This window comes from Jatropha curcas, chromosome 11, assembly GCF_041381405.1.
Source record: "Jatropha curcas cultivar XTBG-Jc1 chromosome 11, XTBG_Jcur_1.0, whole genome shotgun sequence".
Taxonomy (NCBI): Eukaryota; Viridiplantae; Streptophyta; class Magnoliopsida; order Malpighiales; family Euphorbiaceae; genus Jatropha; species Jatropha curcas.
In genome coordinates, this window is record NC_143161.1 from 10,161,628 (window position 1) to 10,221,527 (window position 59,900).

General features: G+C 30.7%; 3 protein-coding genes and 1 long non-coding RNA gene across 9 annotated transcripts; 3 read left to right on the plus strand and 1 right to left on the minus strand.

Annotated features, from left to right (window-relative positions):
* Positions 1–5,796: 5,796 nt before the first annotated feature.
* On the minus strand, positions 5,797–6,726 carry LOC105636972 (metalloendoproteinase 3-MMP). Its single transcript, XM_012220381.1, has one exon. It carries the CDS (start codon positions 6,724–6,726, stop codon positions 5,797–5,799), a length of 930 nt encoding a protein of 309 aa, XP_012075771.1.
* Positions 6,727–11,159: 4,433 nt separating this feature from the next.
* LOC105636740 (coiled-coil protein) lies at positions 11,160–13,741 on the plus strand. The gene is made up of 3 exons (XM_012220087.4): positions 11,160–11,433; positions 11,650–12,173; positions 13,330–13,741. Exons 1-3 carry the CDS (start codon positions 11,262–11,264, stop codon positions 13,606–13,608), a joined length of 975 nt encoding a protein of 324 aa, XP_012075477.1. The 5' UTR covers positions 11,160–11,261; the 3' UTR covers positions 13,609–13,741.
* A 2,256-nt stretch (positions 13,742–15,997) lies between these two features.
* On the plus strand, positions 15,998–25,339 carry LOC149492547 (uncharacterized). Its single transcript, XR_016318806.1, has 5 exons — positions 15,998–16,558; positions 17,368–17,433; positions 18,278–23,368; positions 24,178–24,243; positions 25,087–25,339. It is a non-coding gene; the product is annotated as an uncharacterized LOC149492547 (long non-coding RNA).
* A 12,790-nt stretch (positions 25,340–38,129) lies between these two features.
* Positions 38,130–43,279, plus strand: LOC105636692 (casein kinase II subunit beta-1). 6 transcript variants are annotated; one of them, XM_012220046.4, is made up of 5 exons: positions 38,130–38,682; positions 39,905–40,135; positions 40,482–40,588; positions 40,670–40,835; positions 42,712–43,279. In XM_012220046.4, the coding sequence occupies exons 1-5, from the start codon at positions 38,469–38,471 to the stop codon at positions 42,840–42,842; spliced, it is 849 nt and encodes a 282-aa protein (XP_012075436.1). In that variant the 5' UTR covers positions 38,130–38,468; the 3' UTR covers positions 42,843–43,279. The 6 variants fall into 6 exon arrangements, with proteins under 6 accessions (XP_012075436.1, XP_012075456.1, XP_012075428.1 ...); XM_012220066.4 differs by having other exon boundaries at positions 38,131–38,682; positions 40,494–40,588; XM_012220038.4 differs by having other exon boundaries at positions 38,132–38,682; positions 40,479–40,588; positions 40,670–40,832.
* The last annotated feature ends 16,621 nt before the right edge of the window (positions 43,280–59,900 follow it).

Here is a 59,900-nt window from a genome sequence, read left to right on the forward strand (position 1 = left end):
TACACACGTCCATGTTGAGCCATCCACATTTCATGCCTTTCCTCCATTGAAGCTGCAGAGAGGGAAGGAGACCAGCCTTGGAAAGCCCACAGCCCCATAACTAAGACTGCAAAAGATCAGTTTGTTTTCAAGTAATACTATAGCCATTACACCAATTGAATAAGTAAAACAGTGACAAATATGATTATTATGCAGATAATATATAGATTAAAGTTGATTCGTGTGCATTTTATCTCTCGAAGACTACAACCATTTAAAGGTTTATTTCAAAGTGCATGCCTCATTATGATTATTATGGTCATATTATGATTAGTACTAGCTTGGAAGTAGTATATGAGAATGACATGTGAAATTATGTTCTTAGAAGCTGCGTTATTGGTTTACATTAAAAAGCCTTCCCTTCACACTTTCCGTAAGCAAACTAACGTTTTAAAATTGTATTCAAGTTTTATATAATTAATTATTAAAAAAAGTTAATAAAATTTTCGAATATTAATGATATTGTTAATTTTATTTTTATTAATTATTAAAAAACGAAAATTTTTTTCACCTCCAGCAAGAGACCGACTATTTTTGTCTAATAGGGGGAAATCAATCTCTAGTTGTATTTTTCGGATCAATTATATATATATATATATTAGTCGTAATTCCGCGTTTCGCGAGTGGGTATTAATCAATTGTTTCAATAACTATTATTATTGAATTATTTTTTAAATATAACTTCATATCGAACCCAATTAGAAAGGGTTTTAGTAAACCCTTAAATAATAATAAATTAGCCTTATCTTTTACTTCTATAAAATTGATTGTTCAAGATTTTAAAATAAATATAGTCATATATATTTAAAAATCTTATTTTGAAAAATCTATAATGTGTTGAATACGTATACAATAACGTGAATGACTATTGTTTTGAAAAATCTATAATGTTTTAATTTATCTAATACTATCCAATGATGTATTGATATGATATGAAATAAGGTGCTATTGATTAATTAAATAAATAATTTTTTAATAAAAAAACTATAATTACTTTGAGATATAGTCAGTACTTTTTTTTTTTTCATATACACACCAATTAATAGCAAAACAAAAAAATAATTAAACAGCACATTACCTACGTATAGATAAAAACTAAACCAAAAAAAATTAAAAGCTAAATCAACATATATATTCATAAAACAAAATCCCCAGGTTAGAGTACTAATGCTGTTAAATTAGTAGAAATTAAAAAAAAAAAAAAAAAAAAAAAAAAAAAAAAAAAAACTACTATTTACTTCTGCGTTCAGAGACATTTTAGTGAAAACAAAAATTAACAGCGCATCTAGAGCTTGACCCGATTCAGTCTCCACCGCCCATCCATTCCTGATTATATATTTGCAAGATGATGATCAAAATATTCCCTGTTTATATATTCTTGATAATACAAGAATGATAAACTGAGAAGTAGAAGATGAAGAAGATAAAAATAAAGAAAATGTGCTCATGATAATGAGATAAAATTAATTAGATTGTTATTAATTACGGCTGTTTACTTCTAAATTAAACTAAAATTTATTATTTTAAAATTTAAAAGCTGAAATGAAATTATTTAATTATTTAAATATTTAAAAGCGAGCATCGTGATCCAAAAACTATAAAAAAAATGAGAAAAAAATTAGAATAACAAAAATAAAACGGTTGATCTGCAGGTGATATATATAAGAGTAAATCAAATAACATAAAAGAAAATAAAAAGCTATATAAAAAGAAATTCAAATTATATAAACTAAATTGAAAAGAAAGAATAAAAAAAACCTGCAAAATTTAATATGGTGGAAATTTAATGCAATTTCTAATTGAGAAATTTTATACTAATTAAAATCTTATTGTTAGTATTTCATATCTTAATTAAAAATGATAATCTTATTATAAAAGTTTTGTCCTATCTTAATTAAAATATTATTGTCTAGCTCCCGTTTTCACTAATGATTAAACATATGTATAAATATTAATTACTTATTTCAATTAATAAATTAATAAATTTAACCGGTTCAAAAAATTAATTTTTGATTAAATTATACATGATCATAATTTTCCAAAGGATAAATTAAATACTATTCTATTTGCACAACAGTTGAAAATTTAATATAAATAAAATTATATATGATTGTAATAAATTAAATATTATTCCTATTTTGACAATAGAGTATTAGATATTTTGCTTCAATGCGGCACATAGCTGTCCAAGCACACGTAGAGAATTAGCTGTTTCCCATCATACAAGCCCACTTGTTAAATAGCGTGTATGATTTTGTGTTTTCACTGAGTACGCATTAATCATCGGTGAAAATGGTAGCCAGAAAATAATCCTATTAAATTTATAGATATGAAATACTAGATATAATAATAAATTATATATTGTATATTACTAGATATAATTACTTTATTTGTGTAAGTTTTATTTATTTTTGTTATCAAACGTATGTAGAACACTAATCACTCCACTTATTATTATTGATCACTATTGTATTAATTTTAATTTCAATATCAACATCATATGTAGTTAATGATGGTCATTATCAATTGAAACTGAACTTTGATATTCACTAAATTTTACTTTATGTTAATGCAAAAACTATTGTTTTAGAGCAAAATATGAGAAATCAATATTAACTATTATAATAATTAATATATTAATTATTTTTTTAGAGCATCGTTTAAAATTTTAATATTTTTTACTTTTTTATAAAGTATATGAGCATATAATTAATTTTGTGGTATTTTTTTTTTTTTTTTGAGGAAAAAAATTTCTTTTCAATATGTTATATGGTTTGCTAATATAACTTGTTATATTATAATTTATATTTTACTAGTATTTTTTAATATGCATTGCGCGTTATTTATATTCGTTGATATAAGAATATTTTATTATAATTAACAGTTTTTCAGCGATATGAAGAGGCATAGGGTCTCTCTTGACCTTCTCAAAAGAAATTTAGAATAACTTCAACATAAAATATAATGTATTTTGATTAGTACTAATATACTATAAATGGTTATAATGTAATTTGACCTGCCCTTTATGAAGCAAACCCATCATAGCCCATGCAGTCTCAACCAAATTTGATCGATCAGCCTCACAAGGAACGTACACCTGCATCGAAATCGTAGAATGATAGTACGAGGTCGCAACATAATAATGAATCAACAAGTCAACAATTATGTAAAGCCGAAGGAAAGCAAGCAACTTCTTTGGACATGAGAGATAACTCTCGGCCAACCACGTCGGAGAGATCAGAAACACAAAATGCTTGCGTAAAAGACCCGGTTCATGTTCCTGCAATCTATTGAGGCGGGAAGAAAAAAAGGTTCAGTCATGAATTCATCATGGGCTTGAGAAACGGTCTGGTTAATTGAACATGCTGCACGGTATAACATATCCAATTAAAATTAAATTATCGTTATTTTTTAATCTAATAAAATTAAAAATTATAAAAATGTTATATTTTTATTATATTTAATGAATCCCTTATTTAATATATAATATAATTTCTTAGTTTATCCAATACAATTTAAATTTAAATAGAAAATTTATATTCCAATTAAATTTTTTTTATTTTTAACAAATAAAATTAAAATTCTTTTTTTTAAGAGGAAATCAAATTAGAAATTTTGTTAAGAGAAAACTATATACAGATGTGGGATACAAATCGATATGTTTCTATATTCTTACACAGAAAGTCTAATAATAAATCGTTTATATATAAAAAAAAAAACACAATCTTGATTCGAAGTATTTGATCAAGTTGATAGAATATAATATTCATGGACACTGTTCGACTTCACAGTCTCTCTACAAGTCTGATCTGATCGCCTTCAAATTTTATTTTTTTTAGAGAGGACATATGCACTTCTTTTCTGCATAATTGTCCAAATAACAAAAAACTTAGATAGAATCAACATTCTGGTGATAACAATAACTCAGAACTAGATTTGAAAATAAAATCTCAAAATGTAAGCAACAATAATTCAAAAGTAGATTTGAAAATAAAATTTCAAAATATAGGCAACAATAAATCTCAATATTTGACAACCATAACTCAAATTTATATCAAAAGACATAAATATGAGGATTATTAGAAATAAATAAATAAATAAATAAAGAGAAAGAGGACCACCGGTGAAAGCCTACCAGTGGCCGTCTATAGAAAAAGAAAAAAGAGCTTTTAGGTTTTGGAAGAAAAGAGAGGGATAGCTAATAAAATTAAAAATTTTTAAAATATTATATTTGACCATATTTAATATATATTGTAATATAATTTCTTATTTCATCAAATAAATTTAGATTTAAATAGAAAATTAATATGGCCAATCAAAATTAAATTACATTTATTTTTTAACCAATCAAATTGAAGTCCTTAATGATGTTTTTATATTCTATATTTAATTGGTTTTACATATGTATATATACTATATATATCTTGTATATGAATATATATACCATATATATGTATATATTGTATATATATCATATATATCTTTTATACAGTATATATATATATATATATATATATATATATATCATATATATATATATATCGTATTTACCATCGCTGTTGTCACCTATCGCTATTGTCATTTCTCTCTTGTACCCTTTTATTTTTTACTAGGGCGTTACAAAATATAATAGTATAGTGTTTCCTTTTTTCCAATGTTTCCTTTTTTTTAATGTTTCCTTTTTTTCATTATTTCCTTTTTTTTCATTATTTCCTTTTTTTTATTGTTTCATTTTTGTCGTTTCTCTCTTGTAAAGTTACTTTTGGTATTATTTAAATTTTTTTGGCTAAAATTGTTATTATCTTAATTTGTATCCTTTTTTTAGATTTTTTTTAAATTAAAACATCATGTATGACATTTTTTGCATATGATATATACATACATATGGTATGTACAGGATATATACAATATATAAGATATACACAATATATATACATATGTAAAACCAATTAAATACCGTGTGTGTGTATATATATATATATATATATATATTTGTATCAATCCAAACGAATCTTAACTTTTCTCTTCAAAGCATAAACAACATATAAAATCAAGAGTCTTAACTCATCTCTTCAAAGCATAACAACATCCATAGCAATAACAGTTTTTCGGCGAGCATTAAGCTGCTAATACATGCTTATATAAAAATGAAATCGCATAAGAGAATGATAGAATAAAAAATAAAAATAATTATTTACATCGAGAAACGGCAGCTGAAAAACATAATCAAAAAACGAAATCAACAAACCCTGTGAAACAAAAAACGCAACCACGGAAGAGCTGAAAGAATAAGAAAATATAATGACAGCTGAATAAGTTTCAAAAACTGAAAGAAATCACTCTATTAATGACAACACAAAAAGAGAGGAAACAAAATTTAAAAAAAAAAACACTGAAAGAAAAAAAAAGGAAATACGAAAATAAGAATTCTTTTGAAAATAAGAATTCTTTTAAAAGTATTCCGATTTTATCTTTTTCTTTCTAAGTGTATGATTAGAAGTACATTCACTTCAATAAAAATCGTTAATTTCATTGGTTTGGTATAAGCGGAGACATGGACTCGGTCTAGATAAATTTTTCCCAAATAACAAATAATCTACTATAATTAATAGAATTCAACAACATATCTTAGCTATGATAATTATTTCATTCAACTTTTTAAGGTAGAAGAATTTCAACATAAAAAACTCATATTCTACAAAAAAAAGTTACAAAAGATAAAAGATGGATAGATATAATTAACAATGGAAAAATATATCAGAAGTTATACAAAGCTCTAATGCCTTGAACATCATCTGCGGTTAGATCTTTGGTCACTCCACGAGACGTATATGCATACATAACAGCTGCTTGAAGGGAGCTATGTTGAAGTCCCAGAAGGTGCCCTATTTCATGCAAGGCCACGGTCTTCAAGTCAAATGCACCTTGTACTGCCCCCACTGCATATTTTTCATCTGCATCGTAATGAAACCTTCCATCTTGTGGTGCAAAAGCATGAGCCGTAATTCCACCAGGACCATCGAAAGGCAACCCATCTCCATGTTCACCTCTGTAAAATCCAATTTTTAGATCTGCTGTTTTATAATCTTGAACGCTTGTGAATTTGAATTTTGTAACAGTAGCCCACGTTTCAAAAGCATTCGCAACAGCACCCCTTGCCTCAGTCGGGGTACTGGGTTCAAACCCATAAGTGAGATTGTACTTTGAAACTGGCCATTTTGGTTTCCCTCTAAAGAAGGTATAGTGAGAAACCATGTGAAAAGAGCTAGAGCTATGGCGATGGTTGTTCTTTCCAGATAGCATTCGAGTGCTGCCGTTGATGATGTCCGGTATCCCACATCGAGGCATCATCATAATTGACATTGTTTCATAATCTAAGAATCCAGTAGTGTTCAGATGGTAATTGAGTTGATACACTTTAAGAGCAGACTCCAAAACATCGTCAAATTCATCATCATCAGCAAAAGATTGGTTTTCACAACTTAAATAACCAAAATGTTTGAGATACTTTTTAAGCTCATGAATGCCTTTGATCTTATCACCCTTCTTGCTGCCTTGAAGATGTTCAAGGAAAGCAAATGGTGATAATTTTTCAGTATTTGAGTGGGATAGAGCTAAACGAGAACAAAAAAAAGAAATTAGAACAATGAGACTGAATGAGAAGATGGAAATTTTTGTGGAAGCCATGATATTGGGTTCGAGAATAGATTTGTTGTGCTTGCCACCAACTTTAAAACTTTTAAGGGTATTTATAGGCAAAAAAAGTGTTTATTTAATTGTGTTGGGAAAAAAAAATATTTAGAAAAATAAAATTGATATTTTCTACATAGAAAGAATATGATATCCAGCGTATTGTATCAGGACAATTGATATTGCACGTTGAAGCAATAATAAAAAAAAAATATATAGAAGAACGCACCAAGACATAAGTTGTTTTCGACAATAATTTTTTAAATAGGTCAAATGTTATTTTTTATAGTATTTAGTAATATAGCATTTGAACTAACTTCTAGAAGGTAGGATAACGTTTCACCTAATAGCTACTAAATCAGCTAATTTTATCGAACAAACCCATAGAAGAAATAGAAGCCCAATTAATAAAAGGATTATTTATGGAAAGATCATTTAAATAACAATTTGTGAAAATTTCAAATCATTTTAATTTATATTTATCTTTTAAAGTGAATCTTAAAAATTAATTGAGACTTTAAAATTACAAAACGATATCAAACAATGTAAAACTATGAAATGCAAAAATTTAAGTTTAAATGTCAGACGTTATTAAAGTTCATCTAAGTGTATTTATTAGTGAATTGAAATCCAGGAGATAATATCTTTAGAATGTAGACCTCATATAAACTTTATAGAAATAATAATGGAAAATTTTTAATCAATTGAATCCATTTTTGAAATGGAAAAATTATTTTATTTAGCCAGACATTTATTTCAATTGGTTATTATTTTTATAGGATCAATAGGTTAATGGTTGAGTGTATATCATATATATGTCATACAAAATCTATTATTCATACCCTACCCTTGCTCTCTGAGAATTCTTAATGTATTAAAATAATTTGAGGATTTTAATTTCAATAATTTTTTTTTTTTTTTTTTTTTTTTGTGAAATATAATTAATCCAAAGATTTTATTGTCGAGGTATGAGAGCCGAAACCCAAAAACCCAGTGCATACATTTGAGGCCATGGGTTGGTATTGGGCCTGAGTCCGCAACAATGCTAATGGATTAAATCCAAATTGAACTTTAAGATTAATTTCATCATTTTTATTAAATTCGATATTTATAGGTATAATTAATTTTGCTAAAAATTATTATCATTATTACTATTGATATTTTAGTACCATTATGTTATTCTAGTATTAAAAGATACAAAAGTTAGTTTTATTATACTTTTGAGTCACAAATTGATAGAGGTGAGCATTCGGTTTGGTTAATTTAGTCAATTTGATTAATTCGGTTAATTCGGCCAATTCAATTCAATAAATAAATATTCAATTAAAAATTCGATTAAAGAAAATTAAATTTTCGATGATCAATTAAAAATTAATTTAACCGAATTAATCAAATTAACTCGCTCTAAAACTACATCGTTTTGATTAAGTAGTGATTAAAATTTTCAATTAATTTTTATTTCGGTTAAAATTGATTAATCATAAATTTTGGTTAATTAAGTTTTTATTTTCTTTAACTTAAGTTTGATTAATGACAAAAATTAATTCAGTCAAAACGGTTCAATTAAGTTTAATTAAAAAATTAGTTCAATTAAATTCGGTTAAACCAAAAAAAATTTCACTTAATTTATTTCGATTAAAAATATTGCTCAAATTGACTGAATTGCTTGAATGCTAACCCCTACGAATCGATATGAAATCAATAATGTAGAAAGCAATGCTAGAAGTAAGGTTGAGTGGTAGATCTATCAGAGTGTCAAGATAAGTGTACCTACAAGCATCCTGATGCTAAGGTCTGAACGTATGAGAGAATTTTCAGAATAAATAAGGATTGGTTATGTATATTTAGATGTAGGATGTTGAGATTCTTTATATAGAGTTTAACAAGATCTTTATCAATATATGATTAAGAATAATCTTCTAAGAGTTGTCAAAGTGCAGGTAATCATGATATGACTAGTTTTTAACTTCTCTAATCAGTTGCAGATTTGTAGTTGCTTATTGGATTAGTCACGTATTGAGTTATGAATGATAGCGTATGTCGCAACTTTTTGATGTGGTTTGTAATAGATGTTTCCTCATAAGTGATTCGATCTGCTTTGAAAATGACCTTGTGGATTTTAATTCAATTGTTCATATCACACGGACGCATTTAGAATTGGTCATGTCTAAGGATATTTTATACGAAAAAAATATTGAAATTGCTATGGAACATTGCTATAGACGCAATTCCATTGCTATTTTGCTTTGCTATGCTTAGAGACAGAAAAATCCTAGAATAAATGAAGAATAAATAAAAGAGTTAGCTACAAAGTTTTGAAGTTATTCCATAGCTATTTAGCTACGGAAAGAATTTCGTAGCTAAAATGCACATTTGTCTTTTGTCCGTTTCAGTTGCCACCAAATAGCATCAACATATCTGCAAATAGGAATACAGTATGACACGGGATATATATAGCTACAAAATTTTTCATAGCTAAAATATTAGCTGTAGACGGTAGGTAAAGGAAACGACATCGTCTCAATAAAATTTTTAATAACTTTCTTATATTCAAAAGGCGTTAATCTTCCGCTATTAGTTTAGGTTTTTGGCAATAGCAGACACTTCTTTTCCGTTTATCATCGGCAAGAGATTTTTCTGGCAACTGAAAAATTAGCTAGTTCCTCCTTTCTAAGTAGATGTCTTCTATTTTATGCATTTTGAAATGATAAATTTAGCAACTATTCTCTCTTTCTTTTAAAAAAATTAGTCTGCCATTATATTTTTTGCTATTTTCTAGAAAATGAAAGAGGAAGAAGAGAGTTCAAGACTTTATTTCTCGAATTGTAAATTCTCTCTTTTTTGTTTATATGTAATCTGGAAATTTTTATTTGATTATTATTGCTGTTGATTATTTTCTAAGTGTTATAATCTCAATTCTTTCTTTTTATTTTTATTTTTTGTTGAAGAAATTTATTGTTGCTTGAATTCAATTTATCCTTTAAGAGCCAGCCTCGTACAAAGCTTCAATCTCGTTATTATTCTTTTTATATGTTAAATTTTATCCTGTTCAGATATGGCCAATGATATTTTAAAATTTTTAATTAAACCTTTTTTTTTAAGAAATATAATTCATTAATAATAAAATTAAGTATTACAAGTATTCACTAGACATAGAATTTATTATCATAATTAATAAAAAGTTCGATAATCTTTTAACAATAAAAAAAAATCTATATTAAAAAAAACTAAATTTAAAAGAAACAACATTAAATTTTTCCGCTTGAAGGTAACCTTGACCAACATAAATTTTCATAATAGCAACTGGTCCTTTAATTGATTTGGACAATAAAATAATTTTTCCGAATCTTCTATGCTTGGATAGCTTTTCCAAAAACTTGTTATATATGACGTACACGGATGAGTTCGTGTCACTATGTATTAATAGTATCAATAAAGGAACAGGCCGTACTACTAGGCTCCATTAATCGAAGATACACATCAGTAAAATAAAATCTAAATTCTCCAACCAAATAAAATCAAATGTCATACCTTTTAATAACAAATCTTCACAAGAAGGAACTAAATCCTCGTGGAAGAAGGGACAAAAAACTCCAAATATGGAAACCAAGCAACAATAAAAAATAAAAAAATAATAAAAAAAAAAACATATCTATTGGAAGAAAATAGATCTAAGTGTATTAAAAATGAATAAAAGATCAGGAGTGAGAAGAAAAAAATAAAATATAGCAGCAACCCCAAATAAAAACTAGAGCTAAATAAACTAGAGAGAAAAGATGAGAGAAACCTTCCTATATTTTCAAATTAGATATAAGTGTTCATAAACTTTTTTTATTTTTTATTTTTGGTGAAAACTGTTGATATCCAGATCCTATTACCAGAGACCGTTTAATCCGGCTCGGGGCTTAATAACAGTTAAGGCTCTTCACTTCTTTTTATAGGTGCGTTGGTATAATTTTTTTTATTTTAATTGGTCATAACTAAGCACAAATTTGGATATTTATAATATCACTAACGATAAATTTGAAAAATCTCATTGGTCCACGTTTATATTTGTTATAGATTATGTGAAAGATATTTATGAAAAAAAAGTAAACAATTTTTAATTTTTAATTTATTTTAAATATGAAAATTTTTTACAAATGAATATATCCATTCGTAATGAATTCTGCATTTTTTGAATTTACTTAAATCCTAAATTTAAGTCATAAAGACAGTATTACGGGAGTTTTCCTAAAAAAAATATGCTTGAACTAGGTAAATAAAAAAATCAACTTTTTTTTTTTAACTGAACTGTATTGGATCGGGCTCTAATTGAACTTTCAGAATCGTCGATTCTGAACCAATTTTGGTTCACTAAAAGCTTGGTTTGATTTGAACCGATCCGATGAGCGTTAACACGTGAGTCCATTTCTCTCTAGACCCCGTAGCCTTGCCGACTCGAGGGCGAGGAGGGCTGAAATATATAATCGTCGGAGACAGAAACAGCAGCAAAAGAAAGACAAAAACCAAAAGGATTCTGAACAAAGTGAATGAATATGGAGAAAACGGTACGGAAAGAAGCAATGGAAAGCATTACACAGAGGCTCTCGGCAATGGAAAATCTCTACTTCCCTCGTGCTCTTCAATCCACCGCCACTGATCCCTCCAACCGCAAGTCTCTCCTCCTCGACCTCCTCGACCGTGACGCCGCTGTTTTTCTAGGTACTTCTCTCTCTATTTGAATTCTTTGAGAACTCTGAATTTCTATTTGAATACCAAGAAAACAGAGGAAAACAGAAATAGAAGTTAGGACAAACTTTTTGTTTTTTACTAATTTTCTATGACAAAGTCGCCTTAATTGACCTAATTTAGGTTTAGTTGCTTAATTGATGATATTATAGCCTCCTGATTTATTTGATTTTGTCCTTTTATATCCAGAGCGATATGGAACGCAATTGACTTGTGAAGAGCTTGGGGAATTTGATATGTTAAACAATGACTATGAGATAAATTGGCATCTCAAGAATCTAAGAAGCAAAGCTAGTCCAACTTCTGAGGAGTTGAGGTCAAGGTCAGTGAAGGTTAAAAACAGGAGACTGGCTTACTTGAATAAATTGATTCATGATGGGAATTACTTCTCTGAGGATGCAATGAGGGAAAGAGAGCCATATTTGCATCATGAGTTTGTTGGGAAGTTTCAGGATCAGAGTGCTAGGCGTATGGCTAGGCCAGGAGAGCGGTGGTCAGAGACGTTGATGAGGCGGTCTGAGGAAGCTATTTTGGTTTCTAAGATTAGAGCAGAGCAGCAGAGGTTGGGTGTGGCTGAGAGGGATTGGATTGGTAATGAAACAAACCAACAAGAAGAGGAGGAGGAGGAAGAAGAAGAAGAAGAAGAAGAGGAAGAAGAGGATGAGGAGAATGAAGAAGCAAAGAAGGCTCCTAATAGTGCACTATCCTCTGAGGTAGATGACATTCTTTTATTGCCTTACATCTACATTTATGAAGTTCTATGTGTTAGTTCCTCATCATGATCTCTGTTGCATGATAAAATGTTTGTGTCAAAAAATTTAAATGCGGGTTTCATCCCTTTGGCAGTTAGCATTCCTGGTTCCATAATTTTCAAGTTTTGATAAATCATTTCCGCTGGTGTGAATATGCGTTTCTTTGTTCTGCTAAGTCTCGATACCGAACAATTGAAAATAATGGATCTTGTCTCTTTTTTTTTTTTTTTTATTACTTGCCTTTTCTCAACCAGGCAAAGCCAATTGAATCTTCCATACTTTTTGTTACATTATTTTAGAATCTTTTAGGTAGCAGCTTCTTCAACTGTGTAGAGGTATAATTTTCTTTCACTGCATTGGAAGAGTTTTATATTTTCCTTTTCAGTTTGTATATTCCTTTTTAGTTAAGACCATTTTGGATATTTCATATTTTTGCTGAACTTGTGTTGGATTTCTCAATTGTGCCTGTGTTGTCAATCTAAAACTCTAAATTATGTTGATCCCAGATAAGTTGGGGTTAGTTAATATGACAAACATAAATGAAAATTGGAAGATTGTTTAAATCATTTAATTCGGAGCAGTACAAATTCAGATAATATTACCTCTTCTGGCAAGGAAAAATAACACTGCATTGAACCTGCAATCATAAAGTTAAGAGGATTCTTCTTATCATGTCAAAGGAAACTATGCAAGTTTCGGTGTGCGTTTGCATAATAATTGACTTACATTGTTGATGCTTTATCACTTGATCTTCCTTTCAGTTAATTTTAGGTGGCTATATAAATAGAGCTATCATGAAATTTCATTTCTTCATTTTAGAATTTTGTTAATACAAGTCTGTTACTGCTAAGAGTATGAATAGCATTATTGTTTGAGTTGTTGATAAAATGCACTTTGCTGAAATTGTCGACTAGAGGTCATTTAAGTTTATTTTTAAGTTGAATTTCACATAGATTAATCATAAAAGCTTCAAAATTGTTAAACAAGATTTCAAACCTGTTTTTTTTCCCAACATCATCTAAAAGCATGCTTCTCCAAGAGCATTGTCAACCACAACGCCAAATAGGCTCCCAAGTTGTTTCACATGTAATGAGCTTTTTACATTTACCACTTTCAGATGTTGGAGGATAGCAATGATGCCCAATCGAGCAGGGAGCTACAGAATGAGGGAGCAACTTTGTCACTAGAAGAGAAAGAAGATATGATGAATCAATTTACATATATTATGCACCAAAAGTTTCTTACTGGGGAAGACGATCAACACTTGGATTACTCAAAAATAGACGAAGATGAGACCTTGGATGATCACTGGCTTAGAGAAGCCAGCCATGACGCTGAAGATAAGTATTTTGCCGAAGATGAGGATGATTATGATGATCAGGTACAGCTGCATTGACTGTCTGCGACCCTTTCATAACATGTAGACTTTGTATGTAGAATTTCGCTTTTGTAGTTTGTACTTTGTACTTTGTATGTATGCACCCATCCATCTTTCCTTCTGAAGTAAATGATCTGAATCATGTTTTTAATTGTTTGTGGTTTCTAATAGCTTAATAGAGCATATGGAGAGTAAAAATGTGTACCACAATGAAGTAGGTGCTAAATGATAGCCTGCTGCCTTTTCCGGAAAATCGGGATCGTATGAAAACTAGGAATTAGTCATCTGTATGCACTACATATTTATGAACTTAGATTTAAGAAGACAGGATCATCAAACTCTTCATTTTAGTTTGGAGTCTCAAAAAAACTGATGTTTCTGCAATATAATTGTCATTCAGCATTGTTGTATTAACTATGTTTTGCTGCCGTTTATGTATAGAAGTCATGGCTGGATTAGAATTTAGTAGCCAAAACAAAAGCTCGAGGAAGTCTCTTTTTTTTGTATTGCTTGTGTGAGCACAGTTGTTGCGAGGGTTTGAGCCTGAAGAAGCAAGTGGTGTTTGCTTAAGCAAATCACTAGGTCTATAATGATTTGTGAAGCATAATTTTTATTAAACATTTGCACTTGCATCCACGTGCATACTTTTTTAATCGAGGCTTGATAAGCGAAAGCCCCTCATAATTTGATACCTGTTCATTTTATTATGTAGATGCCTTATACATTCATATAACTTAACTTTGAGAACTACGGTACATTTATCTTTCATTGCTTTTAAGAAATGTTAAATGTTCGACATAAAAATAATTTGTTCACTAAAAATAACTGAACAAAATGAACTATGGTTTGGTGTTCTATTGTAATTAAAATCGATTCATCATCCTGCGAAAATAATTTTATGATGTTAGGTAAATTGTTGAAATAAAATTTCAATAAAGTTAATATTATATTAGGTAAAATGTTGAAATGAAATTTCAATATTAACTTTTCTATTTTTGGTTCAACCAAACAGGCAAAGGTTCGTAATGCAGGAGATCCTTTCAATTTAGTTTTCTCTATTTACAATGCTAAGAAGATTCGATTCGATCCTTTCAATTTAGTTTTCTCTATGAAGATTCGAACCTCGGACATTATATAATGCCTCATCACATTGGACTAATTACTGGTTGGTTAATCATATTAACTTATTAGTCTTAAGGCACGGTAATAAAGAGACCACGGATATTTATTGTTATATTTTTTGAAAAATGTCAGGAGTTAATAGTTAATTTTATCAAACCAGAGTGTTAATGCTGACGCTCACCTTGGATCTGCTGACGCTAACCTTGGATAAGGCCCCAAGGATAAAGCCCGAAGCAAAACCAGTATGTGGTTCACATGGGCCTGAGAATTGAAAGCCCCAATCGTGTATGTGTATATTGTTATTACAGCCCGTATCTGTTCTACTTGGCCTGCATTCAACAAACTAGTATAAATAGCGGTAGACGTTATTGTAATTGATATGTTTAAGACACAAACTTTAATTTGATTGCATTTAACCTTGTTTGGAATAAATAAATTTCATAGACTCATAGACTAAATGAATTTCATAGAATAAATGCATTTCATAAAATTTTGTAGAATTTATTTGTAAATTTAAATTTTTGTATTTGATATGAAAAGTAGGAGACTTAAATATAATTGAATCAGACTTTACTAAAAAAAATGTGGAATTACTAAATGAGTTCTACAAATTTACTCGTAATCCTTTTAGCTTTTTAAAATTATTATATTAAGTATTTTTTAAGAAATAAAATTAAATAAATTTTAAATTTTAAATTCATTTCAAATATAAAAAATTTATTTATAAATAAATTTTACATTTTTCTTATTTTGTGTTTTTTGTTTTTTAACTGATAGCCTACCGCCTGTACATCCACATAGCTTTACTTTACGACTGTGTTCAGTATCAACTTTTTAAGTAGCTTTCAATGTTTTGACCAGTCAAAACGTTAAACTCTGTTTAAAAGATATTCGGTTAGCTTTTAGAGATTATGATAGCGTTTTGCGAAGAAGTTAACTCATTTAATGTTTAATTTTTAGCGTTTTATGAAAAGTTACTAAGATAGTTAATACTACTAAAATAGCTAATTTTGCTGCATGTGCACTTTATTAGAAAACTAAACCAAAGGCCTAGTTGAAACAACCCGAATTTTTATTTTCAAAGATTTTCCAATTAAATTTAATAAACCGACAGCTTGGAAATTTATTTTAATATTTTATTGCAAACACTGTGAGAAATCGAACCGAAAATCGATTGAAAAAGCCAAAAACCAATTGAAAATCAAAGATTTGGGTGGAATCGAACCGAATCGAACCGGTTCAACCCAAACCATCTAGAAACATCTCTTTCTTTTCTTTTTATCTCCAGCGCTGCACCTCTACTTCTCACCCTCACCAGCGCCCCACCTCCACTCCACCAACACAGCCACCGCGCCTCCTCCTCCCTCTCTTCTTCTTCTTCTTCTTCTTCTTCTTCTTCTTTCTTTCTTTCTTTCTTTCCTTTTTCTTTCTTTCTTTCCCTTTCTTCTTCCCTGCAACTGTGTCTGCGTCACTGCCAGCAACTCCAGCAACGTCGGCCGATCACCACCGCGCGCCAGTTGCAGTCGCACCGCCTCCATCGCGCGCCAGCACGTCCCGTAGCTCCTCCGCGCGCCACAGTCGGCCCTCTGCCAGGTCTGTCGCGCCTACAGCAGCAGCACCAGCTTCAAGCCTCACCGCCAGCCGCACCTCCGCCCTCTGCCAGATCACCCAGCCACCGCTGCAGCTCCCTGTCGCAGAAACACCACCAGATCGTGCCACCTTCGCCTTCCCTTGCCACTGTCAGTCGGATCCGACCACTTCCGGCGTGCGTAGCTCCGATCCGACACGAGCAAATTTCCGATCTAGCAAAAATTTGACAAAAAAAAAATATATATATATATTTGGGGTATAAATTAATTTAACTACATTTTCGTTAATTTAATTTTATTAATGATAGTTAATTAAATCTAGTCATTTTAGTTAGTTTAATTCTAATAATTTTAGTTGATTAACTTGATTTTAGTAATTGGTTTTAGTAATCTTGAGTAATTAATTTAATTTATCAATTTTGATTAGTTAAATTAATTTAATTTGGCTAGATCTACTGATTAGTTTAATTACTTGATTAATAAAAATAATAGTTAGTTAAAATTAAATTCAGTATTAAATAATTTATTAGGAAATTTTGGTAATAATAAAATTTATGGAAATTAAGTGTGGATTGAAGGTAGATTATATTGTATGTAATTTTAATTTATAAATTATGGATGTAGGTTGATGTTAAGGTTGAATGTAATTTTGATATTACTATTTGGATGGAGGACGGGAAAAATTGCATTGATTGATTGCCCGACGGATGGGCTGTGTGGTTTGAAATTATTAAATAAATTGTTGATATTTTAACAGGTGGATAGTCCAATTTTTAGGGGAGATGCTGTCGAAATTTCGGTAGAAAATAAAATAAATTTCAGTAGAAAATAAAATAAATTTCGGTAGAAATTAAAATAGATTTCGATAGGAAATAAAATAGATTTTAGAAGAAAATAAATGAAATAGAGTTAGATAGAGAAATAAAAATTTATTACAGAAAAGAAATTAAATATCGAGATTAAATTACGTAGAAAAATTTAGAATATAAAATAAAATTATTAGAAGGGTAAAGAAATATTTTGTCTGATAGAGTTATTCTTTTTGTGTCATTCTTACTTTGCTTAGATCGCCCGGGTCCATCTAGTGCTCCTCCAGGACAACATCAAAGCTAGAATTTCGCTCTCTATCACTGTGAGTAATAATAAATAATGCATATCAACACTGCATTTGCATGAACATTTATTTATAAATATTACATTTTTATTTACATATTTACGATATCTTATAAGTATTTTATCATATATATTATGTTATGATCACTATAATTATACTTATATATAATTGTGCATTTGGATGAAATTGGTGTATCTTGATGAATGAATTGTCTGATTATTTGTGCTGTGACTATACTGTGATTTGTTTGTGTGGAATTGGGATGAAGTGGGTCACCATGGGTTTGTGAGACCGTTACCATTATATGGATCCAAATTATGATTATCGTTAGCCGGGTAAATGGGAGATCGGCGCCCCCGTGTGCACCTACCGTTACTGTTACCGTTAACCACAGGATGGCCTCTCGTCGTTGCGCACCTGATAGTCTAGATCTGATCGCAGCCCGCAGGGTGGCCTCCTGTTGTGAGCGCATGATGATCTAGATTGGATGGAGACCACCGGGTTGCCTCCTGTTGGTATGGAAAAGAAAAGAGAGAATGGAAAAACAATGAGAGGGCTGGTCAAGTGAGGATTAGACCGGTCGGCCAGTATGGGGGATCGGCTCCCTGGTGCACACGTGAGAGGATGAGCCATGTGGGAGGACGGCTCATCGGGGGTTCGGTGACTCCACTGACTAATTTCCACGTGATGTGATTATTTGAAGGTGATATTGTTTGTAGGTGCTGATGTAATGTCATATGATTGACTGTTGTGTGTTCATTCAGTATACTAGGGTGCATTTTGCTTGACTGTATGTGGTGTGTATTATTTATTATTATTCACTGAGTTGTAAAACTCACCCCCTTCTCTCCAAACCTCCCAGGTACTAGGAAGCAGCTGATTCGACTGAAACTCTGCAATCTTCTCCGCAGAGTTATAAATGTAAACTTTATATTTCTGTTGTCTAATTTTGGATGTATAAGTTACTCTATTATCAGATTATTATTGAACTCCGCAGTTATAGGGTTGTGTATTACTATTGGATTTATTGTTAGCACTACACTATAAATTAAATATTATGTAATTAGCTGCAGGTGAACCAGTAAGCCCATAATGTGATTATAATTTATTGTGAATAGGCCCTGGTTAGATACTATGTGTTAATTGAGATTTAGGCTTACTACGGGCCTCGGGGGCCTTAAGCTTACCTGGGCCCTAGTGTCGGTCCGGCCCACGGAAATGGGTCGTGACAAAGGTGGTATCAGAGCAAAAGTTCATAAGTCTAGATGTAACTGCGGAGTAATTCCTGTCATGTCTTGACATAGTTTTCCTTGCTTTCCCATTCAGCGTGATTCGCAGCTAGGATAAAGTCAAGTTGTTTAATGATTAAAATCTGTATCCTTGTTCTTTAGAAATGTGATTTAGTTACTGATGCTAAGGGATGGTTTAAGCAAAAAAAATCTTTCTATGGAATAAATAATATTCATATATAATTTAAGTAGGTAAGAAGATAAGTTATATATGATTAATAAGTTAAAGTTAAATGATGAAAGTATACTATTTTTATTTAATACGTGTTGAATATGGAATATATATATTGAAGACTGCATGAATGTTTGTATACATGTGCCTGCGGAATTGAGAATGAGTTGCTAATTATTTAATATGAGAACTAAATGATTCGAATTTGAGGACATTAGAATCCATTTAACTAGAGTATTGAATTAGTATATGTATTTGATGAAATTTACATGATGTTGGTTAGTAGAATTGCTTATAATTATTGAGATGAGTATTTTTCTAGATGGAATGGATATACATGATTTTTATAAGGTTTGAATATTGAAGGATTTGGTGTGATTTGCTATAATAATTGGTGATGAGTATTTTTCATAATAAATAATATTGGTGGAATTACTATATGAAGTGAGTTTTATTTATGAGTAATGACTACTTGGTAGAGTAAAGTGTATTGTTGTATTCGGCAACTATTTCTTTTGGTGTGTGAATATAGGGAATAATATAAATTATTGTGGTTATAAGAAAAATAAATTGTGATTCTTAGTAAGAGATAAAGTACTCTAATCTTTATGTACTTAGTGATGGATATTGTGTGGATTGTGGCATCTTATGGTTTAATATGGTATAAATAAGAATTAAAGCTAATGGTATTTAGTCTTTTGATGTTTAAAATAGTTGTTGCACACTCGATGGTATGTAAATTACAAACAATGATTTTTGTTTAATAGGAGATTCTATGATCCGAGAAACAACTCTATAAGGAAATTATGTAAATAGTGGGCTATGATGATTAAGTGTATTGATGAATGACATCGGACATGGAGAGATAACTGTCCAATTATTGAATTGATGTTATACTAATGAATTAGATAAGTTAGGATGGATCTAGTCCTGTTATTATATGGATATTAAGAAAAGAATCAATTACAGAAACGTGAAGAGTATAAATTAGTATGATTTAAATGAGGATAGTCAGTATTTAGAGTTTTAACAAATTAGGGTTCATGGGTAATAGGATTTGATAATTAAAAAAAAAAAAAAAAGGAAGAAGAATAATGATACATCAGCGGATTTAAGATAAAGACCTCTATATTTTGGGATTGAAATGCTATTATATTAGGTGATAATTATATTAGAAAAATTATAGCTTGAATATAATTTGAATATAATTTAAACATAATTTGAATATAAAGAATAGAGGAGAATAATATTTGTATAATTGAACAGTGTCTTATTATATCTTTTGAAGAATAGAGCTAGGTAGATATTAAGAATTTAAATGATCATGAATAGTAATTGGATGCGATAAATAAATTTAAGATTTATGAAAATTTAGAATAATTAGTTTAGAATATGTAGTTAGAAAATAGTTTTATGAGTTATATTAATTGAATCCATTTATTGAGCTTATAAATGTATTATGTACAAGTGATAAGTGTTATTAATACTAATAACTGGAAATAAGAGTTGATGAAGAATCATGAGATTCAGCTTGAGATGACGATGAATATGAATAAATGTAATGTCTTGATGCAAAGTAGTTAGAATAAGAAATTCCTATTACTTAGTGCATTTTTGTAAGTTATTTAGTTTATTGGATGGAGAAAGGGAGATATAATTACGCCTCTAGGGAACAGAAGGGTATCTGGAGTATTTTATATATCAATGAACTAACTGGGTTTTAATTTACTGTTCATTTGGAATATTGAGATTTGTGTAAGAATAAACAAGTGAATTTGGGATAATTTTAGGGAGAAGAATACACACAAGTATTCAAAAACTGAAAACATGAATTATAAGATTATCGGATGTGTTAACAAGATGGCCTAAGATTACATCTTCACTATACTTGAAGACCAACTTAAGTATGTTAATCTGGTAATTTATTAATTTAAAATTTGCTCATGGAATGGTTGAGATATCAATTAGGATGAGAGTCATTCATATATGGTTTGGAGTGAATGTAAAGCTATTCTGAATTTCTTAGCAATTGGTGGAAATTATGATTGAATGAATAAAATTGTGTTATAAATGGCAGTTTGCGATATAACTTGTGGTTTAAAGGAATACTTGGTTAGTTAGGTCAATTTGAGGACTGGTACATTGTAACTCTGATGTTTAAGGATTCAATGAGGCATTAACCTTGTTTAGTGTAAGGCATGTAGAGAGAACATAATTAAGGCAGAGGATATTCCTAGATCGTACTAAGAATAAATTTTACAAATTTTGGAGGTGATAGACTTGGAGAAAAGGAATAACTCAATGATATTATTATCTGAATATTCATAGGCATTCATGAGATTAAGAATAAACATAAAACAAAGGACATAGTTTAATCAGGAGTTAGATTATAGGATTAACATCTTTAATCTCTTACTTAACTAGAGCAAAAGGCACTACTTGTTTAGTATTCGTGATTTCTAAATACGTAAACTTAGGTTTAAAAGATTGATTAAAGACAGAAGAAATAAGTAAATTGGATATAAACGACAGTTTGGAGAATTTTACATTTTGATTAAGCTTGTAAAAAAAAAAAAAAAATGTATAGATATATATATATCTAGGCTGGACTTCTTTATGGAATTGAGTATAATAGAATGGTACTAGCAAATTTTAGAAAATGAATTAAGAATTATCCGGCATGGCAACAACTAATTTGGCTAGTTGCATAAGTTGTTGTCATAATTAATTAAGATATGGTATGATATGATAATTTGGGAAGAGGGATAGAGAAGTTAATAACTAAAATAGAGACTTGGTAGTGAATTTGAATTTTCTCTACATAATTGTACTACTTGTTTTTACGAGATTCTCATTAGTAGGATTTGAAAAGAGACTGTATATCTATCTTTGGTTGGAAAATGGTTAAGTTGTTAAATAGGTGATGTGCTTGGGATAGAAGCCAAGATCTCCTATCAGTTGATAGCAATTAGCTAGAGAAATGTCATGATTTTGTTTAAAATAAGCTTGTAGTAGTGCCATAAATTTGTTCTCTTTAATTAGAAATGATCAAATGGTACTTAATGGTAGAACTTGATGATAATCGAAAATCTCCTTGAATTGGCAGCGACCATCTTATCTAATTATAAACTTCTTCCAAGATTATTGGAGCAATGATATTAATATTTGAAATTGATGGAAAATGGATGAGTCAGCATGTAGGTTTTGAATTTTGAAATAAGGATTCTAAATTGGGATAGTAGTAAATTTGATTGAATATATGGATTCTTGTATCAGTAAGAGTGAATACTTGGTTGTGTATGAGCTTCTTATTAAGTGATGATCACTGCCTATAATAGCTAGTGAGAGAATAAATGAGGCGATACATCAATGGAGGTCACATGATATATGGTTAATGAGATGAATAACTTTTACTTGAGCAAATGTTATGAGGAACTTAAATTCTTATGCGTAACGGTGGCTACTAGAGTCAAATCTGTGCCTTGGGTTATGAATATTTTACTTGATTTGATGACTTGTAGATATAGTACAACTCAAGTTTAAATTAACTATGGTGATAAGGTAGATATCTAACTGCTCATAAGAACAAGTATTCTCCTAATATGAATGTCATAACTTTTAGCAGTTGCAGCATTATGTGAGAAGTACAACCACCATTGTCGTAAACAACTGTTGCATCCTTGTTTCTTGTCACTTAGAAAATTCGAGGACGAATTTTTTTAAAGGGGGGAAGACTGAAACAACCCGAATTTTTATTTTCAAAGATTTTCCAATTAAATTTAATAAACCGACAGCTTGGAAATTTATTTTAATATTTTATTGCGAACACTGTGAGAAATCGAACCGAAAACCGATTGAAAAGGCCGAAAACCAATTGAAAATCAAAGATTTGGGTGGAATCGAACCGAATCGAACCGGTTCGACCCAAACCATCTAGAAAAATCTCTTTCTTTTCTTTTTATCTCCAGCGCTGCACCTCTACTTCTCACCCTCACCAGCGCCCCACCTCCACTCCACCAACACAGCCACCGCGCCTCCTCCTCCCTCTCTTCTTCTTCTTTCTTTCTTTCTTTCCTTTTTCTTTCTTTCCCTTTCTTCTTCCCTGCAACTGTGTCTGCGTCACTGCCAGCAACTCCAGCAACGTCGGCCGATCACCACCGCGCGCCAGTTGCAGTCGCACCGCCTCCATCGCGCGCCAGCACGTCCCGTAGCTCCTCCGCGCGCCACAGTCGGCCCTCTGCCAGGTCTGTCGCGCCTACAGCAGCAGCACCAGCTTCAAGCCTCACCGCCAGCCGCACCTCCGCCCTCTGCCAGATCACCCAGCCACCGCTGCAGCTCCCTGTCGCAGAAACACCACCAGATCGTGCCACCTTCGCCTTCCCTTGCCACTGTCAGTCGGATCCGACCACTTCCGGCGTGCGTAGCTCCGATCCGACACGAGCAAATTTCCGATCTAGCAAAAATTCGACAAAAAAAAAAATATATATTTGGGGTATAAATTAATTTAACTACATTTTCGTTAATTTAATTTTATTAATGATAGTTAATTAAATCTAGTCATTTTAGTTAGTTTAATTCTAATAATTTTAGTTGATTAACTTGATTTTAGTAATTGATTTTAGTAATCTTGAGTAATTAATTTAATTTAGCAATTTTGATTAGTTAAATTAATTTAATTTGGCTAGATCTACTGATTAGTTTAATTACTTGATTAATAAAAATAATAGTTAGTTAAAATTAAATTCAGTATTAAATAATTTATTAGGAAATTTTTGTAATAATAAAATTTATGGAAATTAAGTGTGGATTGAAGGTAGATTATATTGTATGTAATTTTAATTTATAAATTATGGATGTAGGTTGATGTTAAGGTTGAATGTAATTTTGATATTACTATTTGGATGGAGGACGGGAAAAATTGCATTGATTGATTGCCCGACGGATGGGCTGTGTGGTTTGAAATTATTAAATAAATTGTTGATATTTTAACAGGTGGATAGTCCAATTTTTAGGGGAGATGCTGTCGAAATTTCGGTAGAAAATAAAATAAATTTCAGTAGAAAATAAAATAAATTTCGGTAGAAATTAAAATAGATTTCGATAGGAAATAAAATAGATTTTAGAAGAAAATAAATGAAATAGAGTTAGATAGAGAAATAAAAATTTATTACAGAAAAGAAATTAAATATCGAGATTAAATTACGTAGAAAAATTTAGAATATAAAATAAAATTATTAGAAGGGTAAAGAAATATTTTGTCTGATAGAGTTATTCTTTTTGTGTCATTCTTACTTTGCTTAGATCGCCCGGGTCCATCTAGTGCTCCTCCAGGACAACATCAAAGCTAGAATTTCGCTCTCTATCACTGTGAGTAATAATAAATAATGCATATCAACACTGCATTTGCATAACATTTATTTATAAATATTACATTTTTATTTACATATTTACGATATCTTATAAGTATTTTATCATATATATTATGTTATGATCACTATAATTATACTTATATATAATTGTGCATTTGGATGAAATTGGTGTATCTTGATGAATGAATTGTCTGATTATTTGTGCTGTGACTATACTGTGATTTGTTTGTGTGGAATTGGGATGAAGTAGGTCATCATGGGTTTGTGAGACCGTTACCGTTATATGGATCCAAATTATGATTATCGTTAGCCGGGTAAATGGGAGATCGGCGCCCCCGTGTGCACCTACCGTTACCGTTACCGTTAACCACAGGATGGCCTCTCGTCGTTGCGCACCTGATAGTCTAGATCTGATCGCAGCCCGCAGGGTGGCCTCCTGTTGTGAGCGCATGATGATCTAGATTGGATGGAGACCACCGGGTTGCCTCCTGTTGGTATGGAAAAGAAAAGAGAGAATGGAAAAACAATGAGAGGGCTGGTCAAGTGAGGATTAGACCGGTCGGCCAGTATGGGGGATCGGCTCCCTGGTGCACACGTGAGAGGATGAGCCATGTGGGAGGACGGCTCATCGGGGGTTCGGTGACTCCACTGACTAATTTCCACGTGATGTGATTATTTGAAGGTGATATTGTTTGTAGGTGCTGATGTAATGTCATATGATTGACTGTTGTGTGTTCATTCAGTATACTAGGGTGCATTTTGCTTGACTGTATGTGGTGTGTATTATTTATTATTATTCACTGAGTTGTAAAACTCACCCCCTTCTCTCCAAACCTCCCAGGTACTAGGAAGCAGCTGATTCGACTGAAGCTCTGCAATCTTCTCCGCAGAGTTATAAATGTAAACTTTATATTTCTGTTGTCTAATTTTGGATGTATAAGTTACTCTATTATCAGATTATTATTGAACTCCGCAGTTATAGGGTTGTGTATTACTATTGGATTTATTGTTAGCACTACACTATAAATTAAATATTATGTAATTAGCTGCAGGTGAACCAGTAAGCCCATAATGTGATTATAATTTATTGTGAATAGGCCCTGGTTAGATACTATGTGTTAATTGAGATTTAGGCTTACTACGGGCCTCGGGGGCCTTAAGCTTACCTGGGCCCTAGTGCCGGTCCGGCCCACGGAAATGGGTCGTGACACTAGTCCACATTTATTGCAAACAATTACTAAATAGAAATTTAAGCAGAATAAAGCTCAAGATGCTAACAACAACTCCAATGCAAACTCCAATGCAATCATGAATTGTAGTTGATGTATTTTAATAAATAGAAGTTGTGGATGATGATACGGTAGAATGTGTATTTATAGATGTCAGATTTTAAAAATGGCTCTCTAATGCTTCCATTATATTAGAACTGTCTGATGATAAAAAAAATGAGAAAAAAATGAATAAATAGGAAAAAAAAAGAATTAATGGTTGAGTCACATTATTTAACAAACTCTCTGAAAATAAAAAGCGTGGTGGACAGTATGTATTTTTATTTTTGACATATTAAACTTACAGACTAAATACACAAGAGCATTAGGGAATGTTTTTATTTTTAACTTTCAATTGGTCTAATGTGGAAAATAAATTAGAATAATTCATAGTTGCATCGGAGATGTTCTAATATTATGATGCCTTGCAAGGTGGTATTTTGTTCTTTTTTTCTTTTCATTTTTCTTTTTTTTTTTAGGTACAGTATATTTTCAATTAAATTTTTTCTTTTTTCTTTTTTCTTTTTTCTTTTAAAAATAATAAAACTCTTTTTGTTTAAACTTGTTTAATTTTTTTATTTACTTATTAGAAAACTGTTGTAAAAAAATAATAAATTTTATGAAACCACCAATAGTGGTTTACGTAATCATATATATATTTTTTAATTATACGTTCCTTTTTTATTTTATAAGATTTGTCCTCGTAAAGTCATTATTACTATTATTATTATTATTATTATTATTATTATTATTATTATTATTATTATTATTATCTATTTAAATCTAGTGTCATTTATTTATCTAAAATATACAAGCAGATAGTTTTATCTCTATTAAAATTCTCTACTTTCTTTTATTTTTGTCTATTTAGTATTATTTTTATATTTATTATTATTTTTTCTATCCATATAAATGTAATGTAATTTAGTATTATTTATTTATTACTAATATTATATTTTTATTCAATTGATTAATAATTAATAGTTACCTAACTTAGAAATTTAAAATTAAAGTAAAATATTTTTAATCATTTTGTCTCAAATCCTGAATTTTTAGAATTTTATTATTAACTAAAATCTTTAATGGTTTAATAAGGGAGAGATTTAATAATTGAAAGAATTTTTCACATAATGGACTAAAATAAAAGAAAAATATAGTTTTAAAAAAAATATGTAATCAAAAACTAAAAACTGATTCATACTTCTAATAAATAAAAAATTAAAAACAAACAATTATAACAAACAGCCTAAGTTTTCTTTGTTCATTACTTATTAAAAGCCTTCAAGCTGAAAAACACACAACGATATACTTACCGTTAGAATATGCCAGGTGTGCGCAAGGTAGTATGCTTTTAGAAATTCTTCTCTCTCAAAACTTCATTTGATCATACAATCTATTTTGTCGCAAATTGTCAATTGGAGTGCCCAAATGGTATTGTTTGCTCAAATGAGATTTTTGTCATGTGTATATGCCCCAAATTGTATTTCAACTTGGAAACAGAATGTGTTCCATATCCTTTAAAATATTATATTATTAATTACACTTTTTGTCACAAAATATAAGAGTGTGTTGGCTTCTAGAAAACTGGATTAGTTTTCTAAAAAAATTTTTTTAAAAAAATTGAAAAATGAGTTTTGTGTTCAAATCAGTCAGTTTTTGAAAACAGTTCTTCAGTTGATCAAAATTTAACTAAGATTTGAAAAACAGTTTTAAATTATTTTTCACAGTTTTCTTTTTATAAAAAGAACATGTTTTCCAATTGTTTTCCATTTTATAAAATGACATTTTTATAATTGATGTTATAATATTTATAAATAATTTTTTTCTATAAAATATTTTTATTGAATAAATAAGAATATTTAAATAACATAAAAAAATTATATTATGCTTTAATATATAATTAATTTTATTATTACAGATATATTATATTCTTTATTTTTTAAAAAAATTTACAAAATAATAAAATTGATATTATTATTATTATTATTACTATAAATAATCGATAACTAAAAATTTAAAATAAAAACTTTCTAAAGTTAGTTTATAATATTTTATTTCAATGAAAGTTATGAATAACGTTTATGAAGTTTTTAAATTAAAATATAATTTTTATATTGTTACTAATTGAACGCATTTTCCATTTTCTCTTTTCTAACTTTTATTTTCTAAGAAAACCGTTTTCTTAGAAAACAGAAAACTATTTTTTGTAAGTTAATACACCCTAAATCGTTTTTTGGTGATTATTTTGTCCTACAATATAAGTCATTTTGAATTTTTCAATGAGCAATAAATGTTGTTTTTCCAATGTTACTCTTATTTATATTAGATACAATAATTACCTTCACAAGTAACTCTTCATTTCAAGGTAAATGATAATTTGATTAAATTACCCTTGATTTTATTATAATTTAAAAGAATTAATTTTTCCTTAATTCTTGTAAAAAACCTTAAAAGACTTATATTTTGGGACATAGTGAGTAGCTTTTTGCTATATTTAATTAGATGTAATCAACTATGTAATAGAACGATGATTACATTACTTAATTAATTACATTATTTGGATGATTTTTTATTTTTACATTGTATTGTAATGATGAATACAATTGTATTCCTCGTTTATATTATATATATATATGTAAAAATAGGAGAGAAAAATGAGATTTTTAATACTAGCTTTCGATTAATTTAAAATTCTTAATATATCCAAATAGTTAGATTTTTTTATATTTTTTAATTGGAGAAACCATTTATCTTTTTAAATATCCTTTTAGTTGTATTTTTCTATTATCAAATTTAATTATTAGAAAATAAACGTAAAGAACTCCCTATCACAGCTATTTTTGACGCTTCCACTGGAAATAGTTAAGGAATATCCCTATGATATCAATACATTATGAATCCTTAATCATTTCTTGGAAATCCTTGAGTGATAATTTTGTGGATTTTTTTAATCTAAACGAGAAATAAAGGAATTGTACATTGGTGAAGAATAAAATTTAGATTTTTTTTTTCAGAAGAGAAAACTAATCATATTTACTTTTTAAAATAAAAATTATTATCTTTTACAGTTTTTACTTTAGAAAATATAATTGCAAATATACTTTTGAATTGCTATATCATTAATTGATCTTAAAGATAAGATAAATTAGAAAATTTTGTGTTGACCTATTAAACCTTTAGCCTTGTAAAATATATTTATTGAACATTATAAAATTTTAACTCATGAAATTAAAATATCGATAAAAGATGTGAATATCATTATTTAATAATATATATTAAAAGATATATGACTTATCTTACTCATTGAGTACAATTTTCACTAATTGAAAAACGTGTAAATTATAAGTGCAACTTTATAAATTAAAGTATTTAATATGTAAACTATTTTGTAAATTTCAGGGTCTATATTCAAACTTTCCTTATAATTAAAGTTTAAGTGTTGGGTCTATATTCATCTATTAAGTTTTTATAAAAAAGTAATGCTTAATTTACCAGTGCGAACAATAAATATAGTCAACGTGTAATGCACATCATAAAAAAACTAGTTACTTAAAATATTGGAATATCTGTTACATCAAAAAATACATTTATTATCTATGACATCAAACACATATATATATTATCGCTTACATCAAGCCATCCAATCAAAGTTCTACTGTTCAAAGCTAGTTAACACTGTCGTCTCACCATCGCCACTGCCACTACCACTGTCGCCGTCGCCACCTCAACTACTCTATCACCACCACCACAACCACCACTTTGTGACGCTGCCACTCTACCACTCTGCATTGCTACCACTACCACCGCCACCATTTCAACTACTCTACCATGACCACTAGGACCACCACTCCGCCACTACATAATAAAAATTATATTTTAGTATTTAATATATAATACAAAATAAAAATTATATTTTATTCTTTTATTTTATCATAGGTATGGAGAGAATAGAATGAAAAATCACTAAAAAAATTAGAATAACAATAATTCTATATTGCAATTTAATTTATTCACGAAAATATATGAAAAAATTAATTTCTAATGAGTTTAACTTTTATTTTGTTTCATTACATTTTCTTTTCAGCTTATCTTCTTTTAATTTTTTTTAGTTCAAATAAATTTATAATCTAAAATGATCTTTAATAGCTTAATATAGTTAATAGCTTTTGGTTCAAATATATTTTTACATTAATAATAATGTGGTGGTGGTGGTAGTGTGCATGTGCTAATTACTTTACGATAATGTTCGGCAATAGTTTTTAAACTAATTTTTAGTGTTTTGACTATTTATTATCTATATCGTCCGATAACATAACTTTTATAATAGCTTTTAGAGATTAAAAAAGTTTTTTACAAAACATTAAACATTGTAATGTTTAACTTTTAGCATTTAGCATTTAGCTTTAAGTAAACTTTTTTGACAAATAGTATATCCATTATTTTTTCCTCTGAATTCAGCTAACTAAATAACTAATATCTTTTTTTTGTCATTTTAAGTTAAATAGTTATTTTTACCGAACACTTCTAATTTAAACTGATATTAGCAACTACTAGCTAAAATTAAAAGTTAACCGCTATAGCTAATAGAACAACTAATAACTACTAAAATAATTAATATTGTTAAACATATTCAACATATTTACAAATAAACATAAAAATGGAATAGTAATTACATTCCATAAATAAAAGAATAAAACTCAACAAACATTCATAATTCAACCCAAATAAATTAGGGCAATTTTTTTATTGAAGGAAATTTCAAAATTAGGCTATTTAAGCAATCCAGCCTAATAAAAGTAGACAAACTCATTTTAAGAGTAAAAGTTATAAAATCTCAGGACACCAGCTTGTGTTATTAGGCCAAAAATTATTTTGTTACTAGGACGAAAATTATTTTTGAACTTAATAATTTTTTTGGATTGTTTAATTAAGAAGAAAAGCCAGTATTTTGAAATCAGACCAAACCAATTGAACAGATTAACTCACGAACCAATCACTAGTCCATTTTGATTTGGTCTGATTTTCTACTACAAACCGGGCAGCTTCAATATTAAACAAAAACGCTAAATTTTTTTTATTATATAAACTAAATGGAGCAATTGGTTACATGCATAAAAATTCTTTTTTTTTTTTTTTTGAAAGGTTATAGTTCAAATATTGAAATCCACAACTTGTTTTTCCTCCAGAAACTTATATATTGAATCTACTAATTTTGTTTTCTTAAAATTTTATTTTACTCATATCTTAAAATCCACTAACTTTTTTTTCTTAAAAAATTTCATAATAACTAAAAGTCCAAAAATTACAAATAAATAGTGTAAAATTTTCTTGCAAAATCAATTTTTAATATAGTGTACCCATTTTTTTTTTTTTTTTTGAACTTAGTGTACCCGATTTTAAGAAACTAGTTATCCTATAACAATTATTTATTTATTTATTTACTTAATTAATAAAATACAAAATATAATTTAATTATAAAATATCAAAATACATTGTCGTACACAAATGTTTTTATATTTTATATTGAAATGACCCGAAATTTTGTTTTCAAAAGAAATTTTCATTTAAAAATTTAATTATTAATTTTAGACCAATGATATTGTAGAACATTATGTTATTTAATATATATATATATATATATATATATATATATATATATATATATATATATATATATATATATATTGTAACAGCCCAGCCCATGGTAGATATTGTCCGCTTTGGGTGCCAAACTTGGCCTGAACCCTCACGGTTTTGTTTTTGGGCCAGGGAAAACCTCCGCTCTGCTAGCCCAAAACGCGTCTACCATGTTCAAGGTTGCCACCCTTTATGTATAGGACTTCCACCTTGTGCGTAGCCGATGTGGGATTCGCCTAAAGTGTTGTGCCCCAAACCTGGGATGTCACATACCTGACCGAGACGCTACAAACTGGTTGACTGTATGGCCTGACATGCTGAAATCATAATGTATATTGAATATAATATCATGCTGATGTTGTTGACATAACTAATGTATTTAATATTTACAAAACATGATACTAGTTTACAAAAATAATGTAATTTATATTTACAAAACATGATACTAATGTCAAAATGAAATGGGCCCAACTGTGTGCCCTGTACATGCCATGAAAAGGATAGACAAAAGATACATATTAAAATGAGTAGCTACCCTGAAGACTGAGTCTTCTACAGATGAACTGCAGCAGTTGTAAGCTGACTCTCTACGGTCTAAACTCAAAACCTGCGAGTTAAACAGGTAACTCGCTGAGCAAATAAAGCTCAGTGGATATCTCAACAGATAAAGAAACAATTAAACACATACATGTATAGAAAGAACCATGTAAACACATATGGCACATATAAGCACACACATCATGATACTTTCATGATACCTTGATTATCTTTTGTACTGTTTATAATACTGTATAATTCATGAAATGTTATGTCAATATATCTGTATGGCTCCATAAGGTTATAATGAAACCGAAGTGATAAGAAAAACTGTATGAAACTGGATGAATACTGTATGCTTGGCTGCTATGGCCCATATATAATCATATCCACTCAACGGCCTGTTGCCGGAGTATCAAACTGTATGAGGTGCAGATCTACTATCCTATGTCGCGACATAGCCTTATTTACATGGTTTCTACTTAACCTCAATGGAGCATAATGTTGGTATGTCAATAATATAACACAACATCATATTAATAGTTCATAACTTCATAATTCATAATGTATATTTGATTTCACATCATTTGCATGCTTGAATGTTGTTTTGATACAGGTTCAAATGTTGTATTTGATGTTAAAATGATTGGAGGCATATAAGTGAAGCAAAGGAATACAATTGCATTGAAAAAGAAGTCCAAAAATGCATGAAAACACAAGTCGCGAGCGCGTAATGCACTAGATGAGAGACAGTGAGTTATCGGGCACAAGTCGCGAGCGCGTACTTGGAAGTCGCGAGCGCGAGAAGTGCCAAATGAGAGACAATGAGTTCTCAGGCCAAATTCGCGAGCACGCGATGAAGGTCGCGATCGCTTACAGGCCAGGGGCCAAGTACGCGAGCCCGTACTTCAAAGTCGCGAGCGCGAGAAGTGCCAAATGAAAGTCAGAGAGTTTGCGTGCACAAGTCGCGAGCGCGTACTTGAAGGTCACGAGCGCGAGATGTGCCAAATGAGAGTCAGAGAGTTTCAGGTGAAAGTCACGAGCGCGTAGTTCAAATTCGCGAGCGCGAGAAGGCAACGCGAACTCGTCATGCAATTCGCGCGCGCGCTTCCAGCCTGCACTGTCTGTACTCTTTTGGTCATATCTCTCAATATACAACTCCGATTTGGATGATTCAAAAACCCATGTAAAGCTAACACATAGAGGAACAATTAACTCTTATATGACACTTCCTAATTCCATCAGTAAATGGGGTCAAAATCAAGATGAAGTTACTGGTAAAATTTCCAGCAAAACCTGTTTCAACATAAACTCAATATTCACTTCATTTATTCAATACCTCCCCTGTTCTCCCCTGTTTCTCACCATTACCAGTCCTCCCACTCAACATGAAGCAATATTGTCTCAATAGCAACACACCACACAAATCTCATACAAAGAAAATGAAAAATAACAAGAGATATCAAACCTTTACTCCAAAAGCTTGAGCTCCTCTTTAACTTCTTTTTTCTACACTCTTAGAACTCCCTTCACCTATAAATAAGAATTCTTATGAATTCTAAAATAATAGCACCAAATGATTCAATTATGAACTTCAAGAAGGTTTACTTACTTGGATAAAAGAGAAGTTGAAGTTAAGGCTTAACTACCATGAAAATTGAAAGGAAGGTGGAAGAGGAAAGGAAGAAAATGAAGAAGATGAAGATAAACATGAAAATGGGAAAGTGAAATGGGTATGCACGGGTAGGCTCTAAAAGATCCATGACTTTGTATGTAAAAGTTCTAAATGGTACCTCAATTGTAAACAGGCTACAACTTAATACCCAAGCTCAATCTTTTAATGCAAATCAATCCTCACCCATGTGCTTTAATCTTTTCTCTCAATCAAGTAACTCCACTTAATAACCCATTCTACCCCGACCGGGTTTGGTTCAACTCGATTCAACTCGACTACTCGACTCTATGCTAAGACTCGACAAATTGTAACAGCCCAGCCCATGGTAGATATTGTCCGCTTTGGGTGCCAAACCTGGCCTGAACCCTCACGGTTTTGTTTTTGGGCCAGGGAAAACCTCCGCTCTGCCAGCCCAAAACGCATCTACCATGTTCAAGGTTGTCACCCTTTATGTATAGGACTTCCACCTTGTGCGTAGCCAATGTGGGATTCGCCTAAGGTGTTGTGCCCCAAACCTGGGATGTCACATATATATATATATATATATATATATATATATAGTAAAACTTTATGATATTTATTTATTATAAATATATGTATACACATTTGATTTAAGTAAATAAGTTAAATGCTTATTTTAATGGAATTTAAAAGGAAATTACTAAATTTATTTGAGAAATAAAATATGAGTTCCTAAAGAAGATTAAGTTTAAGTTTAGTCAAAAGATTTTAATAAATGGATTAAGTGAACATAACGGTTTCTTTTTAGTTATTAAATAAATAGATTTCAAATACTTATTTAAAGAAACATGGATTTCAAATAGCGAGTAAATTGTGAAGGATCTAAATTAATTAATTTGCTTAAGAATATAAATTTATGGTATTTGGTGAAATAAAATGTGAGTACAAACTAAGAATAAGTCTATGAAGAATTTAATTATCAATAAGGAACTAAAATCAATGTATGAATTTGATTATAGGTTTAGAATTTTCAAGAAAATATTTTGAAAATCTAATTAATCAGGGGGAAAAAAATTCTTGCTTTCAAGGTGAGTGATAATATATAATGTTTTACCAAATTCATGATTGCATAATTTATTTTAAATTTTACATCTGTTTGTTTTCAAGTACTTGTTTATACTGTATATGGATAGATGAATGTGTATCGATTAATGTTGCGAATGATTGCCTTGTATACAATGCAATGTGATTCCACAATGGGAGTTGAGATGACATAGAGCACTTGGGGTTGAGAACACGGGCATGGTGAGAATTTCGTCAGTGGCCATAAGCAGTGGAAGTGATGCCTCCCTTGTGCACTCTGTGGTTTGATGTGCATCGATGATAAAAAAAAAAAGAGAGAGATAAAAAATAATAGAAAAGAAAAGAAATATTTGACGGAGCGGGTTCGTTGAGCCCGACTGGGAGTGGAATCCTTAGGTGGACAAGTCACAGACCATAGAATACATCATTGATAACCAAAGCATGCTTGGGGAGAGCTTGGTCCTGTTAAGGTGATTCCACGGACTAATGACCATTCGATGTGCATTATGGTTGCTATTGTTTGTGGATGTTATAGTTGGCATTGTATGAATGGTGTATGCCCAACTAGAAAGGTTTAAGTGCATATCGTGTTAATGTCTAAATTTGATATTATGTATTATTATTCACTGAGTTTTATACTCACCTACTCCCTTTTAATTTTTTAGAAAATTGAACCTTGTTCTGTAATTTACCTGAAGCTCTATTTTTTCCTTCTTATTAGAGTTTGTTGAAGTGATGTCTAGATATGTACAGTGATTCCTACTTAACTAGGGTTCTCAAATATCTGCAGTTATTATAGGAGTTTCATGAATATAATAATAATATCAATTACATGTGAATTTTATTTGAAAAAATTGATAATACAAGTCAGAATAGTTAAATGAAGCCAATGACTAAGGATATGATTAAACTTGTAAATGCATATAGTGTAGGGCCGTGAAGATTGAACAAATAATAAGTGATAAATACATGTATTCGTATTGGTATTTGAATTAGTACCTTGCAATAATTTGGATAATTAATATTATAACGGGCTTTCCAATTGAATATTTTATTGGGTTTGTAGAATTATAATCGGTGTCTAGGCCTATTAAGCCAGTCTGGCCCATAAAAACAGATGGTGACATATGTGAATAGGCTTGCTATGCCGCTCTAGCTCATAGAAATGGATTGTAACATATGTGAATAATGAATAATTTAAAAAATATTATAACATTTAAATTTTTATAACTTGAATTTTGGTATAATTATTATTACGTTGAATATATATTATTTGGTTTAAATAAAGATTAATTTAAAAATTTTACTATAAATAGTTTAAAAAATAATTATGAATTTATAATTATATTAATTTTTTATTATAAATATTTTATTAATTTTTATAAATAGTTATGAAAATATAAAAAAAATTCAGTTTAACCGAGTTAATTCGTTGTCTTTACAACTCAGTCATCGAGTTGATTACTTGGTTGGATGTTGGATCCAATTTTAATAACATTGAGGAAAAGAATCTAGTCAATGGGCACTGGAAAGGTTTCTCAAAGCATGCTTAGCCTTAGCACGTGACCAATGTTTGGTGACGTGGCAAGACATATAGAATGCGTCCGCTAAAGGTCAACCTGCCTTCTCACCCTTTTTTCCCCTTGTAGAAAGAATGTCTCTGCTGCTGTGAGGTGTGCACTGTGCAGTGTTCCCGTACCTGTGAAAGCTGTATTGCACTTGCACACTCTTTGTTGCTTTCAATATTTTATTTTCAAAAATTAATTCAAAATAATAAAATATAAATATCTTCGACGATGAAAACAACCTACCCTACTATCCGCCCTCTTCGTCCATAGAGTTTTATAATTATGAAATTAGTCAATTACCTTGAAATTCATTTTATTTTATTTTCTTAAGTATTTTTATAATAAAAAATTTAGAATCATACAAGTTTGGATTAAATCGTACCGGCTCACTTCCACTTTAATAATAATATTTATTTTTTCTGAAAATTAAAAAAATAATTAAAATATATTGATTTTTTAAAAACAAAATTAATGTTAATTTTATCTCATATTAAAGTACCACCATTAGATTAGATTAGTACTTTCATTTATTTTTTTCATATATTGATATAATGAAACTTTTAGTTATATGTGTAGTTAAAATTTTAATTTAACTGTAATTAAAATAATAATAAAAAAGAGAAAAATAAAAATAAAAATAAAAATAAATTACACCTAATAAATATGGATAAAGTTGGAAATATATCTCATAATCCTAAATAATCACTTAAAATGGAATAAAGTAAAATTTTATTTGCTATTAAAGTCAAATGGAAAAAGTATTATGGATCACTAGTTAAAATTGCTTTATTAACCCATTTTCTCTTTTTTATTATGTATTTTAAATTAAGAGTCAGTGTTACACAATTTGTGCTTGGTACAGTTATCAGTGTAGCAAGTTAAATTGTCCATAATGCTTTAAATATGACAAATTTACCCATAATAGATATGGAAGTATTTTAGATATTTTAACCTACTATATTAAAACTTGAGTCAGACGGACCAAACATATTTTTGGTTAAATTGATAAAGGAATGATTGGTGTATGAATTTTTAATTTTTTTTTACACAAGAATGTTATAAAGTTTCATCCATATTGATTAAAATATAATTTGATTTACTTGTTACCTTTGATAGAAAAAATTTAGAGTTAGCATTTTACTTCTCAATTATTCAACAATGATGAGATAGAGTAACTTTTTTTTTTTGAAAATTAAATTCATAATTATTGATCTCAATGAACATTGAAATTGAAATAATACTTTAAAATTAAACTGTTCATGATTTAAAATGACAATTGAAATATTAAAAGTTGAAACTTAAAATTAGTAGAAATGTGATTAATTCAATTTGGATTGGAATCAAACCTAAAATAGTTTAGTTTTTAATCAAATCATTAATTGATCAGTTTGATTTTTATCTAGATTGAAATTAATTTAAATAATTCAGTTTTGAATCGGATTAAAATTGAGAAGTTGATTCATTCTTTTAGCAACAATAAACAAAATCGATTGAAATCAATTGATTTTGACAATTTGTTGATAAAAAAACATTAAAATTGATCGACTAATGAAACTAATTTTGGTCATAATTTGAGCTGCACCAAATCAAAATCTTCATTTCATTGACTAGCATAGAATATATGCTAAATGAATCGGAGATTCCACCGACCACTAATCATTAATAGATAATCTAAATAAATTATATTTTTAGTAAGAATTTCAAATTTGGTAATATTAATTGCTATAGTAGCTGTATTGTACTAGTTGTTAATTGTTTTTTTTTAATTGGTCTAGCTTTTGACTTATTTAATTAGTTAAATTTGAAGAAAAAATTAGATATAATTATAAATAAATATAATTAAAAGCTAAACCTAAAACCTAAACACTAAAGTGTATAACTTTCAAAAAAATTCTCCTCAACCTCTAAAATTTCTTAGTTATTACTGTAATAGTTGTAAAAGTTATGTAATACGATTACTAATAAAGATAGAGTTTTAAGCTGTTAGGGTTTAAATATAATAATCATGAATAAGCTTTTATTAATCCATCCAGTGAAAAAAAAACCGCTTATTTAATTTAACTTTTCTAAAAACAAAGTTACGTGGATTAATAATTAAATAAATGATAAAGCCACGTGTACATGATAATGCCCTAGCAATTAGGCCATTAGTTTCCTCTCAACTTTGCAAATACAAACCCTATCTCTGTCTTTCTCCTCTCTGTTATATATATTTTTTTTTCAAAAATTCACCGAAATCCAATCAAATCTGGAGAGAGAGAGAATTACAAAATACCAAATGAAAAAAATGAAAACCCGATAGCTTGAGCTCACTGTCTCCCTCTTTCCGTCAATTGAAAACCCTAGATTCGAAGTCATTCCACGCCATGCATCGATGATTTCTCGCTAAAGAGCTGTACGTATCGTCGCCTTCGTCGAGCGAGAGGAAAAGGAGGAGGAGGAGGAGATCGCCATCTTTATCGTCATCCTCATCGTCATCGTTGTTGTTTTCGTCATGTACAGAGAAAGAGGGATTGGTGGGTCCAAGACGGAGGTAGGACCTGTCGATCGGAAACGGATCAACGATGCTCTTGATAAGCATCTCGAGCGATCCTCTCCATCTACTTCTAGAGCAATCAACGGAAAGGAATTTTCGTCGCAGTCTCTTCTCATAGGAAAGCAACCGTCTGATCATAAAGATCCCCTCTCTAAAAACAACGCTTCTGATGGTATTCTATCTTTTACTAACATCGTGTATAAGATATTTTATATTTTTATTTTGCTTATTATTCGTTTCACTTCGCGTTTAATCTCTTAATTAAACTGCTTATGTTTTTCAATGTTTATTCAAGTTTTGTTGTGTTACTGTGATTTTGCTTTTTCCTCTAAATTTTACTTTGTAAGTTTTATTGTGAGATTAATCAATTTTTGCTGTTATCTGTAGGTTCTATTAAAAATTTATAAAGCTTTTTCACTGGAGTCTAAAAGTGATTTCCAACAGCAACCATTGCTTTAATTTGAGGCTAATCATTACACTTTTTGAAGTGTAAAATAAAAGTTGTGTTGCTACAATTATCAACCCTGTTATTTTATTTTATTTTTTAAATTTTAGTTGAAGTTCATAAGGAAGTTTTTATTTCCTAATTCCAATTATATACGTTTGCTTTAGAATTTCTTCTTTAGAACTTTTCCAATAGGAAGAAGTATGCTGTTGGTTAGTTTCTTTGGAAAATGAGAAAATAAAAAATAAGATGAATTAAAATAAACTAAATGTAAAATCCATCAAGGGTCAATTTGAATAGATAATGGGTATTTGAATTTGACGATGTATATTTGTGTTTTATTTATTTATTCTATAATTTTTCACTTGGAATAAAATTAAAATGCACATGTATCCAATATTAGATGACAACACTCAGATAATGGGAATTTGAATTTGACAATGTGTGTTTGTGTTTTATTTATTTATTTTATTATTTTTCACTCTGAATAAAATTCAAATGCTCATCTTTCCAATATTAGATGACAGCACTTTTATTTGTAATATCTTTGTTCTTAAAAATATCTCCAATACTTATTGAGGAAAACTCTGAATTTGTCAAATGGACCAAGATAATTTTTTAAAGTCTTTTATGTAGTTATCCTTTGCGGTTATTAGCAGCGTCAAAGAAGTGCATGGTAGTGAAAAACCTTACCATGACATTCGTACTTGCTACTTCTTAAAGCTGTTTGCACCTGGGTTGCCATTGGAGAAGCCAATGATCTATGAGAAGAAAGTAGTTAGCTATAACTTAATTAATATTAGATTTCAAATGTGACTTCTGGTCTTTTCAACATAGCTGGCCAGTTATCATGTGAAAGAACAATAATACTATATGGTTTCAGTGCATATTTCTTTCCCTTTCTGTGGTATTATTGTGTTCTTTTGTCCATGGTATGATGCAAGTCTAGTCTCTGATGCAGAGGAATCTGAAACGGATAGTGAAGAGTCAGATGTTAGTGGTTCCGATGCAGATGACACATCTTGGATTTCATGGTTTTGCAATCTGCGAGGAAATGAGTTCTTTTGTGAAGTTGATGATGATTACATACAGGATGATTTTAACCTCTGTGGGTTAAGCAGTCAAGTTCCTTATTATGATTATGCACTTGACTTGATTTTGGATGTTGAATCCTCTCATGGTAAGATATCTCCAGGTTGCTCATGTGTCCATAACATATATATGGTGTAATTCACAAATATTATCCCTTTTGTTTACTTTTTTTTTTCTCTTTAACAAAGTGCACAGTATGTGAATTATTCAGTTAATTATAATTATTTTCATTCTTCACATTAGTTGCACATGTACGTATTAACACGATTTTCTGCTTCCAGACAGCCTGATAGAGAGAACTTTATCTGCATTTAGTTTTTATACATACCGTGTACAGGAACCTGGCATTTTTTATGAATGTAATAGAGGCGCATGTTTGTTGCTTTAGTCTGTTATTTAATTTATTTCTCACAATTGATTATGATGGATAGGAGATATGTTTACAGAGGAACAACACGAGTTAGTTGAATCAGCAGCAGAGATGCTTTATGGTTTGATCCATGCCCGATATATATTGACCGCCAAAGGAATGGCTGCTATGGTGAGATTTGGCTATATAGTTTGTTGGACAAACTTTAATATTGGGACACCTACTACAATCTTGATATTGTGAATTCTACAGCTGGACAAGTACAAGAACTGTGACTTTGGGAGATGCCCAAGGGTTTACTGCTGTGGACAACCCTGTCTTCCAGTTGGTCAATCAGACATTCCTCGGTCAAGCACTGTAAAAATATGTTGCCCCAGATGTGAGGATATATATTACCCACGATCCAAATACCAAGGTAGTATCCTTTGTTGAACTGCATCTTCTTTGCTGCATATATTTCTCTGAGCTGTTAATGTCCTGTCCCATAAATAGGCAATTCTCATGCAATTCTGTTGTTTACTTTGTATTAGATTTTCATTAATATGCTTTTCCAGCTAGCATGAACTTTTTTAATTTCAAAAGGGGCTAAGAATTATGGGTTAGAACTGGCAGATATAACATGTAGCACTTGTCCTAAAACTCTTTTTCTTCAAATTTGCTCTGCTGATTTTCTTTTTGTTTTATCAACTCAATTTTGCTAGATGCATTTGTGTAATTGTATTGCAGCATGAAGTTCATTATGTTTGGATAAATTGCTACCATATGCATTGTAAAGTTGGTCTCTTGATTTTGGAAATTGTTACCAACTCTCCCTGGCATAGGTCTTTTTTCCCATATATAATTTTTTATATTGTTATGCATTGAGCTGAACTATGTGATTCTTATCCTGACCTACTAAGAAGTCTAGCTTGTTTAATAACTCTTACTATTAAAAAAAAAAAAAAAAAAAAAAAAAAACTCAGACTTCTTCTTTTCTAGCTGACATTGTTGCTGAGAGGCGGGCAATGTCATGGAGGTGACTGCCTCAGTCAGAGGACATAAGGTGCACAAGTACGTGCACCTTTGTTCCATCTTCTCTTTAAGACCATAAAAAAGGGGAAAGCAAATATTGACAGTTACTTTGGGGCAAATCATGACTTCTATCCTCCTAAATTTTAGGATGTACCATATATGTGCACCCTAGTCGACTAATTGATTAGAGCAAATCATGTCCCAAAATTTGGGGTAATTGTCTCAGTATCCAATACTCTCTTAGTCAACCAATTGATTGGGGTGAATCATGTCCCGAATTCTCTCCTGAATCTTAGGATGATAACCTTATGTGTATTAATATATAATTAACTTTCTAACCATCCTTCTGTGGCCAAGACCTTAAAAATGCGTATCCTAATTGTTTATCAACTCATTTTTTTTTTAATCCATTAGTTTTTATGGATTATTCCAATTTAGTGGAATATAGGATTATGGGTTAATAATTACTTTTGTTTGGATTTCAAAATTATTGATGCCAGATTTAATTGTTTTTGTGGTATTATTATAAATAATTGTCCCACGTAGGATTATGTGTCTTCTTGTACTGTGCATCTCATGTTGCTGAGGGGTGAGCCTGTGCCTTGCAAAATCTGCTAGGCTCCAGATCCCCTTCATGCCTTGATAGACCTTGCCCTTTTGCCTTTTTTATTTTTGTATTAATTATGCTAGCTGAGCTCAAACTTTGTCCAAAAAAAACAAAACTCTTCGTTTGAACTGGAAAACTCAACATACTGGATGTATTAATATGTATCTTGGTTTTTACATTGTATTTATGTACTGGGTTGAGCTTGAGTTGGAGCCTTATTTAACCCTAAATATTATACATAATTGCATGGAAGCAGAATCTCATAGCTCCGGTTATTGTTTCTTTCAATCTTTGTTAATTAGAACTTGGTTGTAGCTTAATGTTGAGACATGTCTATATGACCTTGGTGCATCAGAGTACATCTGTCTTAGAACTTTTAAGGAAATACAGTTAATAATGTTCATTCCCATCGTAAAATGTGCTACCTTGCAAAATCTCCTTTGTTGTCTTGTTCTTAAATATTAACGTTGAGTGCATTAACTTATTCAGATGTCTCAAAATGGTAACCATTTGCGATAGAGTTATAATTTAGGGAATTATCATATTTTTTCTCCAATGAAAACTATTCAAAATTAGTTTGTGCTTTATTGACTGATTTAATCTGTTTAGGTCTCCATCTTCTCTCATGTCATGGGTATGTTTTTAATATTTCTTAAGTTTCCTTAACTCTATTTAGACATTGATGGAGCCTACTTTGGGACAACATTTCCTCACCTGTTCTTGATGACACATGGACACCTGAAGCCACAAAAGCCATCACAGAGTTATGTGCCAAGAGTATTTGGGTTCAAGCTACACAAACCATGATAATGGAAGTCGAAGCTTCTTTGGTTGAGAATTTGAAAGGTGAAATTCATGCAGGAATGCTGTACATCTCCTCCCCCCTTCTCAAACAACATCCATTCTCAAAAAAACCATAAAATAAGGGAAAAGAAAAGGAGAAGAAGCATTCTCTTATGTTTCAGGAAATACCACAGAATATGTAAACCTGTTTGGCAATTAGTCTTTCAAATTTTTAGTTCCCAAGGTAGGTAGTTTCCTTTTCTTTTATTTTTTCCATGTTGCAAATTTGCAGCTTTCTTTCCTTCCCTTTTTTTTTCTTTTTATTTTTTATTTTTATTGGTGGAGTACTTTTATGAATTGCCTAGTGGTTTCTTTGTATTTACTTCCTTTGATTAGCATCAGAGATACTGACAATACTGAGAACTTCTTGGTGAAATTCCATAATTTTGTTATATTTTGCATTTGTATATCTCTATTTTATTCTGTAAAGCAAATGAATTTATTATTATTATTATTATTATTATTATTTCTGTTTGATGTTAGAATTAGATGATAGCTTATATTTCAGTGGCGATATTTGTGCTGCTGATTTATATTTTACTGCGGAGTTTGTTTCAACCCTGATATTCACAAGTATGTTTAAAATTGCAGCATTGTAATATGTAACATTGTATGAAAACTTGTGCCTCGTCTTGACTTGACTTGGAATATTTGGTACTTGTGATAGCTTACTTGCATCTTCCCAGCGAGCTTCATACTGATTAATTTAATGGATCAAGAGTATCAATGCCTGTTTTAAGACCCTCACTATCTAGCTTAGAAGGATAAATGGTAGATATAAAAGGGCGTGACTAATATGACACAGTTATTAAGACTTTTTACTACGATAAATAGTTTTGGCACAGTATATGTCAGGCATAACCATATTACAATGTGGTGAAAGTAGCTGCGAGCAAATTGCAGATATAATCGAAAATTCAAATTGAATTGAGTAATTTTGGTTTGATTTGGCTGCCAATAGATTGGTTTTGGTTTGGATAGGTTAGTTATAAATATTAATTTGGTTTTTTTGGTTATGGTGAGGTTAGTTTAAAAAAAAAAAAAACCTCTGTTAATCCAATTAATTAATTTTTCTATCTCAGAGCTTTTGTCAAAACGTTGCGTTTTTTACTCCATATTAAAATAAAATCAAGATTGCAAATTATATTTGTATAGTTTTTGTAACGGGTGACAATAATATGATATAATTTTTGAGATTATCGACAAAGAAAGTCATACTTAATTGGTTACTAACTGTAGCTTTGGAACTGAAAGTTTAACCAATGCTTCTTTTAATGTTAATTACATTAATTGCTATTTGGATAGTTACATTTAGATATGACTGACTTTGTAATTTTTTTTGGACACTTGTGGCTGTTGGATTAATTAATTATTTATTTTATTATATACAATTGTGTGTAAATTTATAAGCATATGTTTATAATTACTTTAAGAGTGCAAGCTGTAAATTTAAAGACAAGAACACATATATTGAAAAATTTTAGATTTGGATATTTTTTCGTAATTAGTTTGGATTAATTAACTGAAAATACTAATTTGGTTATTGGGACGATTGCGGTTTTTTTTATAAAAAACCGCATATTATTGGATTCGGTTACTTTCTATTTTATATTAAATATGATTTGAATTGGATAATAAATTTATAAAATTCGGCTATATTTAGATTGATTTGGATCAACTAAATACTCACCCTTAGATGAAACGACGGTAATACTCAGTTAGTGATACGATGATAAAGGTGTTGCTGATATTATATTAAAATTATTATAATCAATTTAAAGAGATTGTACTTAGTAGAATTTAAAGAGGTTGTACTTAGCAGAACTTGTGCCGTGTAGCGTTACTATTTTTACTAATACAAAAGAGTTATAGAGTAAAATCAGTCATTAGATATCTTTGCTCTAATTAACCTATAATCTATTTATAACTTACTAACGTTAGCAGCATGTAATATTACTTTTGTCTTTCACTGATATATAATTGAAATTAAACCTTTTAACCTGTTATGAGCTGTCCTAAATGGTTTAGACTGCCCACTATCTTACCGTGAAACTGAGTGTCTAAGTCAACATATTAAGTTTTGAGTTTAAATGTCAAAAAAAATAAAAAAAATTTTGAGTTTAAATTTCCTTTAAACTACAATATTTTACTTTCTCTGTATTTAAGAAAGTATCGTATTCTAAATACTTATTCAAGCGTACGGATTTTATAAATAATAAATTATTTTTTCTATTTTTATCTTTTGTATATGATTAACAGTGGTTGTTCAATTGCTCAATAATAACTTCGATAAATTGAATAGCTTTCTTGAAGCACGTAAAATTTTACAAAGAGGGTAATATATAGCTCTGCATACCACAAAAAAATATTGGTAAATCATTAAAAATACCTCAAATTTTGTAAGTAGTTTTAATAGTACTCTAAATTCAACTTTCTTCTCTTAGCATCCTAAATTTTCATTTTAAGTACAATAGCACCCTAATTTTAACCAAAGATTACAATGTGGTGAAAGTAGCCGCGAGCAAATTGCGGATATAACCAAAGATTCAAAAATTCAAATTGAATTGAATTGAGCAATTTTGGTTTGATTCGGCTGCCAATAGATTGGTTTTGATTTGGATGGGTTAGTTATAACTATTAATTTGGTTTTTTTGGTTATGGTGAGGTTAGTTTGAAAAAATACCTCAGTTAATCCAAATTAATTAATTTTTTCTATCTGAGATTTTTTGTCAAAACGTTACGTTTTTTACCCCGTAGTAAAATAAATCCAAGATTGCAAATTATATTTGTATAGTTTTTGTGACAGATGACAATAATATGGTATAACTTTGAGATTACCGACAAAGAAAGTCATGCTTAATTGGTTACTAACTGTAACTTTGGAATTGAAAGTTTAACGAATGCTTCTTTTAATGTTAATTATATTAATTGTTATTTGGATAATTACATAATTGTTAATTATGTTAATTACATTATATTTATTTGTATAAATATTAAAATAAAAATAATATATTCATCTTAAAAATAAAATATTTTTATTTATTTATATAATATTAACAATAAGTAATGATTTTTTAAAAATAAAATGACGCCATAATGAATAAAATATATTTGTATATATTTAACCTAAGTATAAACAAAATTTTATATTTAAAAAATGACAAAACAAAAATCTAAACTAATATTTTATACTTATAACTAACTAAAATTTATTATTTTACATATATTTTTATGAATTTAAATTTCTAACTAATATAATTAGTTAGAGTATTGTTAAATAGCAAATTTTTAGTTAGCCTGACTATAAGAGAGAGTATAGGTACGAGTATAGGTACAAAGAAAATAATATTTTATTTATTAAATTAGATACAATTTAAAATTAGAGTGCCATTGTAACTAAAATTGAAATTCAGGATACTTAAAAAATAAAGCTAGATTTAGGGTACAATTAAAATTAACTCTAAAATTTGAAGTATTTTTAAAGATTTAGCCGAAAAAAAATGTCAACGTACCAACAATTTCGAATTGTCAACATGATGGGTTTTTTATTCTTTCAAGTTTCATCTAACAATGTTCATAGGCTCCAAGGTCGGCCTAGCTTAACATGCAAAACATGGGCTTGCAAAATTACGTGAGGCCCACTTTTCAAAAATTACACTTCTTTTTAATACATCTTTAAGCAGTTGGGTTGGGTCCGGCCTCGTCAGATGCGTATGAGTCCTCACTCCAGGCTATAGACTGCACGAAGATAGAATCGAATGATGTATTTAAATTAAAATATAAATAAATATGAAGTCATGACGTATTTAAATCAAACCAATTGAAATAATGTAAATTACCGTTTCAATTAATTAAAATTCAGTTTAATTTAAATATATTATTGTTTTAAATAATAATGAAGTTTATTATTCAGCATTTGAAAAAATATATATGCACAAACAATTTGAAATTGTTTATTTTGAAAAATGAAAAAGGCATATTTAGTATCTTAAAAAAAATTAAATGCATATTTATTTATTTTTTTTGAGAAAAAAAGAAATTAGTTCTTATGAATTACCACTCCTATAAAACTTATGTTCTTAATAAGAGATAATTGATACCAGTTAAAGTGGAGTATATTTTTAAATAAATTTTATTTACAACATCAATGGTTAGAAATTTATTGTTTTTTTTTTAATATTAAAAGAGAAAATTCAAATCTCAATTTATTATCAAATCGCATATATATTTACGATTAAATTATTTTTAACGTGCAGGATTGAAACTTATTGTTAAAAATTCTCTTTCCGAATAGTATCCATGAATCCGCCACCAAATGTGAATATATATGTCCTCATCAATTTTCTTCTTAGTCTTAATCCCCTGACCTTTTCGGGGCGGGGCCCTTGTGTGCAGGGAAGCCAAATGATTTCCGGTAGGGCAAAAAGTTCAAAGTGTTGGAACCTTTAAAGAAAAGTGAAATTTATTTTAAAATTATTTCAGAGAGACATTTGTTAAAGGGGCTAAGGTTTAGAGTTTCTTTTTCTTATCCAAACTTGATAAATGATAAGTAGCAATCTAAAGGTGGCTTGTGATCCACATAAAATCTTAATCATAAGGTTAAAGAGTACTGTTCCGTAAAATTAATTGGTTTGATAGCTGTTGTGTTTTTCTTAAAACGCTAAAAATTATATGTTATACGAATTAACTTTTTATAAAATGCTATATTAATTTTTTAAAATTAGTTCAAACGCTATGTTATCGAATACTGTTAAAACAAAGTTTAATCAAAATGTTAAAAACTATTTAAAAAGTCGTTGCTGAATAGAATTTTTGTAAGAGTAAATGATTAATCAATTTAGCAACCATTTTGGAATTCAAGGAACCAATGTATATGAATCATATGTACCATACTTGATGTGGACTTTCCATTATTCCATATTAATGAAATTGACTCAACAATTTTCTAGTTGCCAAGGAGAATTTAGGATGGTTGAAGTTCAAATTTTTAATATTAATTTTGACAATAGTAAGTACTTTTTTTTTTTTAAAAAAAATGTTGAGACTTGCGAATGATTTGATGATGAAAATCTAGGAATGCTTTCATCAAAATTGGTTAAACTTAGCTTTTTCATTATTATTCATGTTTTTTTTTATAATAAAAATCGAAAATTCATTAGTAAAAATATGTATCATGAGTATATTCTAATGTTCCAGAATAAAAACAAGAAATAAAATTACAGACGATCGAAATATTTTATTTCAAGATAGTTTTGATAGAAAAAATTAATTCTTTTTAAATAAAACGTTAAAAAAATATTTTGCTACTTTGGCCTTTTGAGCTACGTGTAATGTTTTCAGAAAAGTTTAAAACACTAGAAGAATATGTCACTATATTAGAATTCATTAATAGAAAATTATTAACTGATTTTATTAAAAATCTAAAATTCTCAATAGGAATTAACAATTCATCCTATATTTTGAACTGCCAGCAAAAATAATAAATCACAAACACAGAAAAATTCTTTAACAACAAGAAACTATTCTATGAAAGAAGGCAAAAAAATAACAAAACGCAATTAAGAAAATATAAAAAATCCTCAATATTTATAAATAAAGACAAATTTAAAAATTATTGGAAAGCAAAGTTGAACTAATTGTTTATTGTTTTTTATTTTTACGTATCTAAATTCACTTATGGAACAAGAAACTAATAAGAAGGTGCATGTTTCATTTTTGCTCCATTTCAATTATTATTCTCTTTATATTGACATATTTGAATATGTAGTTTTTGATTAATAAACATATTTTAAAGGAAAAGGAATAATTAAAAATTTAATTTCAGACTTCCTGATGTATGAGATAGGCGTTCAATTATTAAATTTTTTATTTATCGATAATTATTAATTAACAAGTTGCTAATCAAATGATGTTACAATGTGTATTTGATGATTATTGAAAATTTTATTGAAAATTTATATATACATGTTATTATAGTCTGCTTTGACCGTATTCCATCTTATAATTCAACATACAAAGCATTGGTTATGGTGGTAAGCGATCTTAATTTATCTAAGGATGAAAACACAAGTTTAATCTTCGAAAGTTGCACTTTGCTTAAAGGACCATAAATCTTTACGTTTCACGATCCAAAACAGGGGTATAAATGAGTCAAGTTGGCTCGTGAACTGTTCGAGCTCGGCTTGAATTGAGCCTGGTCGTTTGCTGCTTGAGTCTAATGATATTCAGCTCGAAAGCTTTTCGAGTTTTATTGAGCTTTTATATATAAGTTACTCAAGCTTCGAGTTTAAAATTTTTGGGTTTAACTCGATTTTCAAGTCGGAGTCCAGCTCAAACTTTCATCAAGCTAAACTCAAGCTTAAAATTTTCAGGTTCATTGAGTTTCGAGCCAAGTTAAATTCTTTCGAGTCAAACTTTGAGTCTCAGATCGGCTCATTTGCACCCTTAGTCGAAAAAGATTATACCTCCTAATTATATTTTAAAAATTATACTTTTTTTATCTTAAAAAGGGAAATCAATAAATGAAGTCATCAAAAGAAGATAATTTTTATTCCAAGTAGGAAATAATAGAACCCATTTCAATCTCTTTCTATGTTTGTAATTTTTATTTTCTTTCTCATCTGATTGTCCTTTTTAAATATATGCACATAAGGAAAAGTCCAAAGACACCTAGGGCTCTCTCATGTCATTCTTTGTTTGGAACCAAAGCAATACCACATGCAATTTTGATACATATTTGTGGTGTCGTATTAAGGGATTGGGGGACATGAGAAAGTGAGTGTTGGTAAAGCTATAAGTGTTGTGTGTTATTTACGGCCATCAAAAGGATAAGAACAAACCCAATTGGAACCTTCTATTTAGCCAATAAAATAGTGAAATATGAGTCTGACCACATATTTTTTTTCCATATTTTATTTTATTTCTATATATAGAAAATCAAAATGGTTTAATTTTGTTAAACTCAAAAAAAAAAAAAAAAAAGAATTTAAATTTATTAAAGATAGTTAAAATCAAACTAAACTAATTTGATTCAATTCAGTTATATACAATATTTAATTCGATTCAATTGACATCTAAAACTTTTTCGTTTATACAGTTTATAATGATTCAATATAGAAATAAAGTCCATGACTCATGAACTTATTTACCACGATAAAAAAGATATCAGATTTGACTTTTTAGACTAATTAAATCCCTGAATTTCTTTAAAATGATTAAAAATATCATATTTAACCTTTTAAGCAAATTTAATCCTGAACTTATTCTAACTTTTACAAATTAATAAATTGATTTAATTTAAAAGTAATACCCAGATCAAAATTGTTCTTACTTTTCATAATAGAAGTTTAAAATTCATAAAGTATCATTTCTAACATATAGTATAATTTTAATCTGTTCAATATGAAAAATATATGGATTTCATATGCAATTATCTAGTAATAAATGTTAATTTTTAAATGTTTAAATTAATACATAGAATTAGTCAATGTAAAGAGGGATATGATATACTTCAAATGCCTTTTTCCTCTATTCTATATTTAATTAATCTTTAAAATTATTTATATATCCTGATCCCAACTATAATTTTAATAAATGTTTATATAATAATTTTCACATTATAAATATAGTGAAGAATTAAAGACTAAATTGATTTAAAAAAAATCAAATTTGGCTTTTTTAATCATTCTAAACAAGTTTAAAAGTTAAGTTAGACTAAAAAAATCAAATTTAGCTTTTGTTGATTCTGCCAAATTGTTGACGCGTGTTTTTATGCCCCGCCTGATCCAATGATGATACGAGGATAAATGGATTAATGCTATTCGGAAGCCTTTTAATCCAAGGATTTAAAAAAAAAATAATAATAATAATAAAATAAAATAAAAAAAAATAAGAAAAAAAAAAAAAAAAAAAAGACGCGTGCTACAGTAGCTAACGCGTGCTACAGTGTCCTAGTACTACAGTGTCCTATTACTACAGTGTCGTGTGCTACAGTGTCCTCACTATTCCATAAATTCATCTCTTTCTCACAATTTTCACAACAACAGCACACACAATTTTTCACAACTCCACAAACGGCAAAAAAAACCCTAAACAATATACTGTGTTGCTCAATTTCTCTCCAAAAAATTATTATGAATTGATTTGAAGAGAAATTAGTGTTAGATATAAATTCTAGGTGATTTAAATCATAAAAATCAAAAAAAATCAAAAGATAAAAAAAATATATCAATCCTTGGAAAAAAGCTTCTGGAGATCTTGATCCATTTACAATCCTCAATCTGAGGATCAGGTAATTTCTTTAACGTTTTTTTGTATTTTTTTTTACATATTTTTGTGTTTTTACATATTCTTGTGATTTTAATATTTTAAGCTTCTTTAAATTATATTCTGTTCATATTTGGCCATTTTATGTATCCTTAAATTACATTTGAACAAGAAATAATGTAAAAAAATACTTAAAAATGGATTCTGGGCAAAAATCACATAAATGTTCATCGATGAACAGTAACTGTTCGTCAATATTCCCAGAAATAATCGATGAACAGTAACTGTTTGTTCAATGAACAGTAACTGTTTTTTAATTTTCCCAGAATTTAATCGATGAACAGTAACTGTTTGTTCATCAATGAACAGTGAATGTTCTTAATTTTTCCAGAAATTGATACTGTTCATACACTATTCATGCACTATTCATTATTTTTTCCAGAAATGATCGATGAATAGTAACTGTTTGTCCATCGATGAACAGTACTATTCATCAATTTTTCCAGAAATAATAAATAAAAAAATATAAATTTTGTACAAAAATAAAGTTTAATTTCTTCAATAAATCTGAGAATGCCCAACTATGAACAGATTATAATTTAATTGAGCTTAAAATATAAAAATGTGATTATATATATTTATTTGTATGAATTTTATTATTTTATTATTTGTATGAATTTTTATTGGTTTATGGATTTAATTTTTCATTTGATCTGTATATATATTTTTGGATCCGGTTTGTTATCCGCCTTGAACCATAAGGCAAGAGCGGGTCTTTTATTTATTCCATTTAATATTTTTGATTCGGTTTGTCGCCCGCCTTGAACCATAAGGCAAGAGCGGGTCTTTTATTTATTTGGTTTAATTGCTTTGATTTAATTGCTTTAATTTGAATAATTGCTATGTGATAATTAGATCTGATTGGGACGATTAAATAATTTTCCAAATAGAAACTCGGTCCGATTTATTTGGGTTGGGTTTAAATAAATAAATAATTTGGCTTTTCTAACTAAAATAAATTAGAAATCATAGGTTAATAATAGAGGCCGGTTTTCCGGGCGTCGGCTTCCAACGGGCCGGCGTACCCAATTCCCTTACCCAGAATCGCATTGGTGCGCCTGACCAGTTTTTAAAAATAATTTGGCCTTAAAATAAAATTGGGTTTAAAAAGAAGTCATTTTTATAAAAACGGTCCCATTGCCTAAACAATGGGTGGCGACTCAAAATTATTTATAAGACCGATTTATCGGCACCGCATCAAAACAAAAACATTTTATCAAAAACCATAAAAAGGATGTTTTCGGGTCCTTCGGGGGGATTTTCGGCGAAAACAGATTGGCGACTTCACTGGGGAAACAACCACTAATCCCCGATTATTTTTTAATTAGATGGTTGTGATTAGGAATTAACTCTAAAACTCTATGTTTTCTAAAAAAAAAAAAAATAAATAAATAAATAAATAAAATTGGTTAGAAAGCCGTTGGAAAATTTTTTAATCGTCCGTATATGTTTAATTGCTTTCCTTTTCTTTTATAGGATTTTTGCATTCATTCGCATTTCTCTCTTCTCACCTCATTCTACCCATGCTACCCTTCGGTACTGGTGTTAAGTTTGACGGTGGATCTAGCCTAAACCATGCGATTTAGGTGCATCCATCCGAGAATTAACATTACTACCAACCGCAAGCCTAGTACCTTAAAGGTGCGTCAAAAGGAGTAGGCCCAACAAAGCCCGAATCCTGTTTGCGGAACCCGACTTTGTTAAGCCCAATAAGACTGAAGCCAATGCATATAGTTGAAAAACCTTAGTTACTTCCCCTAAGGTGCACCCGGTTCTATTTGCTGTTGTTATGCCGCATTCATTCCCGAGAGTTTGTATTGTTAATCTCAAAACCCCCTGTTGGTTGTCGAGATTAGACCAAATCCTAGGAAACAGATGTCGGAATTTATACCAATGGAATCCGTGTGTGGGAGAAATAAGGTCGGAAGGCATGCATTTCCCAACTCCCGTTCCCTTGTATGATATAAACTGTACATATGTTGTGACATTCATGCACCATGTAACATTTTTCTTTTTCAGCCATGCATTAATAAGAGCTAATTTTCGGTATGGACGTTTGATCTTGATCTTGAGAGTGGACCTCTAAATCGTTTTGAATAACATAATGCAATTGTTTATAGTGAATTGAAACCCGAAAGAAAAGGGAGTTATAAGGGGTTGAGATTCCTTTGAATTTTCACATTTCTGGCATTATTTGAAAATGAGTGAGAATGCAAAAAAAAAAAAAAAAAAAAAAAAATTTGTAATTAGTTAAAAATAAGACCCTGCTTGCGACCATTTGTTCTAAGGCAAAAAGTAAGGACACAAAAACAAAAAAAAATATAGTAAATAATGAAAAGTGTCCCGCTTGGAAATTCTTTAAGAGAAAATAGCCGACTGTAAAAATCCAAAAGGAATGGTCGACGACAGATAATGCCAGAAATGTTTGAGTACAAAGTAAATTGTTGCCATGTTATTCACATCGAATTTTAGGTCCAGTCGTCAAAGTAAATTAGCACATTAGATTTGCATTTTTCATTCTATGTGCCTATATTCTTCATGCATACAAATGCAAAGACAGGAAAGGCAAAGCACCAATCCCACTGTCTTCTCAAATAAAAGAAGAAAAGAAGACGAGTAGAAGACGAGTCGCTGGATGGAGGCAAATTTTGAGTAAAATGGATGCCTTACATCAATCAAAGGAGAGTTTGCAGGTCACAGTTCTTGACATCGGACAACAACTACACACGGTCCAGGCAAACCAAGCACGCATGGAATGGAAGTAGATGAAATATTTAAAAAAAATAAAAAAATCAAATCAAAAAAAAAATCAAAAAAAAAAATCAAAAAATCAAATTCACTCTGTCACTTTCAAGTTGGGGAGGCCTAGGGATTTTCTATCCTTTGTTTTTCACTTTTCTTCTTGTGTGTTTTATGCATGTGCATTTTATGTGTTTTATACATGTATTCTCCCATAATGAGGACATTGTGTCTTTCAAAGTGTGGAGGAGATCTATATTTTATTCATAAAAATAAAAAAAAAATAAAAAAAAAATAAAAAAAAATGTGTGACAAAAAAAAAATGTAACTTCTTCACCCCAGTTCAATGTTGTAGTCTCTACATGTTGATTTGCTTATATTTTGCTTGTTGAAATAGAAGTCTTGAATAATATACCATGATTGAGAGATTTAAATGTTTTATGAACTTAAGTATTAAGATATGACATATAAAATTTTTCTTTGCAAATATTTAGTTAATCTTCTAGACATTATTTTTGACCTTAGAGAAGCATGAATCCCAACTTAAATGAAGAATAGGAAGGAAAGAGAAACTAAAGCCATAATACCGGTATGTTTCAAGTCAATAAAGGATGAGGGTATTTTAAGAGAAAAAAAAAAAAAAAAAAAAACAACGATAGAGGGAATAACGGAAATCCGTTCTAAACAAAGTGGCACGGAGCATAAAATGCAACCACTTACTATTTACATTCCCACATCTTTCTATAAAAAAAAAAAAAGAAGAAGAAAGAAAGAAAAATGTGGTATGGAGCATAAAATGCAACCACTTTGCGAAAAAAAGAATAGGTTACCTAAAAATACCTTGAGATAAGAAACAATACATGTGTGCTAGAATTGTCCTAAGTACTTCCTATTCTGCATTTTAGGGCAGGAGGATTGTTTATCTCATATTTTCAATGACTAGATTTTGTATAGTTATATTGACAATTTTAAATGTCATAATCATTTATACTACTCAGTTCATAAATACATCAATCTCTTATCTTTGGTAGATTACTTAAGAAGTCTAGATCAACGAGTAAAAAATAAAACATGATCAACATGAGTTAAAAAAAAAAAGGATGAATGTTTCTGCTTAGGGACAAGCAAAGAGCTAAGTGTGGAGAAATTGATAGCCTCGCAAAGCGGGCAAATTTTGTTATCATATAATTTGCATGACTGCATGTTTTTATACATTTTACGTTTGCTCGTGTTGTTATTATAGGAATACAATCCGAAAAAAAAAAACAAAAAAAAAAAAATGTTTTTATACATAAAGAAGTTGCATGTTTTATTTCTTTCTGATATTGCAGGTGATAAAAAGGTCATCCCTTCTTTTTCAAAAAAAAAAAAAGTGTAAATCCTTCATGTTTCCATGATTTTGCTAAGCTTTTGCTTTGATGTCATTTATCCATTTTGGAATAATGTTGTTGGGCACTTACGCCCGTACTAACAAGGTGGACCACTCTTGTAAGTAGGTGGGATGCCTCCATTCTGTTTTTGTGGTTTTGTTCTCTTTGTACAGGAACAAAGTAAAATCTGAATCAATTTGGAGTCACCGTGCGACTCGTATAAACTCGACAATTTCGTCCACTCGCCACGCAAGGGGTAAAGCTATCAAAGGTCATCAGGCTATCCTCAAGTGAAATCCTTCGAACCAATCAGACAGAGCTTCGAAGGTGACTCTAAGGCCAATCAGATCGTGCTTTGGAGATTATTCAAATCAGTTCAAATCAAAATCCTTCGTGCCAACTAGACCGAGTTTGGGAGGTGTCTTCAAAACCGATCAGATCGAGTTTTGGAGATTATTCAAATCAGGTAAATTCAAATCTATCAAACCAACCAAATTTTAAGGCTTGTGATTATCAATGCATGGGGGCATATGACGCCCCAATATTTCACAAAGGCAAGATCTGTTCGTACACAGAAATTGCTCTTTCCTCTTGAAAATATTTTCAGGTCCACCAGTGACGATCTCTCGAAGCCGTTAGACCCCACCGAATAGTGATGATGTATTGCGAAGCTGTTTGGATTTTCTCATCCCGATCAATGATGATGTATTGCGAAGTTGATCGAGTCAATCCCTTTCCTGATTAGTGATGTTGTGTTGCAAAGCTAATCAGAATAATTTCAACCTCCGAACAGTGATGATGTATTGCGAAGCTGTTTGGGTTTTCTCCTCTCGGTCAATGATGATGTATTGCGAAGTTGATCGAGTCAATCCCTTTCTTGATTAGTGATGATGTATTGCGAAGCTGATCAGGACAATCTCAATGACCAACCAGTGATGGTCTCTCAAAGCTGTTAGGTCCCACCAAGCAGTGATGATGTATTGCGAAGTTGATCGAGTCAATCCCTTTCCTAATTAGTGATGTTGTGTTGCAAAGCTAATCAGAATAATTTCAACCTCCGAACAGTGATGATGTATTGCGAAGCTGGGTCCCTTTCTTGATTAGTGATGGTGTATTGCGAAGCTGATCAAGACATTCTCCATACCAAAAACTCTGAAGCCGACTACACCGAGCGGAGGAAGTAAACAACCAAGCCGACTATGCCGTGCTTTGGTCTCTTTTCAAACTCTCTGAAGCCGACTACGCCGAGCTGAGGAAGTAAACAACCAAGCCGACTATGCTGTGCTTTGGTCTCTTTTCAAACTCTCTGAAGCCGACTACGCCGAGCTGAGGAAGTAAACAACCAAGCCGACTATGCTGTGCTTTGGTCTCTTTTCAAACTCTCTGAAGCCGACTACGCCGAGCGGAGGAAGTAAACAACCAAGCTGACTATGCCGTGCTTTGGTCTCTTTTCAAACTCTCTGAAGCCGACTACGCCGAGCTGAGGAAGTAAACAACCAAGCCGACTATGCTGTGCTTTGGTCTCTTTTCAAACTCTCTGAAGCCGACTACGCCGAGCTGAGGAAGTAAACAACCAAGCCGACTATGCTGTGCTTTGGTCTCTTTTCAAACTCTCTGAAGCCGACTACGCCGAGCGGAGGAAGTAAACAACCAAGCCGACTATGCTGTGCTTTGGTCTCTTTTCAAACTCTCTGAAGCCGACTACGCCGAGCTGAGGAAGTAAACAACCAAGCCGACTATGCTGTGCTTTGGTCTCTTTTCAAACTCTCTGAAGCCGACTACGCCGAGCGGAGGAAGTAAACAACCAAGCCGACTATGCCGTGCTTTGGTCTCTTTTCAAACTCTCTGAAGCCGACTACGCCGAGCTGAGGAAGTAAACAACCAAGTCGACTATGCTGTGCTTTGGTCTCTTTTCAAACTCTCTGAAGCCGACTACGCCGAGGGGAGGAAGTAAACAACCAAGCCGACTATGCTGTGCTTTGGTCTCTTTTCAAACTCTCTGAAGCCGACTACGCCGAGCTGAGGAAGTAAACAACCAAGCTGACTATGTCGTGCTTTGGCTCCTTTTTCCAAACCCTCTGAAGCCGACTATGCTGCGCTGAGGAGGTGAACCAAGCCGACTATACCGTGCTTTGGTTCCTTTTTCCAAACCCTCTGAAGCCGAATATGCTGTGCTGAGGAGGTGGACCAAGCCGACTATGCCGTGCTTTGGCTCCTTTTTCCAAACCCTCTGAAGCCGACTATGCTGCGCTGAGGAGGTGAACCAAGCCGACTATACCGTGCTTTGGTTCCTTTTTCCAAACCCTCTGAAGCCGAATATGCTGTGCTGAGGAGGTGGACCAAGCCGACTATGCCGTGCTTTGGCTCCTTTTTCCAAACATTCTAAAGCCGACTATGCTGCGCTGAGGAGGTGAACCAAGCCGACTATACCGTGCTTTGGTTCCTTTTTCCAAACCCTCTGAAGCCGACTATGCTGTGCTGAGGAGGTGGACCAAGCCGACTATGCCGTGCTTTGGCTCCTTTTTCCAAACCCTCTAAAGCCGACTATGCTGCGCTGAGGAGGTGAACCAGGCCAATCAGACCACGCTTTGGAGATGAATCAAAATCCTTCGAGCCAATCAGACCGCGCTTCGGAGGTGACTTCAAAGCCAATCAGACCGTGCTTTGGAGATGAATCGAAATCCTCCCCAGCCAATCAGACCGCGCTTCGGAGATAACTTCAAGGCCAATCAGACCGCGCTTTGGAGATGAATCAAAATCCTTCGAGCCAATCAGACCGCGCTTCGGAGGTGACTTCAAAGCCAATCAGACCGTGCTTTGGAGATGAATCAAAATCCTTCGAGCCAATCAGACCGAGTTTCGAAGGTAACTTCAAGGCCAATCAGACCGTGCTTTGGAGATGATCAAAATCCTTCGAGCCAATCAGACCGAGCTTCGGAGGTAACTTCAAGGCCAATCAGACCGAGCTTTGAAGTTGATCGCAGATCCGACGGGAACCGACAAAGCCGATCAGACTGAGCTTTGGGTGTGACCAGACGATCAAATCAATTCAAATCAAAATCCTTCAAGGCCAATCAGACCGAGCTGCGAAGGTATCTTCAAAACCAATCAGACCGAGTTTTGGAGGTTGTTACCGATCTGAAGGGAGCCTACAAAGCCGATCAGACTGAGCTTTGGACGTGTCCAGATGATCAAATCAACACAACCAAAATCCTTCGAGCCAATTAGACCGCGCTTCGGAGGTGACTTCAAGGCCGATCAGACCGAGCTTTGAAGTTGATCACAGATCCGACGGGAGCCAACAAAGCCGATCAGATTGAGCTTTGGACGTGACCAGATGATCAAGTCAATTCAAATCAAAATCCTTCAAGCCAACCAGACCGAGCTTAGAAGGTATCTTCAAAACCAATCAGACCGAGTTTTGGAGGTCGTTACCGATCCGACTAGAGCTAACGAAGCCGATCAGACTGAGCTTTGGATGTGACCAGATGATCAAGACAATTTTAATCAAAAATCCTTCGAGCCAATCAGACCGCGCTTCGGAGGTGACTTCAAAGCCAATCAGACCGTGCTTTGGAGATGAATCGAAATCCTTCGAGCCAATCAGACCGAGCTTCGAAGGTGTCTTCAAAGCCAACCAAACCGAGCTTTGAAGATGATTACCGCGTCAGTAGGCCACTTTAACATTAATCGTTTATGCAATTAATGCTAAAGTGTGGGGGCAAACTGTTGACGCGTGTTTTTATGCCCCGCCTGATCCAATGATGATACGAGGATAAATGGATTAATGCTATTCGGAAGCCTTTTAATCCAAGGATTTAAAAAAAAAATAATAATAATAATAAAATAAAATAAAAAAAAATAAGAAAAAAAAAAAAAAAAAAAAAAGACGCGTGCTACAGTAGCCAACGCGTGCTACAGTGTCCTAGTACTACAGTGTCCTATTACTACAGTGTCGTGTGCTACAGTGTCCTCACTATTCCATAAATTCATCTCTTTCTCACAATTTTCACAACAACAGCACACACAATTTTTCACAACTCCACAAACGGCAAAAAAAACCCTAAACAATATACTGTGTTGCTCAATTTCTCTCCAAAAAATTATTATGAATTGATTTGAAGAGAAATTAGTGTTAGATATAAATTCTAGGTGATTTAAATCATAAAAATCAAAAAAAATCAAAAGATAAAAAAAATATATCAATCCTTGGAAAAAAGCTTCTGGAGATCTTGATCCATTTACAATCCTCAATCTGAGGATCAGGTAATTTCTTTAACGTTTTTTTGTATTTTTTTTTACATATTTTTGTGTTTTTACATATTCTTGTGATTTTAATATTTTAAGCTTCTTTAAATTATATTCTGTTCATATTTGGCCATTTTATGTATCCTTAAATTACATTTGAACAAGAAATAATGTAAAAAAATACTTAAAAATGGATTCTGGGCAAAAATCACATAAATGTTCATCGATGAACAGTAACTGTTCGTCAATATTCCCAGAAATAATCGATGAACAGTAACTGTTTGTTCAATGAACAGTAACTGTTTTTTAATTTTCCCAGAATTTAATCGATGAACAGTAA

Bases quoted from the DNA above. Each gene is read 5' to 3' on its own strand.
- LOC105636740 (XM_012220087.4), top strand. From the start codon at position 11,262: ATGAATATGGAGAAAACGGTACGGAAAGAAGCAATGGAAAGCATTACA. The intron at 11,434-11,649 runs GTACTTCTCTCT...TTTTATATCCAG, and splicing joins TGACGCCGCTGTTTTTCTAG to AGCGATATGGAACGCAATTG. The intron at 12,174-13,329 runs GTAGATGACATT...TACCACTTTCAG, and splicing joins ATAGTGCACTATCCTCTGAG to ATGTTGGAGGATAGCAATGA.
- LOC105636692 (XM_012220030.4), top strand. From the start codon at position 38,469: ATGTACAGAGAAAGAGGGATTGGTGGGTCCAAGACGGAGGTAGGACCT. The intron at 40,136-40,478 runs GTAAGATATCTC...TATGATGGATAG, and splicing joins GGATGTTGAATCCTCTCATG to GAGATATGTTTACAGAGGAA. The intron at 40,589-40,669 runs GTGAGATTTGGC...TGAATTCTACAG, and splicing joins CCAAAGGAATGGCTGCTATG to CTGGACAAGTACAAGAACTG.
- LOC105636972 (XM_012220381.1), bottom strand. From the start codon at position 6,726: ATGGCTTCCACAAAAATTTCCATCTTCTCATTCAGTCTCATTGTTCTA.